At 43.2% G+C, this 71,881-nt stretch overlaps 2 protein-coding genes across 3 annotated transcripts; both read left to right on the top strand.

Moving 5' to 3' along the window:
- Positions 1-16,419: 16,419 nt before the first annotated feature.
- Positions 16,420-47,219, top strand: emilin1a (elastin microfibril interfacer 1a). 2 transcript variants are annotated; one of them, XM_030110320.1, is made up of 12 exons: positions 16,420-16,770; positions 32,738-32,854; positions 36,604-36,794; positions 37,305-37,404; positions 37,986-38,094; positions 38,174-38,377; positions 39,971-41,248; positions 42,408-42,822; positions 43,187-43,312; positions 43,428-43,445; positions 43,545-43,679; positions 44,663-47,219. In XM_030110320.1, the coding sequence occupies exons 1-12, from the start codon at positions 16,661-16,663 to the stop codon at positions 44,980-44,982; spliced, it is 3,123 nt and encodes a 1,040-aa protein (XP_029966180.1). In that variant the 5' UTR covers positions 16,420-16,660; the 3' UTR covers positions 44,983-47,219. The 2 variants fall into 2 exon arrangements, with proteins under 2 accessions (XP_029966180.1, XP_029966181.1); XM_030110321.1 differs by lacking the exons at positions 16,420-16,770; positions 32,738-32,854 and adding an exon at positions 33,026-34,646.
- A 2,864-nt stretch (positions 47,220-50,083) lies between these two features.
- On the top strand, positions 50,084-58,291 carry ankef1a (ankyrin repeat and EF-hand domain containing 1a). The gene is made up of 10 exons (XM_030110839.1): positions 50,084-50,285; positions 50,992-51,153; positions 53,406-53,605; positions 53,681-53,830; positions 53,946-54,069; positions 54,572-55,397; positions 56,043-56,269; positions 56,369-56,514; positions 57,779-57,928; positions 58,027-58,291. Exons 1-10 carry the CDS (start codon positions 50,084-50,086, stop codon positions 58,180-58,182), a joined length of 2,343 nt encoding a protein of 780 aa, XP_029966699.1. The 3' UTR covers positions 58,183-58,291.
- Positions 58,292-71,881: the final 13,590 nt, after the last annotated feature.

Here is a 71,881-nt window from a genome sequence, read left to right as displayed (position 1 = left end):
TCATCTAGATTCATTATAATCAAGCCATATCAAAGAAGCTTCCACACACTATCCACACTGTCTTCCTCACTTTGAGGTCCTGCTTTGATCTGATGGGTTGATCCATGAGTGCAGGTATTCACGGACTTCCTCCACCCTCCCGTCGTCCTCAGAAGCAGATGGTCTGGTGAGCCGATGTCGGAGGAAATGACCGCAGCTTTCTTGGCACATCTTGCTTCTAGACCGGTCAGTTGTTCCTGTGCCCATCAGATACCAGACTGAAGTCAACTGTAAAGTTCAGGTTCAAAAGAATTACAGCAGATACTTGTTTAGATCTTTTCTGGATGTAATAGTGAAGGCGAGTTCCTCCACAAGGTCTACTGAAAGCTTTTCTCAGTGCAGAGCTCAGGACGAATATGAAGAGAGGGGAGGAGAGAGTGTCGCCTTTGAAACAGCTAAGAAGCACTGGTTGAAAGAAACTTTGTAGCAAGCAAAATCAAAAGCTCACATTGGAGTAAAGAACGTATACTACATTCACGGGGAGAAATAAACACTTTGAACTACAAAGTCAGTTAAAATGCATATCTTTGATTTGTTGGAGAAAGCTTGAGTACTAAATGAAGCGAGAGCAATCACAGTGAGAACATGCAAAGTCTGTAAGGTGAGGTGCTTTCCTAGAATCAAACTAAGATAAGAGTGCAAAACATGACAGGAAAAGAGAGACTAAATTTATCCTTCCTGAAACCAAATGACTTCTCAAGAAATGTAAATATTATATGCAAATGATCAAGCTTGACTGAAGCTATGGGAGCTTTTCAAGACAAACTGAACCGCTCTGTGGTTTCCAATATTTATTAAAAGGGGATGTACGGAGTTTGACAACATTCTTGGTGGAGTTTTGAGAGAACTAAAGCGTCTGAGTGGGGACAGCATGACCTTCCTCCAGTTGTTTCTCTTGCTGGTTGGTTTGATTCGGTTTTGGCAGGAGTGAGGATTAATGGTTGGTCCATTGTGAACCAATCACAGTTCAGAGGATGGTGGGTCACTTTGGTCATCTCTGGTCTTTTTTTCAGCCTATTGTTTCTAACAGGCACTGCTTATACAGCAGCAGTAGAGAGTTAAAGAGGGTTTTATTAATGACGATGACGCATTGCACAGAGTACTGGCGGAATTTATTATTTGCCACATAATCTTCGGGAGGCCGCTTTGTTCACTTCTCTCGCAAGGAGTTGGAGATAATTCAGTGTCTGACAAACAGATGTCAGAGCAGCATTACGTCTAATCTGCCCACAAAATGCTGAAGTGTTTTTCTCAGAGGAACTGAAGCAAAAGGTCCCCTTCAGAGTGGAAAATACGGCTGTTATTTTGTTGGTGTGTTGTGATTTTTGTACCTCTTACTGTGGAAGAGAGATTGTTCGGGGCAAAATAAAATGCTTATTAATCAGAATTTCCATTTGGTTAGAGAACGATATTGTTTTATAATATCCTCCACTTAAGGAGATGGCATACAATGTTGAGTCAGCTTCCATTATCATTTAACTATCTTGTTCTCTTCTTTTGGGAGTTGGAGTGTGGAAGTGAAGGAAACAGAATTAGTCTTTTTCTATTCTGCATGTTGTTTTCCACCAGCCCCAGCAAGAAATTAAGACGAAGATAACCAAAAATGTGCACAGGAACAATTCAATATTTGATATAGATAGAGAATGAGGTTGTGGTGAAGCATTTTGTCGCTTTGGGAATCTGAAAATGACTGTTTTGGTGCAGCGGAGCTGTAATTTTGACCATCGGGTTATTTTCTGCTGCAGCTGTTAGCAGCTGTAGCTCCTAGCAGCATACACAGGTTTAAAGCTCAAGGTTTGTTGCTCCATCTTTTCCTGCCTGCCACTAAACCCCAAATTGCTCCCAGTGGATGGATGAAGTGCCTTAAAAGCAGAAAATTAATGAGTGAAGCATTAATAAAACAACAGAGGTAAGCTACCAGCATGTGGCGTTCATCTCTCAGACATGGAAGCTACTCTTTCTTTATGGCTGCTAATGCTAATGATGCCTCCATGATTACAGAAATAACAACAGAGGTATTTATTATTGGAGAAAACAACTAGTAAAAGTGATCATGATGAAGATAAAGGACCACAAAGCTCCACAGACAAGGTTTCAAATCTAGGAGTATATTAAATGAAGTGATTTTGAAATGGGGACAAACAGTGAAGAAATTTAAGGCAGTTCTACATCGGCCCGTCACTGGTTTACTTTTTTGCCATCTCAAGATGAACACAGCTACTATCTGATCTTGCGAACAGAAAGCCACCATCAAGCAAAGCATCCAGTTCATAGTGAGGTCTATCTGTATGCCACCAGCAGCTTGAGCTCTGCAGGATCTCAATCTGAACAAAACCTCTGTGAAATGCTTGTTGAGTCTAATGGAGAGTCCAAACCCTCCCAAGATTCCTGCACTGACGTGACCCATTTACAGAGGTGTGAGCACTGATATCTGTACTTTAGGGAGCCCCATGTAAGAGGACTGATTCAGTTTGTAAAGCAGGCTTCACCGACCAAATAGCTCTGCAGAGACCAGACACAGGACGTGACAGCTCAGAAAAGTCTTATTCTCACAGCAGTGTGATTGATGTGCATCAGAGGAATTCCTCAAGCCGTTTTGAAGCCTCGCTGCTCTTTATGAGGTGTTGGTGAGTCCTAAGCTGGCAAAGTCCCACCATAATAAACCAAAATGTAATTTGGCACGTAGCATTGTTATGGAAGTTATGATGCGGAATTTACGTCACAACAGACGGCCAGCATGAGTTTTCATTTCCATCTTGAGCTCCAAACCTAAAAATAGCGCAAAGCAGACTGTACAAGAGTGTGAACTTCACTCTGTTTTTGTAACTTTGGTCTGGATCTCAAAGCATCTCTCATCAGCACGCAGGCTGCTAACTAGGTCTTTGTTGATGTTTATTTTCTACTAAGTCTGTGGTCTGGTAATGGACTTCAAATACAGGCATCTGAAAAAGTTTTGAAAGAGAGTTCAAATGTGGACTTTGAAGAAGGCGCTGTGAGAGTTTGGGCCAGTCCCAGACAAAAGAACAGCATGTTCATGGCCTAAATGTGTGGTTTTATGTTGTAAAGTCAGAATGGTAGAAACCCTGAGATCATCTTCTGAAGAACCTTACAGGCTGTGCGATATTAACAGTCTGCTGCAGCGTGCAAAATAACCCTGCTTATGACAGTAAGTCTGATGCGTTGATGAAATTTGTCAAAATATGATATCAAGATGGAGGTATCACCTGTTTGCTGTCGTACCCAACTTAATGAAATCCATACAGTGTAGCAACTACTAAACTTGTAAGACTGCTGAAATGTGTGGGATTTCCCAGAGTCTGTTCATTTAAAAGGTGGCTTCCTTCCACTGACAGCTCTGGGAGTGAACGCTGAAAAAGTAAGCAGTCCCAAACACCCCGGCATTCTCCTTCCTCGCTATTTTCTACAGTATAAATATCTTTATCCCCTCCCTGAAACAGGAGGAGCAGTTACACCTTTGCTTTTCTTGATAATTAAAAGTGGCCCTCCTTGAAAGGCTGCTGTGTTGTCCTCAAACAGTAACCCTTCACAGTTCAATACGAAAAGGCCGTCTGAGCTCCGCTGAGGGGACCATTCATTCCGGGCTCTTCGTGTTTTTTCCTTTCCATGAAGTATCAGCTCTACGTTTCTCTCCATCCTGTTGGCCGCTGCCTTCGGGATGCTGTCAGAGCTGTGGGCGTCAAGGTCGGCAAATGGATGCATGAATGCTGGGCTTTGTGCTGCGGGCGCGAGTGGGCTGGGATCGCCTCGTCTCCTACCGTCTAGGTGGAGGCACAAGAAGGAAAAAAGCACCCGGTTCTCCTTACCATAAGGTATAAAAACTCTATTTTTAACATCAAATTCCGTAGTTAAGTGCAGTTATTTTTCAAAAACTGAGCGGGTTTTATTAAGATTGTTCACATCAGGAGGAAAACTGGGAAGGTTCCAGCTGGAGTTGAATAATAAAATCAGTTGTTGCAGAAGTAGAAGTCTGCGTATCCAGCACTGAAACCTTTGGCCTCTTTCTTGGGGGGAAAACCTGCAGGAAGGAAAGTAGAGGAGGAGGAGGAGGAGGAGGTGCGGGGAGAAGGTCTGCAAGGACCAATAACCAACTCAGCTGCTGATCACCAGCGTGCACGCTCAGGTGGTTGGATCTGTTTCAGCCAAGCGGGCCTGCGGGGCCAGTTCCAGGCGACGGTGGACTCCCACGTGCCCCGCCAGATCGATGCACGCCGGCGGGGGGGTGGGGGACAAAGAGCACCTTTGAGGAAAACAAAAAAAAAATTCCAAGTAGCGGGACTCCAGAGGGAGACAGAGGTTGTGTGCTGTTTGCTTTGGATGAGGTTTCACTGCCTCTGCGGCCGAACCTGCCGCTGAAGGCGACGGGTGGCGTGGGACGGCGGTTAATAAGACGGCGCGGCTACTCCCACAAAACCGGAGCGTGCACGCTCGGAGAAAGAATTTAAAAGCCTTTGCTCGCTCTTTTTCTCACACTTTCTCTCTCTCACTCATGCACACATTAGCCACAAAGGAGGGCTTTCATCACTCAAGACTTTGGCTTTTTTAACACTCATTAAAGCTGCTGCTGCTGCTGCTGCTGCTGCTGCTGCTGCTGCTGCTGCAGCCTGGCTTTCTGCTGCACAGCGGATCAGTTGAGCGATCAGGCTGGGCTAAGTGCAGTCAAGCTTACGTTTGGCCCCAAAGACTTCAAATTCTCCAAAGCAGGGCATTCCCTTGTAGGGAGTTTGGAAACAAGGCCAAAGGGATTTGGGATCTTTAGTATTAAATACTTTTGTATTAAATTTTGACATTTTAAAAAGGGATCATAAACGGCTGATTCGCAGTATTGACGTCTCCGTAAGACGATCATCTCTGTGGGACGTCTGCTCACAAATGTGGCGTATTACGTGACGCTGTCTTGTGTACTTTATTCCATTTTATTTTCTTTCTCCTCCCTCGTTTTTCAGCTACCGTAGTCATAATAACTATCAATATCCAGACGTTTTCTTCTAATTATCTCACGCAGAGCTGCTGCTGCTGCTTCTGGGAACAGAAAACATATGACTTCCTGAGAAAAAGACCCACCTGACACCACAGAAGAAATACATTCATAAAAGAGACAGGAGATGAGTTAAATCTGTTCAATACATTTTGAAAAAAGTTTGCATATGTGGAACACATATGTTTAATTAAAGCAAATGTTTGCAGGGAACATGTGGAACTCTCCTGAGGAACGGCGATGCCTCGGGCCGTGCAGGGGTCACTCACTTCAGTTTCTGCAATACAGATGTTGATCATCTGGATCTGGATCAAACTCCTCGTCTCTGTCGTGCTCTCGTTTTATATTCTATCAAGAAATGCACAGGAAGCACAGGCAGATTGGACCATTATGCAAAATCTAAATAAAAAACAGGTTGCGCAAATCAAATAAAGGCTCCAACTGAGGAAATGAGTTTTGAAATATGTGAGTCAATCAGCTGGTAAAATCAGCTATAAAAATCTGGCAAAGCTGTAAAGGTAAAACACACAGGAGGTTAATTAACCACAGGTCAGTAACATAGATGGTGTAAAAATACTCCAGGCTTAGTGTTTCAGAAGTAAACATAAGGAAGAGGCCACCACCTTTTTTCTTTTTTTAAAGTCTGCACAGAAAAACAGTGCAGGAACATAAAACATTACTTCTTAATGTAAAAGTGGAGATTCAGTTCGATGCAGTCCAGTTTCATTATTTGTGTCTGCATACAGCAATCAGCATAAAAAAAGCATAAAGAAAGCACATATATACATGAATATGGCATATAACATAAAAAAAAAAATCCAAGAGCATTAATACAGTTTGCTGAAACAGGAAGTAAACATAACCATAACATAAGCTACATCAGGTAGGTTCCAATCTTTACAGCCTATCAGCATTTAACAGTGCGTATTACAGGTTCCTGCCTATGCGTGAGAAGCCACATAATATCAAATTAGGTTCAACTCCTCCTACCCTGTCCTGAAAGGGAAATGGCTTTAGGGATGAAGGAGTTCTTGTGCCCTTCAAACCAGGAAGTCTGAGCTGAAAGCCAGGAGGCAAAAACTGGAGTCGAGATTTACTCAACTACTACAAAATATTCTTATTGAAAAGTTCTCAGAATCTAAGTAAATCCCTTTGAGTATGATATGAAGTTCAAAAAACCAATGGCAGCTGTTTGCGATTGCTCAGGCAGCAATAATTAAGGAAAAAGTTTTTTGGCAGCAACCACTGCATGGGTTCAAACCCACATTGAAAACCATTGTTTGTGCACACGGTCCATGGCTGCATCCACAAACACAAAGTTACAGCATATAAATGAGGCAGGAGTTATTAAAAAGATGCAAATCCTGCAGCTGTTTTCTCTGAACCTGGACTCATTTCAGATGAACTGAGGTGCGATGAATCAAAGAAACTAAAAAAAAAAAACATGCGCTCTCCGGGGTGTGGGAGGGGAGGCTTGTTAGCAGCACGGAGTTCAAAGCCAGCGACTTCGATCTGGGGGGTGCACTGCCGCACGCTGCACAGAAGACTCATAGGCTTTCAAAGCCTTCATTAGCAGTATTCACAGGAGTGACGCATGCTGACATTCAGACCTCGTCTTTTCAGGGGATTTTTCTATTTTACTGTGCAATACAATGCTAGACCACATTCTCTGCGTATGCCAATTCCAGTGGAAAGAGTCTGGGTGCTAAACGGACACACCTGCAACAACCAGACGTTTAACTCACTGAAAACATCCGGTCGCTACACTTCGTTTTCAAGTTTAGCGCCCAAATATTTGGCTTCCCGTGCTTATGTGTATTATTCTGTGAGCAGCGCGTGTTGTAAACATCAGGACAGTGTCTGACTAACACTGAGCTGTTTCATGCACAATATCACTTTTTCCCAGCAGCCTCAGGGAGAAAGTTCAAATCAGGCTTCACCAAAATGCTGAAAACAAGGAGGCCGCAGATAATAAAAGCTACAGCGTTTTCAGGCGACGCTCAGGTCGCGCTTTTGTTTTTCCCACGGGGAGAGCGGCGCGGCCATCACGCTGCCACCACAGAGGTGCGTGCAGTCGCTGTGCAGACACATGGCAAACATTAGGCCGCAAGTGAAGTGAAGTGAAACGCTCATAAATTGAGAAATTGTGAAAATCTGTTGTTTTTATTTGCACGCGTGTTTTGGAGTCGGGTTTGTTTTTTGGCCCTGTGCGAGTTTACAGTGCTGGAGCCGGTTCAGGTTCAAGCTTAAAACTTTGCAGATGGGCACCGGACCGATGGACTCTCCCTTTTCCTCTTCCTGTCGACCTGTCTGTCTGTCTGTGTTGATCTTCAGCAAAAACCTCCCCATCTGGCCTCTCTCCTGCAGACGCTGTGAGAAAATGACTTTTATGGTTCAGTAACAGAGCTCACTGAAATTAAACACAACTTGTTAAGGTTATTTAACCGAAAATAAAACCAGTGTGGCTGAAGTTTAGCTTGGCAGCAGATTCTACTTTTACTAGACTTTGAGTGCCTCTGCAGATCGCACACATCTTCAGAAGGTCTTGAATTGCGCGGTGAGTGTGTGTGTATATGGGAGCCAGGATGCATATGGCTGAACGTGTGGCCGGGGCCCCCGTTTCTCAAACCCCCGCGGTTCCTAATTCATTCTACCTCACATCCCCATAAACATCCTGCTGCAACTCCCTCGTGGTTTGTTTACGAGCTCAGCCTCTTCAAACAAAGCCCACACAGGAGGTCGGTTTCATCTTGTATGACAACAGGGGATTCACAGCCAAAGGCGAAGGACCATCGACGCAGCGTGCCGTCATTAAACAGCTTTCAAAGCTCAGGGTACACCTGATTGTTGTCTTTAAAGAAGCATGTGGCACTTGAGAGTAAATTGCTAGCTTGCTCCCCGCTTCATTTTTCCATTTGCACTGCGTGGTTTCCCTAATAATCTCTTCTTCTTGGACAATATGGGACGCCGTGTGCGCGCCGCTGTCGAATGTGGTAATGAATGTGCTGCTCAGCTGAGGCATAAATCATCACGTGCAGGATAATACCATCCTCGTCCTCAGAGGGGCCACGTCAGCTCGGGATTCTTAGACAAACATCCGTGATGATAAGGGCTGGGGGTAATGACTATAATGATAGAGAAATTGTTTCCCCTGCGCCCCGCCCGGCATCGCTGGGACACCACTTTCAGCTCCGCAGAATAGATATCAAAGGCCAGGACCTGAGTCTGGAGATTTGTTTCCACATGTGATAGTGATGGGACTTTATCTTGAGATAATAAACGGAAGCGTGCCTGTGTCAGCGTTGAGGGGTATTGGACTTTTTGCATGTTTTTAAAGTGAAAGAGCAGTTGAGTTACATTACTGTGGATCTGCCCTCCCTTCTCGTTTGACATATTCCTCTTGCATGCACACAAAAAAAGTACAATACAAACATTCAAGCTCCTTTACACTGTTGTTCTTCATCAAATAGGTCCACTCAGTATTTATTGTATTAAATGTGTCTCCACTTATGCAGATGATGGAGTATTGAGTGTGTACTTTGTAAATACACACAGAGGTCTGGAAATTTGGAAAATGTTGCTCTTTGGAAGCCAAAAACTGAAAGTTTCAAAGACTTGCAAAGTGGTGTCAGGCAAACAAACAAAACACAGCAAAACTTTTACATGTTTTATTCAACTCTTAACTCAACTGTAAGTTCACATTTACTTTATACCAGAACAAACGACAGCGATGGAAGTTATTTAAGTATAATACTGTATGAACTATGCCTCTTCTAATGAGCGAAGTTTGCAGTGCTGCGTCTTCTCTGATTTCATTAAGTGATACATGTGCTTCTAGGTACTTGGCAGGCAGTGTTTTTTCCTACGATGACTTGCGTTTGGTTTAATTTTTTTTTTTTTTTGGCCAAAATTAAGTCTAACAGTAGGCATTCTTGAAGTCACTGTGTCTAATGTCATGCATCACCTGTAGCAGATGTACCTTAAATGTTGAATTACTTTTGTTGGGGGACATCAGCGTTTGTGAAATGGAGATACTCCAAAGGAATTAAGTTTATTTAAGGGCTAGTCTGGTTCACCCTCAATAACAAATAACAAATATTCACATTTTTTGACAAGGCTCAAACTGTAATGATTTACAATGGTAGAAAAATATACAATACATTTCCGTTTATTTCCACATTTCTAAATCAGTGAACACATCTCTGATCATTTTTGTAATAATGATTGCTTTGTTTTTTTTGCGGAAAGGAATTTATTAACTCTCACAGTCACAAATCATGTTTATGCTCACCAGTGTTTTAAGAACGTAACCTGAGGGCAACTCAGTCTTGCAGACTTCCAGGGTTATGCAGCCCCACCATTGATTCAGAAGGTGGGGCTCCTTGCAGTAGGAGTGTCCTGTGCTTTGTGTTACTGGCAGCGGACGTGTCTTACAATCAGAGTTACAGGTAATAAACTCGTCTTACTGGTCTGTCTTATTGTAGAGTTGTGCTACTGGAGCCAGCATGCACCAAAGCAGGACCTCCTCTAAGTCAATATTACACCTCTGCTTCTAATGCTGCTGAAGTCCAAATGACTGCAATAAAAAGGGTTTACAAGGCTCCCAGTGGGGTTTGGAACAATGCGTAAACATGACGAAGGATAAGGTTTTCCTTCTCCTACTGTTCTGGCTATTATTCACTAAAGGACTGTATATTCAACTCTGAAAAATATGCTCAAATTAAATGTTGGAAGTGAGATATAAACACTTCAAATGGACTCAGCGTGGATCAAATGAAACCTTGGATTAGTGTGTGTGAGCAAACTGTTTGTGTCGGGCCGCTAATGGGACAGTCCATCACTGCGATGTTTACAGCCTGCGCTCCGAGCAGGTTGCTGTTTTCAGATTCATCCCGCTGGAAACGGAAAGTTTCTGTGGGCAGAGTCCGTGACGTGATGACTGGTTGGGAGCTCAGTGGAGGTCCGGCAGCCGGCTTTCACCAGGCTGAACGTGTCTGCAGCGCGTATACTATGAATAGAGTGAGGAGTGACGTATAAATACACAGGACACACATCATTATTCAGAGCACAGTGTTTATCTTTGAGCATACCTGCAGGGTGCTGTTAACAATTTGTTTCGGGGCTCTCTCTCTCTCTCTCTCTCTCTCTCTCTCTCTCTCTCTCTCTCTCTCTCTCTCTCTCTCTCTCTCTCTCTCTCCTTTCTGAGCGGTCGCCAAGTCGAGTCAGCCAATAACTGCCGCTTTTGGGAAATGTTTGTAATGTGATCCAACTCGGGAAAAATCATGCTTTATGGCTCAGTGTTACGAGAACCGCCGCTGCTGAATTCAGCAGAATTAAAGAAATGAATCATAGCATCCATAATGGCGCGCTGGTACTTTGATCAGAGTCGGGGCACGCAGCTCAGGTCACGAGGTCCTCCAGAAAAACTCAATAAGGATACGCAATGAGCTTTCAATGCAGGAATTACGCCTCGGGGATGCTTGAACTTCCTGAACTGAGTCGAACTGCACTGAAACAATAAGTTCCGTCGCACAATGAGGGTAATCCTGAAGTTCCTCCCATGTGACGGTGAGTTCATATGACCATATCTGTAAAGTCAAGACACCATTTCCAATCATTTTAAACACAGCTGCAGCTTTTGACACATGATAGAAACCCTGATGATGAACGTGAGAAGCCCCCTTGTAGTCAAAACAGACTCTCCACAGTCCACATTTTCTTTCATGCCTTGTTTCTCCTTAACAAGAACCAGAGATTTAAGTCTGATAGCTTTTTGTCGGAGGGCCATAAAAGACTTCAGATAGCTTTCAGGAGCCGTGGCTCCTGTTGTGTGTGTAAAGTCTGGAAAAATGGAGGTTCATTGTGCGTCAGGGCGGCCGGTTTGCTCAGGACTACTGTATATTTGCCGTACACACACACACACTCCAGCATGAATGTCCTCTGTCTCCTAAGTGCTTGTGGCTGCGGACACTCTAGCCCGAAAAGAAATCAGTCATTGAGCGACTTGACTGGGGCCTGACAGAAATACACTCCAAAGCCACCTCCCCCAAGGCTCGGGGCTTTTTCAGCAGCAGTGGAGCATACCACCCCGGCAGAGGCATTTTTAAAGGTTCCTCCAAAGTGCGAAATAACAACTGGGGGTCTCCAGTAATAGTGAAGGCAAACACAACATTCTGACCTGCGCGAATGTGAAATGCGGGCCAAGCCTTGAAGAATGTCAGCGTGTCAGCCACAAGGCATCAGAAGCATCCACCGGTCAAACACCACACACACACACACATACACACACAAACTCCAGATAAAAGTTTAAAGGAAGCAGTGGGAGTCGATAAAAAAAGGAAGAGGGGGGCAACGGGAACAATAGAAGAGCACAGAATCCATTTTTCAAAGTACACACACATCAGATTTGTGTACAAACAGCTTCGAGGAATGACGCCTTCATCAACACGTCCTGTGTGTGTGGCTCCAGCAGAAAGCCTTGTTTGTTTTGTTGTGTATGGCCTAATCTTGACTATTTATAATGGCAGAGATACAGTGGTCTCCCCCCACACACACACGCCTCCCCCGCAGGAATGTTAATCTTCCCAAGGGCTTTGGTCAGGAGTCCAGCGGGCCGAGCGAATCAACGCCACTCGGCAAAAACAAGGGGTCGATCCAAGAACGTCCCGGGCCGGCCGCTTAAAGAAAGATGCGATCAATCTGAAGCCACGGGAGAGGAGCGCCGTGCCGTCCGGCTGCATCACAGTGAAACCACATAAACCCACGAACGAGCCGCAGATTCCTGAGAAGTGATGCAAACTGTGCGAACGGAAAGCTGAAGAGACCCGTCGGCACGTTACACCCGGCAACACATAAACTGGCAGAAAATTGCCTGTCACGATGTGAGACGGCGAAGCGCTCCCTCTGGACGGGACCCCCGGGTGTCGTCAGCATGAACGCCACCGCGGTTTGGAGAGCAGAGGAGGCTTCAGGCTGCGAAGACTCCGACAAACAAGGAGCCCAGAGTCTTCTTTTTGTTGCTGCACTGGTGTGGCTGAAGCACAGAACTGCCGAAAATGAAGGGATTGGCATGAAATCTGACTCAGACATCGGAGGATGAATCCTGGTTCCATCCCATGATTTTCCATGTAGCGCCACCACAGTAAGCTAACACATGTCATAAAATATCCCATCATCCAGGACCGTCTTCCACTGTGACGTGTTATTTGTAAATGTCTGAATATGTTCCCAGTGAGTCACTTGTTATACTGTGAATGAATATGGTTGGAAAAATCATCAATCAGGCTTATGTGCTAAAAAGTGCTAACAAGGTTTTGAACTGGTTGGGGGTGGCTGGAGAGTCATTGAAAATTATATAGGGCTATTTCATGATTTGACATAATCTATTTTGAAAGGTAGGATCATTTTTTTCCTCTAAAATCTAAAAATTATCAAAAAAGTTTTGGGTTTTTAAACCAACATGAAATGCTTGTGTTACCATCACATATGTAGGCCATTCGAATAAAAAAAAAAAAATAATAATAATATGAAAACTATTTTTGGATCTGAAACAATTTGCCTTAAAAGAGCAAGATTTCTCGGGAGGCTGGTTTGTTGTACCTCAGAGCTGCTGGCAGACAGCAAACATAGCTGAAATGTTGAAATGATGTAAATCAACTTTCGGTATGTTGAAGTGATGTTTGTTTGCTAACCTGGGGTCTGTGACTCCCTTGGGAGTGTGGGAGTGGTAGGTACAGGGAAAATAACAAAATAGATTAACCTTGATTAACCTTTTGTGTGAAATAAATGATTAAAAAGAATATTTCAGAAGGTGAGAAACATTTCAGAAGAGGGTATATGATATTAAATTTAGCAACTACCTCAATAAAACATCCACCAGACTTCATTCAGTCATCTGTATCCCGCCATCAAGACTATCTCTATAGACTTAGGCTACATTTACTCTCACCTCAATAAAGAAACTAGAATAATTGTTTGAATAATTGAAAGCTAGAAATCTCATTCTGTTGTTTTGTAAAATGAGGAAAATCCTCCACTTTGCACAACACACAGACATCCAATAACCTTGATTGAGTTTCGTGAGTCAGAGAAGCTGATCACGCTCGTAACGCTCGACGATTCGCACATCTGATTCTGAAAACATTACAGATTAATCTTGGGGAGGTTTGGCCTCGGAGAAGGAAGTAATTTGGAGGAGGAATTTGGCAGTAATTGAACAGGGTGTGACTGCGTCTGCGTGTGCTTCTCCAGATTAATCGCTCACTTCTGATTTACTGCTATCATGACAGAATGTGGGCAATACGTTCCAGCGCGATGAACGCCATTCTTCTTTTTAGCCTTCGTCCTTCCGTTCAACCCAGCCCGTTGTGGTTCGGATTCTTCTTATATCTGCTTTGTGTCAGGCGTCACATGGTTCGCAGGGCCTCTCATTTATTCTCGGCCTTATCAGCTCGTCTGCAGCCCGTCCGGCATCTCAGGCCAGCCACACGTCCAGAATGTACAGTAGCTGTAAGCACGCCGTTTAATGAGCCGGGACGCTTTGGGGGGAGAAACTACAGCTGGCTTCTCATCACCGAGTGATCAGCACTTCCCAGTTTGATAAACACAACTCTGTTTGTTTGCTGGGAACTCAATCTGTTGACTTGCACGGATGGCCGATGTTCAGAGGACTGGGTGCCGGGAATATACCGCCACCCCCGTGCTTTTACACTTTCGCCCATCAAACAGACATAATAACGACCCGCTGCTTGCTAATGTGCATAAAAACACAGATAGACTACCACTGCGCCACGATTTGACTTCCTAACAGCGGGTACTGTGTGTCACAGAAACACACTTCACTTGATTCATGGCAGAGTTGATATATGCTGCAGTTAGATGCCGAGACGCCGGCCGCCTGTTCAGCGTCAAGCGAGCGCAGGTAGGTGGTAACTGTAACCCTGCGTTATGTTCTCGCCCCGCGCCTGGATCTGCTCTCGGCAGGGAGTCGAAGCGTCCGTGACAGAGCAGCTGGGAGAGCCCGCTTCATTAACGGGGGCTGATGGGAGGTTTGCTGAGCAGGGCATTCCTCGGTGGGAGCGGTGGAGGAGATGCACAGTGTTCACTGTGTGAAAGTGGACAAGTAAAAACCAGCACAGCCGCCTGAGTAGAAGAAGAAAAACACTATTTTCCCCAACAGAGAAACACTGAAATCCAGTAAACATTTCTAAATGTGCTGTTTTTTTTATTCTATAGCAAATCACAATTAGAAATACATGAAACTCAAACGGACTTTGTGTCGCTCACAAGGAAAAGCGCTGAGCCTGCAGCTGGCTATTTTTAACTTTTTGGCTTGTATGCTAATTCTGGACGCAGATAATGGCAGGAAAGCGGCTGAAAGGGGAAATGAAGTGCAAGGCGAATGATGACGGAGAGTCAAACTCTCCTGGCTCCACGAGTACAACTGCATCAATCACACCTTCAGAACTGCCTACTTATCCTGTAGGATAAGAACGTGCTACTACGTGCTCGGAGTGTGTATACTTAGTGTACGTGTGTGTATTGGGCTGTTAGATGTCATCCACTTCTCAGATTAGAATCTGCCAGGCTGATCAAAAGGGAACCGGAGCAGACAGACCCACTGAGTTAAGATTAACTGATTGTAGTAAAGGAGGAGGAGGAGGAGGAAGGGCCACTGGCCATCATTACACACCACTGCTGCAGAAATAAGTTTAAAAAACCTGGAAATGACTTCACATTTTCACACTTCCGTTTTGGCTCCTGTTAAAACTGATGTTTCCCTGAATGGATAATTGGCACAAATTAAAGCCAGAGCTTCACACAGGCTGGATGGATGAATGGATCATGCTTTAAAACAAGATCAACATGCAGCTGCATAGTTCATTACTGGCATGACTCTGAAAAACGGATATTCGTATTGCATCTCAACCTGAACTACGAGCAGCTGCCGTTTCACTTTCTGGTAATAATGGCATAAATAGTCAACTACACAAAGGTCAAGGCGAGTTGGGGGCTAGCCCACGCATCACCAGGTGAAAGGCTAGAGGAAACTATCACTCAGATACACACATTCACCTGTAAGCCAGTGTTTCTGATTGTGGGATGTCGGATGTCTGGCAGAAAAAGCCCATGAATACACAGGGAGGACCTGTAGCATAAAGGCACCACTGTATATTCACTCCTAGTACCAGAGCAATACTTAATAATACAATGCACCATTCAGACATGAGGCCATTCAGTGCTTTACAAGACACACAGTCATGCAATGAAAATAAGAGCAGAAATACAGCAAAACAAAGCAAATGAGAAAGTCATTGAATGGGAGACAAATAAATTAAAAGTTTTGCTGAAATTAAGGGAATAACATTTTTCTTCATCTTTTATCTGGCCCAGCATGCTAGTTACATCCTTTTCAGTGATTCAGTGATTCACCATCAGAAGTTTGTCAGGTCTCCTTCTGTGTCTTTGTAAAGACTGCTCTCACGTTGTTTATCCCTTCATATTTCATTTTGATTCTCGCCTGTCTCATCTCCGTCGATGCACATCTGTCCTTCCTGCCTGTCGTCCCTCTGTGGGTCTGATTATGTCGATAAGACTTCCCCAGAATATGTAAAGCCCTTTGCATCATGTGTAAATCTCTCGATTATCATTACACCTTCAGGTCAGGACATCCTGCAACTTCCTTGTGTTCCCGAGTGTTCTCTTATGTTTGGAGTTTTACTTGTGTTTTGAACTTCTTTGATAAAGACATTTTTTAACTATATTCCTCATGTGAGTCTTTTTTGAGTCCCGCCTTGAACCTTGACAGTCATACATGTGTAGGCTAATGCATTAATGGGAGTTTAACACAAAGTTCTTCCACAAGAACAAATATTTCACATAATTCAATACAATTTACATAAAACAAAATGAGATGTGAACATTTTCAGCATCTAGATTTTTTATTTTTTTGAAACAGTTACTCTATTTTCACTAGTACGGCACATCAAATTAAGCTGAATGGGGCCATCAAATGAGAATAAGTTTGACACCTCTGGTTTTATTAAGGTAAAATCATGGACATCCCCAGCCCCCATTGGCCCCCCCTTGGCCCCCCTTGGGCCCCCCCTGCCTCTATTTGCGCCCCTGCTCGTTCGGGAGTTTTCAAGTGAAAATCTGCAAATCGAGGTCGATGTGAATCACGGAGTGAGTGGAGAGTTTTAATTCAGCCCTGCTGAGTGTTGAAGAGAGAGAAAATATAGCGGCAGGAGGAGGAGGGAGGGAGTTGGACTGGTGGAACACATGCAGAGACAGAGAGGGGGGTTGGGGGTGGGTGGCTGGCATGACTGCTGCTGGAGCCCAACAGGAAACTTTGCTCCCTCTCTCTCTCCCTCCCTCTCTCGCTCCCTCCAGCAGTAGCAGTAGTAGAAGCAGTGGTCCATTCTCTCCTGGTCTCGCAGAAATGCACTTGCCTGGTCCGTGCGGGACTTTCTCCTCCGGTGATCTCATGGCTCTGCGCCTCCCGTTACGCACAGCGGCGCGCAGGCAGTGAGGAGAACCCCCCGACGACCCGGAGACCCGCTGCTCTTCTTTCCACAGCGACTTTGGACCTATTGGCTTGCTTCTAACCCGAGGCGGACCTAAACGATGGGGACTTTGTTTTACCTGGTGGCCTTGGCGCTGACTCGGCTGTGCGCGGGTTTGGGATATTCGGAGTCCGGAGTCCAGGCGGCGCAGAGAGCGGCCAGCAGACACAGGTACGGTTTCTACCTGTGGCTCCTCACTTCAGTCCTAAACCCCAGGACTTCACTGAAAAAACTTAATCTCATAGCAGAATATGGCATAAATAACAGACCAGTCATCAGTTTCTGCTTCTACCTGTTGCTGTTTCTCCATGGGAGGTGACATAAAATGCACTGAGGATACTGGAGTTCTCATTTTAGCTCTTTGTTAATTTACTTTAACTATGATGAACTGAATGAGACTTAAAAAATTTAAACAATAAAAAATTTGCCAAACTATTTAACTGTCGTGTACTAATTATATGTTCATGTGGAATCATGTGCCAAAAAATTAAAAAGACAAGTGACTCAGAAAAGAGTAGTTAATACATAATACATACTTCTATTTCAATTCCGTTGTTATTGTGATGTCAGAACACTTGCTATCATCACTTTCAAGATGAAAACCACAAGCCATTCACAAATATGAATGTTTTAATAACTTTTCATATAAGTTTTTCACAGATTGGCAACCCTGTCACAGGAAACAACTTTCAAGGGAAATTATATTAAAAAAAAACACACAAAGTCAACAAACTTTGTTTTAAGATGCTGCTGGTGGAAGCTGCTGATCCACACCTGATAGAAACAGCCTGGGCCAAGATACAGGGGCAAGAGAAAGAGCACTGTTTTTTGGGAGAACACAAAAAACTCAAAACACAATGAGATTAACAAAATAAACTTATATTATCATATATTACATATCGACCTAATAGTATGCAGCCCCCTATGTAAATAGACACGTTACTTACAAATAGTTTCCTTTGGTGGATACTTCATTAACAACTTGGAAAAGTAACTTGTCTTTTACTCTCAGTCAAGTTTTAAACTCAGGATAGATACCTGTGGTACTGTAACAGCATTCTGTGAAATGATGATTTAGAGCATTTGAAAGTTCCACCTTGGGGGCTGTTGCGTTGTTAAGTGAACGTTTAAACAGAAAAACGCAGCAAAAGTTTTTCGTTTTCACTTCAGAGTGTTGTTTTGTAAATGACACTTCACTCCCTGAGTTCAGACGAAGTTGCTCAAGTCGTTGGTGTTGCGCACACATTATTTGGTCGATTTGAGTTAATTCAGTCGTGATTAAACTGTGTTAACAGAAGGAGGCAGGGAGGGATGTCTTTTTCAGCAGCAGTGAGCGCACAACTTGGTATAACACCTGTTCTTGAAAGAAGTGGAACCAGTGAGAAGAAGCGGCAACAAAACAGCTGACACCAACAAGCGCCATGCAAACTGCTCCTGTAAAGGGAAGCTGATGCTTTTTCAGAACCCCTGAATGCATCACAGATGATGGAGCAGTACGAGAGACAGCAGCTCTGCAACTGTTTTAGTTTCCACCACATCTCTGCCAAAAATAGTCCCAACACTGACAGCAGTTACCATTTGCCTTTAGTTTTGCATGTATCGCATGCATATGTACACCAGTTTAAAAAGAAATGATGAGCCTCTTTGATCCCTCCATGAATTCACTGATTGAGAATCAGCTGCTTCTTCTTATGATTTGCTTTTCTGACACTGTTGTGGTGAGGAATGTTACAACCTGTGTCTGATTGAAGTGAAAAAAAAAAAAACAAAAACGTCCCAGTCAGGGGACTAACTGGGTTGAGGCCCAGCGCATCTGTGTTTAAAGGGATGACTTCTCGTTTTCCCAGGAAATGTCTTTTTGGTGATGAGGTCTCGTACTCCGGAGGAGGCCCTGAGTGGGAAGTGATGGGTGGGTGGACTGGGGCATGATGATTCAGGGGGCCCTGTGCTGAACAGGGTTTACAGGGATTACAGATATTTACTGTTCCACAGCTCCAAGTGAAAAATTTTTCGGGAGGCCCTGGGATCTTGTACAAGCCCCCCCCCCCCCCCCCCCCCCCCCCCCCCCCCCCCCCCCCCCCCCCCCCCCCCCAGCATCGATATGGGGAGATTCATCATTCTGCCCAACAGCATCTTGCAGTAAAGTAGGCGGGGGGGGCTCTGTGGGGACCGACGAGATGCAGGGATACTCGACCTGAGTAGCTGGTGATCCTCAGGGAGGGTTCAGCGTACTCCGCTGTGTTTTGACGTGAGTGATCTAAAAGACGCTCAAACCTTTACGACCTCATGCTGCACTCCCAGGGCGTCGGATGAGGGCTGAACTACTGCCTCCTTGAGCTTTTTTATGGTACAAAAAGAAAAATCATTAATATGTTGGCTCATTAACTGCAGCGTGTAAATCACCCCTCGCCGTGTGAATCCTCCTCTCTGCATTAAGCTGTTGACGCTGTCACTGAGCCAACACGCGTGAAATTTTATTGTGTCGCCGCAGCCCTCCTCGGTGTGTTGTTAGCTTGTAATTGATCTGCAGCCGAAGGGGTCTGTGCCCCTTAGATGTCCGCGCACATGTGATTTGTTTGTGTTTGCCTGAAGATGAATGCATGCGGACATTTTAGCGACTCAGCTGAGCGTGAGGTGAGGTGTGTGTCCACACGTGTGTGTGTTTGAATATCACAGCAGAATGTCTGGCTGAATGAATGACAGCGCTTTCACATGTGGTATGGGTCTACCTCCATGTGGTTGTACTTACTGTGTGTGTGCTGATGTACGTGTGTGTGTGTGTGTGTGTGTGAGGCAGGCCAAGCTTCTGGGAAGTTGAACTTCTGCAATCAGAGCTTCTATCAGGTTTCGCTCCAGATCGGAGACCGGTGTTTCTGCCTGAGCGATGAGACACGGCCGCTCTGTTGGCGTATGATGAAGCTGAACTTCTGGCTACTGTGAGAGAGAGAGTGGGAGCTCAAGACCGCAAAGAAAGGCAAAAAAAAAAAAAAAATAGTTGAGCGATGAAGTAGAAGCGAGAGATTCAAGGTGTTTGACATGGATTCAACGATAGACAAGAAGACGGGGACAGAAAACCTGCTGGATGACAGGAGAGTCTGGAAGAAACAGAAGATGTGGGGTGAGAGCGAAAAGTACAGGCGTAACATGAATGGATGAAAGAGTGAGGAGGAGTGACATGACAAGAGAGAAGGCAGAGTGACAGGGGGAGAATGGAGGGGAGTTCTCCAGTGCCTCCCCCCTTTGTTACAGGCAGTAGGTTATGAAGGAGTCAGCGCAGCAGGCCGGCGACACACACTTTCATACACACACACACACACACACACACACACACACACACACACAGTGAAGAATGCACTGGCCCGTGGCAGCGCGGTTTGCCTCTCTGACATCTGTTTGAACTCAATTGATCTGTTTTGACAGATGTGTGAAGTATGCCAAAAGTGGGGAACGGCAGCTGAATGAACTGAAGACATCAAGCTGGGGTCTTACGGCGGGGGGGTCAGAGGGACCCCGGGCCGGCTAACACATCTCCTGCCAACATGCCGTGGCTGCAGACGGTGGCAGGGGAGGACCGGCGTGTTTGGAGCAGGTGGAACCGCTGACCTGTTTTGGCTCATTGGTAGCTTGACAGACGAGGCGTTAGGTCACCGCAGAAGGGTAGAAATTATACATGTCTCATCAGCTTTTTTTTTTTAAATATTTACTTTCATCACTCATCTCGGCATTTCTTCTTGTTTCTCCCATCTTAACTGTTGTAGGATTCCTACAATTTGAGAAGTCTTTGCTTTGAAATTCCAAGAATAACACAAAACCAACTCTTTTTGCATGCTTGCCAGTCCAGCAGGGGACAGGACAAGGACAGACAGCAACTCTGCCACTGTTTCAGCTGCAATCAAAGTTACACACTCATGGAAACTTTAGCAGTTGTAACTTTGTTATTGTTTTCACAATAGTGATCAGCACTGACAGATTTCGTTATAGTGTCACATTTGGCGTGTTTTTGTACAACTATGTTACAGGAGAGTAGTAGTCAGATGTAAGGATGAGAACACAATGAGAATACAGTGATTGCGCAACATATTTTATTACCGTCAGAGTGAGCAGATTTGACTTCAGTTTCACCAGCAGATAATTTATAAATCCCTGTCCTTCCTGATCAAAGACATTAAAAATGACTGGTGTAAATTCATCACTGAAACTAATTACCAACCTTAGGCAGTAGGAAACACAGGCTGATTCATCAACTCACCAGGATGTTAACGCTAGGTGGTTTTCTTTGATGGCTTCAGAGCAAAATGTTTAACTTACTGTTTGAAACAAAGTTTTAGCTGGTCTGTGATGCCAACATACTGCAATTAAAAAATAAAATCAACATGTTGAATTCCGTTATTTCGTCACTTACAATCTTATTGGACAGAATAAATTACTGTGAGGCTTTATTATGTTAATGAAATAATGATAGTTTATTTATATGATAAATACTCGTCACATGTTTCTACTTGGTAGGTAGAAATATGGCTGTGATCCACATTTCAAGCTAGTGCTCGATTAGTGTGTGATTTGAAGGAAAGGACACTGTGAAGCCGCCATGCCGACTCCATGAGGGTCCCTCAGCTGCTGTGGGATAAACCACTTCACCAGAAGGAGCTTTAATGCCTTAAATTGGTCCTCAAAAGCCATTAAATTAGGAAACTGCTGTTACTCTGGTTGAGCTTTTTGAAGGACAAAACGAGCTAGGCTGAGTTGCCAATTTGCCATCGTCTGGGTTTAGAGTTTTGTTTACAGAAGCCATCTTATAATGAGACCGTTGAAAGGATCAGTGTGGACGTTTTAAACTGTAGCGCTGCAGAAGTAAACACCACGCTTGTTGTTCACGAGTGTATTTTTCTGATTCATGTGGCCAGCCAAAACATCGATCGTAAACACTTAAAATCTGCTCTAAGGTCTTTATAATTAGGCAACAAGAACATCTTTGTTCTGCAATCAGGCGCCACTAACTTGTAAGAGTCACGAGAGAAAACTATAAATACAAACACTTTTAAAGGGGTTCGCTTCCCCCTCGCCCAGCGCACTCCAGACCCGTCGCCATGCCAACCCAAGACAACGGCCTGGGTCAAAACCCAAGGCGCTCCTACAACCTTTGTAGGAAAAGAAACTCTCAGAAAGATGGAGTACTCTTGAGAATGTAGTGGTGGTGTGGTGGTCAGTACTCTCGCCTGGAGGGTTCATGGTTCAGGTAGTCTGGTTTCCTCTCGGAATCAAAAAAACATGCATCTGAAGTAATTTGTTGATCCTGAATTGAAATCCTGAATCACAGATTAACCAAAGAGCTCGTCCAAATCTGGAATGCTGGAGGCTGCATTGACGCTGATGTTATGTAGACCTTTTCAGCTTCCTTTGATTAATTATGTTGCGTTGTTGACTCAGACTTAAATATCCCAACGTGCCTTTTTTCCCCTGAAGAACTTCCACAAAAAGTAGAATTTGTGGTTTTATGTGAAATGTCTCCACAACTGTTGGGAATATTGTAATAAAACCCACTCTACTGAAATTTAATCTCATCTCAACAGAGGCAACTCAATCCAAAGACAACAGAAAAAAACGCCCTCAGCTCAACACATACAGGGAAGATAGACTACTGGTGGATTTCTTGGGAATTTCTACACTTCATCCAACAATTCTGTTGTTTGTATGAGCCCCTTCAAAGCATTGCCCAAAAGTCTGGTTTCACCATCTATTGACTGACCACACAATCTGCCAGTGATCGCTCTGACCATTCCCAGGACACAAACCTGAAACACGAAAAAGCCGCATTCTAATATTGAGGCTTTGAATCAGTTGAATTACTTTACAGTTGCTTTAATTTTCTAAATAACCATTCATCCATCTTCTTTACAGCTTCATCCTTCATCCAAGTCAGAGGCACCAGAACAAGAACCGGGCAACACCCAGCCGACTCTGGGTGTTGCTGTCTTTTGAGCAGTGCTTTTTTCCAGAAAGGGTTTTTCCTATCATTTGTGGAAAGTTCTTGTACTTTTTCCATATAAAAGTAGGAAGTTCTTTAAGGGGGAGCTCACGTGTTTCCATGCGACTGAAGCTATAGTGTCTTGGTGATCATTGAAATCTTTATGCAGTGTTGTTGTCAGAAAAAAAACTGTTTCTATAATACTTTTCAATGTCATTGTTTGGTCACATACTTTAAATAAGGCGAACTGTACCTCTTTGTAATGGTGTGACTGGGCTGTAATGGGATTGTTCTCCTCTTGATGAAACCTTGGAAGGTGTCCAACTAAACTTTATCTGTGTCTGATTTTAATTAGGTTAGTAACAAAATCTCCTTACATATGGTAATGCAAATGTGGGAAAAGGGATGGTTTCCAGACACGCTCATTGTAGCCTGATTACCGTAGCTTCCGGCATGCCTTGGATTTTGAGAAAGTCTTCACTTTGGAGGAACATATAGAGAATTAAAGAAGTTCCCAACACTCATCACAACTAAACATTTTAAACTTCTAAACCTTCTTTAAAGTCAAAAGGTAAACGGCATTGCAAGGCATTAGTGCTTCGGTGTAGCTTGTAAAGTTTCACCCAGCTAATAATGCGTCTTCTTTTGGGCGACAGTGATTTTAAGGGCTTTGTGTAGACTTATCTTTCAAACAGCCGTGTCACCATAAATGGGTAAAATCCAAGTGAGCCACAAAAAGGAACTCTTGCAAACATCTGACCCCTAATATATCTGAGCAATAGTACCAAAGCAAATGGCACTATCATTGACATTCTCTGTATATCTTCGTGACCGTCGGGCTAAACAATCAGAGAGAAGTTTACACAGTCACCCGGTCCCTTGATGTTGGAACGAGTCCAAAGAGAGAAGGCGGTGTGCGTGAGTGAAACGGCATTTTAAGACAGAGCAGAGAGACTGCAGGAATGTCTGTGTTTCAGGAGCGAGTGCACTCGAGTGTGCACGCCGTCGTCTGTGACGGTCTGTGTGTTTTCGGCATGGCTGCGGGGGTGTATCATTACAAGGACGTTGGAGGGGGTGCTTGACCTCGAGGTCACAGTTCAAACGCTAAGACCCGCCCAGTTTCCATCCAGTCATTCAGGTGGCTGTGGAGGCTAAATGAAAGATCCCTCAACAATAGGCGCCGCCAAGTGATTTCTTTGTTAGAGCATTAAACCTCAGCCCCTCTTTCCCCCTCTTTTCCTTCTTTCTCTCTTCCGCCCACCTACTCTCTAGGTCACTTTTGTCACTGAATGTTGTAGTTTTACCCAGAATGCTGTTGTGTGGACTTCATGCAGAGGTGCTGAGGAATAAACTGAACCTGGTATGTGTGGGTTGAGATTTCAGACTGTGACTTCCTGCCTTGCTGTGAAGAGGCCTGTCTGCTGTTTCATAAGGAGACGGGATTTATTGGGGAATAAAGGGATGCTGAGGCAGGTGCAAGAGTTCCTCTCATGCTGAGTTATGACTCTGTAAATAACTATAAAGACCTGTGCACGGGAAGTTTCGGTGCTTGGTGCCTAGTAGACAAATAATGTAGGCATAGTTTGCATGTTTCTGCCTGTAGGAGACAAAGTGTACGTACTTATCAGCATATAGCGAGACAACTTTCTCTGTATGATTTGTTCCACTGTGCTTTTTATAGCTTCTTAACACTTGTCATAACACCACTGTGCTAGTAAAACCTGACTGATGATTCATACTTTAAAATATAGTATTCATTCTCTTAGGAGACCATCAGGCACCACATACAGCACAGAACAATCATGACTTGGGCAGAGTTTATATTTGATGCAGTTTCAACTTTATTCCATTTGTCTCCTGGAACAAAATTCACCAAAATGGATAAAAATCATATTTTCCATAATTTTATTGAGTGCAAATGCTGTTCGCCTGCAGCAACCAATATATAATTGCACCTAATAACATAATACTGTGAATAATGTTACAATTTTTCTGATTTTAAACGGTATAAAAACTTTACACTATGTAATAGAATAGTAATGATATCGTCATAGCCAAAACTGACAAAGCCTGCTTCCTCGTATCATTGATGAATGAATGTATATAGATGGATTTCCAACTGTGCCTCTCATTTTTCAGCTCGTTTCCATGTTTAATGTTCACGACTAAAACTGTGACACAGTTAATAAATGTATTTCAAAAATGTATTTCAGAGGAAATCACAAATATATTGCGGTCAATTTAAATGCATAGAAATATATAAAAGCATAAATGTTTCCATTTATTTCATGATCTGCATGTCAACATATTTGGCTAACAGATGGAGTTCTAATTCACTTGTCTGATCAAAGACACTCAAGGAATCCTAAAAAAAACAGCAAAAATTGAAAATTCCCTGATCTCAGCTAAAAATGTGTGTGTGTTTTTTTTTTTTTTTATGTCTGTGTGTAATGGCGAAAGGGAAAGTCTTGGTAACAAACTCAAAAGAAACAATCAGTGATTTTGTAGTTCTGCTGAGGCCGAGCAGGCATGTTAATGTCCTTGACCTCATTGTTTTGGTTTTACAGCTCTCTGTTTTACTGTTTTACTCAGTGTTCGTCACACACAGCTAGAAAATCCCCCGTATGAATTACAAGACCAGAACCAAACAATTGAGGTTTGGAACATAGCGGCAAAAATTGTCAAAGACAAAGAAATGACAGAACCATTTCCATCTGACGGCAAAAATCTCAACTCAGTGTGATTGTGGTTTCACGTTTGTTGATGACGCTTCAACACATTGTCCGTACGCGAGTGTTTACTGCGTGTTTACAGCTGGTTTCTTTTCCTTCCACGAGCCCAGAAAGTAAAGATTTAAAGGTAGTTTTTCTAGTCTTAGTGGTAATAAGTAGTCTGGTTTTTTATAAGTGGATTCACACTTCATTTGGAAAAACCTTTTACTGTTGATAGATGATGATGTGCTAAGACGTGATTCGGCGTTCCAGCAAAGTGAGGAAGGAAGGAATAAAGAATATGTGGCGGCAAAAATTGCGGGGTTTGATTACATTTAACTCTGCATCTACTAGTACTGGCTGACTTACAGTATGTGATCATGTTAAGTGTGTGAAATGTGAAATACAAACATGTACGCAGATGATGTTAATGTTTTTGTGAATCATGTTTTTCTTTTTTTAATGTCATCTTGAATTTGCAGAGCATGAATATCAGATGCCTGGAAAACATATTCAGAGCTGTTCAGTCTGTCTTTTACTGTATTTATATTGCTCATATTGATAACAGATAACGATACATTATGATATATTGTTCAACCAGAACAGATTTTTTTCAAAAAATCCTGTAATCTTCTGATTTTCTTTCATGGCAGTTTCATTGGAAACATCATCCAAGTCCTTGTTGCAGGTTGATCTTTAACTTTCCTAAACTTGCCCATTGATGCTCATGCATTTAAAAGATGTCTGTCTCTAACATTGTGTGAGGATTAAACGTTTGCTTCAGGTCTTTTAAGTTCACCTCAGTCATATGATGATTTTTAATGATGCTAAATATTTAGCCTTCATTCTGGGAACTTTACTGATTGCTTTTAGGTGTTTGATCAAAAGTTGGATTGCAGTTGGATCTTGAATTTGTTCGCAAGATACAGAGAAACAACAAAGTCTATTTCTTTTAATTATTTAAACAAGAAGAACAAAACGAATCTACATTTAACCCATCCTCTTCAACTTTTGCTACACATGATAGGAGCAGTACAAAACTTAAGACAACTAGAAGATTATTCGCTGGAAATAAGTTCAGTTTGTTGATGCAGTGAAAGAAATCTCATTGAAAGCACTTCCTCTGATTGGAATGACGCAGCATGAAGAAAACATTGTGCTCCAGCTTTATGTTTCCGCCTTTATCTGCTGCTATCGGACAAACACGCTGAAAATATGTATTGTGGTTGTAAACATTCAGCGATAAGTGGAGGAAACGGTCTGGATACGGCCAGTTTTTTCCTGCGGTGCTGATAGTGTGAAGGAAACGTTGAGGTTGGCCACTGAATTTCTCACTAACCCCAAATCTAACCTCTGTTGTGTTGCGAGCGTCAACCCTTCACATTATAGTGTAGATTGCAGATGATATATATGAATATAGTTAACGCATATGGAACTTATTTTGCGTTAATTTATGGATAATTATTCACAAAAAATGTTTTAAAAAGCAAGAAGAGTTCATCTTTTAGTTTCACTCCAGTTATTTTCTGATGAAAATCCCCTTTCAGCATGAAACATAAACTTTAAAATCTAAATCTGAGCAGCAGTGTTCCACAGCTTTGCTTGATTGGCCTCACACTGGGTGATCTGGGCTCCATCTCAACCAAGTTCTGTGTATCTTGGGTCACTTTGAGAAAGTTTGTCCAATTTCATGGTAAAATAATTACTTTTAGGGCATTTCAGCTGCTGTCAAATGTCAATCTGGGTGGATTTTTACTCAAAGAGTGTGTGGTTTTAGAGTTTAGAGATTGTCCTTGTCTGACATTTTGAATGAGTGTGTGTGTGAGAGAGAGAGACAGAGAGGGAGAGAGGGAGGGGAAGAAGAGAGAAATTGATATGATTGTGTGTGTATGTCTGTGTGTGTGTGTGCACGCTGCGCTTGTAATTGTATTTTACACTTATGGAGAAGATGCCAGGTCCTGTTAGTGGACTTTCATCCAAGCAAATTCTCCGTAGCCGTTTGGATTAATGGGACTTTATTGGATTACTGTTTGGAATGCTTCACTTCACACTGATTAGAGAGAGAGAGAGAGAGAGAGAGAGAGAGAGAGAGAGAGAGAGAGAGAGAGAGAGAGAGAGAGAGAGAGAGAGAAGAAAAGGCCAATGAGTTTGGGGGCTGAAATGTTTTGGAAGTGTTGCTCCTACAGCAAAAAAAAAAAAAAAAAACACACACACACACACACGCACACACACACACACACATACAAAGAAGCAAACATGTTAAAAACACACTGTGCTTTTTATTGTAACAGGCATATGCCTATTAGCATGAAAAAGCACACACACACACACACACACACACACACGGGGCCCACTAGATAGCAGTGCCTTCCCCAGTCTCTCACCTTAACTTTGAGCAGCTAAACTAAGAGTTTAACCCTGAGCTTCACCTCATTGTAACCTCACTCTTAAATCTCAGTCTTAACTTTTAACAATGTTTATAACATTGTCGGATGTCAAGATGAAGTATTTGGACATTGCATTGAGTATCAAAGCCATCAATTATTGAGGATTTTACCCAGAATGCTGTGTTTCGTTGTTTTTAATGAATAATGGACAAAAATGAGTGTGTTGTTGATCACAAAGTTGCCTAAAAGTGTCTCAAAGTGCCAGATAGTGTGATAAAAGAGCTGGTGTTTGTTTATGTGTGGTGCAGTGGTTAGACCTCTCACCTCAAAGTGATTTTCCCTGGTTTGAGTTCCAGGTTGGGTTTGTGGGCCTTTCTGTGCCGACTTCACATGCCTTGCCTGTTCTTTATGGAGTTTTCTGAGCTTTCCCACGGCGGTTCAGAGGTTAAGGTGGTGAATCGCAGTGAATGTTCAGATATCCTGATGTTTGGTTGCAGCAACTTCGTTTAGTGATATGCAAAATCATCTTGCAGAAATAGTAAGAACTTTATTTTTATTTCTTTCATTTTTTTGATATAGGTAGGCACTTACATGAGATTTGTGATGATTCTCCAAGTTAAATATGGCATAAATAGCCCAATATAGTCAAACTAATAACTCCATTTATTTCATTGTGTAACTTAGCCACTGTCATACATGCACAGCCCTGTCTTCCTCTGTGGTGAACACACTGCACTGTGAGGCCATTTCTAACCCAGCATATTATTAAAATACACTGAATTTTTTTATGTGTGCATATTTTTTTATGTGCACTCTCACACTTAATCATCCCATCATGGAATATAAAGACTTCTCTCATGTGTGAAAATCCCTCGATGGAAAGATGGAGTCTGAAGCCGCAGGGCGTGCCGAGGATGTGAGGGCTTAGACGCTGCAGAGACGGAGGCACTTATGAAGGTGCACCAGAGCTGTATGATGTACGTCTGAGTTCGGTTTATTCGTATGACATTCTGTGCCTGTTCTCCATCAGAGACGACGTGTGAGCACTGCCAGTTTTATATGCTTTATCAGCCGTCTGAAAAACTGAGAGTCACTAAGTCGAGATAATAGATGGACTCTGAATCACTGTGACAAACACAACACAGCCCGACCGGAGTGGCTGTGATTTATCACCGCTGTGCCCCCCGAGTCACTTCATCTGCTGACGGAGAGTTTCATGTCTGTGAGGAATATGAGGATACCGTTTACATCTGCAGCAGGATAAGGTAACCCTAACACAGCCTGACACAGGGGCCTAAAAACCTATTTTAGTCCCCGTTTAAACAATGTTTTCAAATGAAAACGGAAACTTGAGTTGTGTTTTCGGAGCCACTGAAATTTGTTGGAAAATATAAAGCAAACAAGTCCTTGATTTCATCCTGCATGCGTTCATGAAGTCATCCACACAGCACGTCTAATCTAATGCTATTCACAGCTGGACCACTGGTTTATCAATCAATATCTCACTAAAACACTGTGATGCACGTCAAAATTAATAAAAAAACAGCAGTTATTTTCATCAAATGTTACATTATTTGCCAGATTGGACCATCTTGTGGGCTGGTTTTGGCCCACAACCCGCATGTCTGACAACCTTGGCCTAAAGCGATTGGCAATTGAGCTGAACAAGAAGACCTGGAAACACATTGAAGCCTGCTTTTCAGGATCTGGCTTAGAAATGGATGATCTATGAAGGTTTTTGTGTATAATTGTATCATGCAAAAGTCTGATAAAAACATTAAACACAACAGACCACAGAAATGAATGTGAAACAACTCCCAGCACAGACAGGACAGAATCTCCCGGATCGCTGCGATCCACCACAAATCTGTGGAAACTGAGAGAGAGACAGAGAGAGAACGAATGAGTGCTGGATCATTCCAGCTAAATGACATTTACTTATGCTCCTGGTGAGTCCAGTCTGAGTCCAGTGCCTGAAAAGTCTCCTCTCTCTTCAGATCTTCTTCAGAGGAACGTGATCTGCTGCGAATATAACAGGAACGAGAAGTTTGCCGACTAACAAGGTTCATCCCGGACCACATTGCTGTGTTTTTCATATAAAGCTGGGATTGAATTGGCTGCAGAGCAGCCGGCACTGGTCTGCATTAACAGGCTCAGAAAGATATCGAGACTTACTGAGATGGAAAAACTTTCTTTTTATCATTTATCCTCGTGTCCTGATGTTAATTTAAAGAGCAGGTGGAGGATTTTACTCATTCATCCATCACATGAAAGATATAATATGGGCTTCTGAATTTGATTCTGTATGAGGCGATGGAATGAATAAATGCCAGATTATTTTCATATGGAAAAACTGATTATGGGTTATAGCTGCATAAATGACACATCTATGTATATATTTGTGTCATTTAATTGGTTCAAAGAAACGTTGATCATTCAGATCAAACATGCATGAAAGCCCATTATATGCATGGAAAACTCCGGCTGTAGGAGCATCCACAACGCTATGCTTTGCACACCAGAAGCAGGAGCTATAACCAGGACTAGATTATGAGGGCTGAAGATCATTAAAACAAACAAAAAAAATCATCTCAGATAGGTCAGACCTAACCCTGTCATTACTTAGAATGGATAGTAATGCTAAAGAAATGCCTCATAGTCAGTATATCTGCATTCAAATGCGTCTTTCCGTGTGAAGTTTCCATGTTCTCCCCATGCTTTGTTTTTGTCTTACCAAAGTGTGTTTGGGCTCTCCGTGCTTTTGAAAAAAACAACACTATATCATCAGCAAACATCTGGAGTCACTGCTGTGAGAAATAGACCCAAATAAATCCCGTCTGTCTCGTACGAGTTAGAGTGGCGGCAGAAATCTCGGACACCTTCAGAAGTAATGCTGACATGACTCAGATTAGGGTCGAGCTTCTCTTCTTTTGATATATGTTCTTGTGTTGAATTGAGGAAAACCTTCAGCGAAGAGCCTGGCAGCTAATGAGTCGTGCTCACTTTCCCACGTACAGTAGTGAGAGGTCACGAGGGGGAGGCCACGAGGGGTTAGGCCGGATCAGACAGATAAACTCTCGGTGTCAGTGAGACAAGCTCTGGAATGAAGGAGAGAATGGTGGTCCTGTGAAGAGAGGGGAGGCAGATAATACACAGAGATAGACGAAAAACTGCGACAGGGAGGGAAAAGAAGAGGATATAAAGACTGACGGAGTGAGAAGACAGAGGGACAGAAATGAGAGTGGAGGGACGAAAGCTGTTGATTGAATGTCCAGCATGAAGGAACTCTTTGTAAGCGCCAACTTTTATCCATAAACCCCTCATAGGTCTGTTCAGATGGATCCAAAGTGACACTAATTGGCCGTAATAACCAGCGTGGTAATAGCAGTGGAGGAGGATTCTTCCTAATATGAAAATGATGATGGAGAGCGACTGAAGGACGTCTGCGTCTTCAGTCTATCTGCTGCTCTTATCAAGAGAAACATTTGAGGGTCAGAGGAGGTCAGGACCGACGGAGCAGTTTGCACGCTGTGGGCCGAAAGAGAAATATTCCCCTGAAGACTCAGGGAGGGAAACAGCACGCAGAAATTTGACCCCATTTCACCAGGTGGGAAGAAAACGTGACTCCAAATGAACGTCGTCTGCTCTTTGTCAGCTGGTAGTTTGAGACACGGCCACAAAATCAATAATCTCAGCTTTATGTATGAATCAGAGGAAGAATATGAGCCGCCTGCAGTGAAAGAGGTTTAACCTCAAGTATGAGTGGTCAACTGATTAATTGAATTTTGAATAGAGCAACTGGCATCAGACCTTCAAGCAGTTAACAGAGCAGTGTGTGTATCAGCTCTTGAGTTTTGATTTTCCAGCAGCACATTAAAGGATAATCAGGCTTCATGTCAACCTGGGGTAGTTTCCATTCATACGGCTCTTGCAGCTTTATGAGTCTTTTTAGCTTTGCCTCTCTTAGCACAGAGATCATGGAAAATGAGAAATTGTGCCCAACAATATAAACACTATGTGCAAAAAGAAGCTGCACTTTTTTAATAAATACGATCAAAAGGAAACACTGGAGTTTGTGGTTTTTCTGTTTGCTTTGACCCAAATAAACGAGCTGTTAATGAAGGACTATCTGCACAGTTACTACTTGGTGTAAGTGAACATTTAAAGTGACTTCACTTAAATTTTATGAAACTTTAAAATAGAATAGAGTGAACATGATTTTTCTCATTGCAACAAAAAAAAAAACATGTTTCACTCACAGATTATTATAATGAACACCCAGTATGATAAGAAAATACTTTTTTGATGTGCTTGGTATGGATGAGTAACAAGTTTTTATCACTCTGAAGAATTTTTCTCTGTTTTGTAGTAAGAAGACACGACATGAAGGAGACCTGATGCATTCTCAAAATTCCAAAAGTTGAGGAAAACATCCACTTGAGTTTGCTTCTGCGTGTTTCAGCAGATCATTATAATGCATTTTTGGACCAAATGAAAAAATTTAACCTTAACCTTTAATCTATTTTACTCAACTTTTTTGCGTTTGTGGATGACTTTGAGGGAAAAATAAACTCTAATCCGCATTTAAATCTCGAATAACTTCAGCTCTGGAGGGATTTTTATCCCTGTAAGTGGTGAGAAAAGATATTCTTTCAACATTAAATTAAATATTTTTAGCCTGGTAATGGAAAGCAGCGGCGGTGTTATTATTCAGTATAAACACTCCTCGGAGATGTGGCTGCCTGTGTGTGTTTTGCACGCTGATTGGTGAGGCGAGCTGGAGAGGCAACAATGGCGGCTATTGTTGAATTCATGCACTTATCCTGAACCGATCTGACATTTGTACCAATTTCTCTTGACTGTTGAAGAATAATAAGCAAGTCCAAGGTCTGAGATATGCATCTCAAAGCCCAGAGTGGGGCCTCCCAATCGACATGGTACCAGAATTTTGATGGTCATTTTTCCTTCTTTTCAGCTGGAAACAATGAAGTGTGGAGTGAAGTGTGTACACTGACAGCCATTCATTTGTCGATTCCCTGTCCTCTGTTAACTCGTGTGTGTGTGTGTTTTCACAGGAACTGGTGTGCTTATGTGGTCACACGCACGGTCAGTTGTGTGATGGAGGACGGCGTGGAGACGTACATCAAGCCGGACTACCAGCGCTGCACCTGGGGCCAGTGTCCCCGAGTGGCGTGAGTATCTTCTCTTAAGATCCTTACAGGGACTCTCCATAAAGCTCGCTAAATGACAAGTTCACGTTTTTGGGTCTATTTTCTGGATGCTAAGTTAAAAATAACAGCATGAGGGACAGAATATGTAAACAGGATTCTTCAGTTGAGAGTTTTGTGTGCATTAGGACCTGTTTACACAGAAGATCTGCAGGAAACTGTTATAATTCGTGTTTGTTTGCTTGTCTCCACCGTAGAGTGAGTGAATGGAGAGCTGAGCCCACAAAATGTAAAGTGATACTATAGATTGGGTGCATTATAGTATAAAAAAAATCTGCCTCAAAAAAGGAAGAAACAATAAAAGAAATTATCTCTGATAAAATGAAAGTCTGGTATGTAAATATTTCATGATAAAGTGCACAGATAAAACTCAGTGGTGGCCAGATGATGAAGTTCCTCTCATCACAGTAACAGCAGCATCTCTGCTGAAGGCTGATCTGATCTGTACCGCAAATTCAAACCTGCTGAGAACAGATGCAATCATTAACACATTCTGTGTTTACATTTATTGATGAAAAAACACACCCCAGATTCTGCTCTCATGAAGGCAAATGCGCTAAAAACCAGCAGTGAGTGATATTTGATGCTCAGTGTGTCTTGTTTGTAGATCAGCGGTTTGTTTCTACTGTTTCCCTCCAGTAAACGAGGCACTCGTCTGTATTCAGTCCTTGAAGTTCTTGTCTTCAGACCCACATGGGACTGGTATCCTGCCGTCATCCATCATGGCTTCCCCCCTCTCTTTCTGTCTGCGGCACAGACACTGATCTCATTCGTCCCTTTTCATTTTCCGTCCCTGGAGCTCCAGTCTGCTCAGGAAGGTGTGCGCTGCAGCTCCGAGCTCCGGTTAATCTCGGTGATAAAGTGCCATGAAGTCCCTGGTGGATCTCTGCCCTCCTGGGTACGAACTTTGGAATAGCCCACAATGTACATATTGCAGTGAAATTCACTGGAGAGGAAAGCGACTGAATGGTTTTTCCAAATGTGGATGCTGTGTCTGAAAGACAACATTAATCAAGCGCTCCTGATGTTTTGGCTCTTTTGAAGTGCTCGGTGTTGTCAGTGACCTCGGCGCTGGCTTGCATGATTCCCCCCCCCCCCCCCGGCTGCCAGAGGCCTCGTTCTAAACCTGGGCTATGCTAAGTATGAAGCCAACCAGGATCCAGGCACCACAGTCGAGTCTCCGACCCTGTGAAAACAATCGCTTCTTCTTACTCTCTCTTTCATTTTACGATCCTGCTTGTCTCCCGGCCTTTGCCAACCTCTGCTGCTTCTGCGCTTCTCTCTACTTATTTTCTTTTTTGAGGATTATGTTTTTTCTCACACTCTCAGAGGAGGCAGCTGGAAGATGAAGTCTGGTTTATGCGATACCTACAGGGATGGCTGCGGATTGGCATAAAGGGGAGAAACCTGCTGAACTCTCAACGTCTGGGTCTGGCGAGACTGTTTTACATCTTTACCGACATTGTAACGATGCCAGTCGGGGTCTATTTTTCTTTTGGCTAACTGGGAGTCTCTTCAGTCGCAGAGCTGAGTGACACATTAATGCTAAAACTACAGCCGAGCTTTCCAAATAAAGCATTAACATCTTTTTTTTTTGCCTGTGAACAGGAAATGAAGATTTAGTGCTCGGCTAAATGCAGCTGATTTCTCCTGGAAAAAGGCACAGGGATAACATTTAGAGTTTACAGAGTGCTCATAATCCTCATCCATCACCGTGGGATGATTTGCAACAATTTCCTGACACCCAGTGACCCAGGTACATTGATATCAGCGCTGGAATATGCGGCGGTGGTATTTAACAGAGGGTTCAGGATCACTTGCGGGCTGTTGCCCTGGTTATCAGGATGTCGTGTCGTGATCTTGGATTTTTGCGGCATAAATCACGCTTGTGGTCAGTGAGGCTGCACACAGACACAGCTGCAGTTTGGGGAAAGTGCTCCTGTCAGCATGCCAGCATCCTGGAAATGTGCAGCGCTGGTACATCTGGCATGTCAACACTTTAAGGCTGGACGCTGTGTGGACATGTAGGAAAGAAGAGGGACACGCCTTTTACATATGTTTATGAGGAATGACCGAAGATTATGTCTACATATGCTGCCAATCTTGAGAAACAAATTTTTCTTACATACGGAAGCATGAAAATGGCAATTCATAAATCCAACTTTAACCAACCAATCAGATAAATAGATTTTAATTATATGGCTGTTATTATCCTCGCAGTCACCAATATCCTCATTAAATAACTTGCTGTATTTGACATTATCCAGATATGCTATAAATTCTATCATTGCAAAAAACAATCATGAGTAGTTTTGTGCAAGATTCAGAGAATAGTGATATTAGAGTGTGAATAATGAAGTCGTCAGTCAGTGTGAGTGCCTCATATTTCTTCATCACTGAAGTCAGATTGATGAAATCTCCAGGATTCTGCAGATAGGCTCTTAAAAATACTTATTAAAATGCTCAAAGCAAATAGGATCTAATAAATCTTCAAGGAAGGTCATAAATATGTCAAAATAAAAGTCACTCATTTAAAATTCCTTAGCTGTACTGTTAGGCTGGCTACTGCATTTTGAGGAATAGAAACTTCCTTCCTCAAAGTGTTTGTCTTTTATCTGGAAAATACCAAAATATAGCATCACTTAAGATCTAATAATATCCTTGGTTTATTATACTGGTAGACTGACGACCTGTTGATACTGCGTTTATGTGTAATACAACTGAGAAAATGGGAAAAATACACTTGAACACAGTCAAACTTGGAATAAAGTGAAAGTAGTCTGTGATGCAAATTAAGCTTTATTTGATAATTACACAGATTCCTTCAGATTAGCTTCTCAGATGCAAAAACAAACAAGCAAAAAAAAAAAAAAAACAAAACTGCAGGAATTAATGATATACATAGAAACATCACAAAATCAAGCATCCAGTGAGATTGTCTCACTAACTCCAGCAATATGTCTTTTTAATCTTTTTGGGGGGTTTTGGCTTCACTGGAAAGAAGAGAAAAAGAAGATTGAGTATAAATATTAGCTGATAGATGAGATTCTCGGTGTGGTCATAGAACACGTGAAAGCACTGAAGTCCTGTAAAAACAGGCAGCAGCACTCACTCATTTATTGACAACTTTACAACCAATAAAATCAAAATAAATCCAGTTGATCGAATCAGAAATGTTTTTTTTAGTATGAATCTAGTTAGATTACTGTTCAAGCTCTGATTTCTGTCAGTGCTCCGCACACTGTGCATCTGGCTTGATTTACCTCCCTGCTCTTGGTTCATGGTACCAGCCAGCTGAAGCTCATATGTGGGGAGATGTGATCAGTTAATGAGCTCCAGGAGTGTCCCCTCGCCACTCCAACCGCGGTTCCCAGAAACATCTCCCCTGCAGCTGCGCTTGGTTTGAGCTTCAGTCAAACACACAGCTGAAACAGTAACTGAGCGTCACTAAATCATCACCGCAGAACCGCTTTTATTTATATTATCCCATCTTCTGACTCGACGTTCTCTGTTCTCCCAGGCAGGGACGCAGATTTCATTTCATCGGTGGGGGGAACAGCGAACTAATGTTTTTCAAGAGCAAATTTGGAGGGATGAAGAACATAAGATCTCAATTTACTGCAGTGTCACATATAAACAGAACCAGCTCAGCTTTTTTCTTCTTCAGAGAGACGGCTCGAACGCCATTCCTCACATCACCGTTTCATCCCCAGATACCGGACCTACAGGAGGCCCAGGTACAAGGTGGCCTATAAGATGGTGACAGAAATGGAGTGGAAGTGTTGCCATGGCTACTCGGGGGAGGACTGCCACCAAGGGCCGCAGTCGACCCCGGACACACAGGTCAGCAGCGGGCGACCTCAGGTCACGCAGACCGGCTACAACCCCAACAATGGAAACGGAGGTTTGGAGACTTCTTTGAAATCTTAGTAAAGCAGTTAAAATAACACTCGACTTGATGATGGATCAATTGATGAAACCTTTAAAATGCACTCAGTAAGTCTGGATAGTAAATATTCCCAGAAAACAACCACAAACATTGTCGTTACTGTTTGCAAAGCTTTTGGTGATCCAAGGCTGAGTTGGTCTGCTCCTTCAGGACGGCCTCCAGCGTGGCGTGATCAAACCTGACTGACAGCGCCAGCAGCACACAGACCCCCAAAATTGTCTTCAGACTTCATTGCAAACGCCTGTTAGTGCTTGAAAATGCGTGACATCAGATTTTCCAGCTGAGGAACAACCGCATTTTAGGATTTGTTTCCATAGAGAGAAGAGACCCAATCACAGAAACATTTCAATTGGAATTAGAGGCGCTGTTCAAACTGTGGCGCTTGTTTTCATGCATCCACTCCTGTCTGAGAGAAACGTGGATGACTCTGAGTCTCATGTCTCGATTTCTCCTCCACGTGTGAAGGAGAGTCGGAGAGGATCAAACAGCTGGAGGACACCATCCGCGGCCTGACCAAGGACCTCCACAACATGCAGACCACCATCCACGGCATCAACCAGAAGCTGTATGTCGACTCCCGCTGCTTTCAATACATCATGTGCATGTTAACCTTCGCCGAGTTCATTCACCTGCAAACTAAAGAGGGTTCAGGAAATGAGGCCGTTCTCAATGACCTGGAGATGTCGAGCACATCCTGTTTATAAAAGCAGGTTTGTTTATTGAAAATATGGGACTGTATATAGTTCTCCGTCTAAACCAGTCGAAACTGAATTTGCACGTCATTGAAAACCATAGAAAGGAACTCTCGTGAAACCATCTGTTTCTTGTGGTTCTCAGTTATGCGCGTTGCTTTCATCTGGTGTTCAGTTTTGTTTCTCAGTGTCGTGTTTTGACCCGACAGCTAATGAAACAGCTGCTGCATTTATTGAAAAAATACTGCTGATTAAGTCGTGTTTTGACTGTTCGAGGCCGATCTGGATCCTCCTGAGAGGCGACTGTGGCCCCTGGGCCGCATGTTTGACACCCTCACACTGAAGCATGCGTCTCCTCTGCTTCACATATTTCCATGTTTACATTATGGATTGATGTATAATATGTTCCTCACAAAGTCTCACTGAAAATGAACCGATCTGAATGTTTTTCTAGGCCGGGACTGAATGGGGCCATTGTCCCTGCTGATTCAGCTCAGCCACATATGAAGGAAACCATCAACAGCATCCAGACCAAGCTGGATCACCTCTACAACAGAACCCAGGTCAGATACACGTAACCAATCATCTGTAGATACGTCTGCACCAGCTCCTGTCAACTCATGTGACGGTCTGGATGTCCAGGTCCATGACCAGACCCTGCTGGACATCAACAACCACCTGGTGAACGGAGGGGGGAATGAACTTGATGGAGGAGCGAAAGGAGGAGGAAGAGGAGGAGGAGGAGGAGGAGGAGGAGGGGGAGGAGGAAACCAGCTGAACTCCCTGAAGGAGGAGATCCTGACCGAGCTGGAGCGGCGAGTGTCCCTGTCCTGCTCGTCCTGCCAGGTGAAGCTCAGCGAGCACGGAGACATGACAAAATCTTCCCAATCATTTCCTGCATTTCTGCCTGAGCTGTTGTTTGTGCCTCCGGGCTCCTTTTGTTTCCGTGCGTCTCGTCTTGTGGGGGCTCTGTGACTCATTTCTCCTGCCCGAAGCAGTAAAAAATAATTGTCGCGTTGCAGGTTGCGGCGCTCCAACATAAGCCACAGTACCACCGAAATAAAAGCAAAAGCATTACAGCGAAAAAGTTCATCATCCAGCATCGTAAGAAAGATTAGCCACCGAGTCCCAGCTGTGAGCAAGAATTGGAGTTTTAACATAAAACAGACTTCATTTGTGTAAACTAAGTTTTTTTCCCTCTTGTGTTCAGGAGTAATCACTGGCACAGCAGCATTTAAAAAGGCCTCCTCTCTTGTATTTATCACCCTCCCTGTGTTACCCACAGTTATTCAGCTTATTTTTATACTCTACTTCTGGCTCTGAAACTCTGACAGAAGCTGATGATGTGAGAATTAAATTTCCCTGCTGTACCAGACGCACGCGCCAGCAAGCTAAGCACAGAAAACACCCATCACAGTGCTGAAGGGTATCCTAGTTTCTTACAGTGGAGTAGCTTTACTCCTTCAAATATGCATCGTAGAGCTGTGTCACATACTTGGTGACTTCTTCAGAGACATCGATTTAGATTTTAAAGAAATCCATTCATGAAACATTTACGTCATTTCAAGCCTCAACCCTGACTGTGGTTCAAATGTTGGCAACTTCTGGAAAAGAGACATTCTGGACACTTATGTAAGACTCACAAGGAAAAAGAATTTAAAATGGTAAGACTTTTGCAAAGATCAGCGGAAGATATTAACAAGTACGTGCAGATTAATCATGAATCAACTGCAGAATTTTGGATGCTTCTAACTAGCTGAGTACAGAATTACAGAGAAGTTGCATAAATCTGAGCTTCACTGGAGGCATTCCCATATTTAATTTTTTTTTGCCAAACTTTGTAACTTTTGGTTCATGGCAAATTTATTTGGATTGGAATATGTGTTAGCATCTCACATTTTTCTCCCTTTGCACACCTAATCTGCTGTTCAGGTTTGTGCAATTTTTAAGTGTCTAAATGTTGAAGGTCCATCTTGATTCATTCACATTTACACAATTTTTATTCCTAAATTACATTAAAAAAAAAGTATATATATGTATATATATGTATATATATTTAAGTGTTTAATACCATTTGATATTTTTCCTTATCAAACCTTTTTTAATTGTCAAAATGTGTAAAAATACATTTGTAAAAATCACCAATTCTTCTCACTAATGCTCATTTGCTCATTAAAATTCTACCTATTCTTCACACTGTGGCTACCAACCTACTATAACATATATAATACAGTGAATAACTCATTACAAAAATATCAGATTATATATTTATGAATATAAACTGCCGGATCTACTGCCAGTTATTTACATGCATAAGGTTTTATAGTTGATTTAATTGCACCAAAGGCAGCACTGTCATTAGTATTTGCACGGTAAAGCCAATGCAAACATAAGACAAGCCCTGCATATGCACGTCCTCATCTTTCCTTCCCCCTCCAGGCCGGCGTGGAGGACCTGAGGAGGCAGCAGCAGGAGGACAGAGAGAGGATCCAAGCTCTGGAGAAGCTCCTCAGCTCCATGGAAGGACACCTGAGGCAAAGTGTGGAAATCTCCCGCCGGGAGATCGAGCGATCCCAGTCCTGCTGCAACACGGTCACCGAGCTGGAGAAGAGGCTGAACGACATCGACGTGCGAGTCACCTCCACCGCTAACAAGTGCGACGCCATCAAGGGACGACTGGACAAGGAGCTGGCCGGGACGGGAGGGGGCAAAGGACGAGTGACGGAGGACCGCTTCAGCAGCAGACTGAGGGACCTGGAGAAGAGGCTGAACAACACCATGAGGAAGACGGAGCAGAAGTGCACAAATACCGGGAACAACATGAAAGAGACGGTGCAGAGAGACGTCAACCAGCTGCGCAACATTGTCCTCGGTCGGCTGGACGACCACGGCTTCAAGATCGGAAAAATAGAGCTGGACGTTTCAGTGCTCGGGGACACGGTGACAGATCATAGTCGGCGTTTGAACCATCTGGAGAACATTACAACGTCTCTGGACAAAAGGCTGACAGCCATTACAGACATGTGCAATGAGACCTGCGGGCCGAAAGGGAAGGGTCAGAAAACTGACGAAACTGTGAAGACCTTGGAATGGAGAGTGGTGGCCAACGAGGGAGAGATCCAGAAGTTCAACACCAAGCTGAACGACTTGTCGGTGACGGGAGACTCTCTGATCGACAGAGTCATCGACCTGACGGGGGATGTCAAGAAGATCATCGCCGTGACGGGGGAGAACGGCGAGAACTTCAACCGGATCGTCACAGAGATCGAGACGCTGGGCCGGGACTTCGAGGACTGCTCCGTCTGCACCAGCCTGGAGAAGGAGCTCCGCCTGCTCAGCAACTCCACCGCGACCGGCCTGGGCCGGTGCCAGACGGAGCTGACGGACCTGCGGAGGAAAGTGAACTCCGGAGAGTCGGCGTGCTCCCAGGTCTGCTCCAACCTGCAGGAGGAGGTGGGGCGGCTGCGCGAGGAGGTGGAGGAGTGTACGGGACAGTGCAGGAACAACATCGACGACCTGAAGACACGGCTGGACGGTCACTCCGTCCACAACGGAAGGTTAGGCGGCGATCTGAAGTCCATCCAAGGAGAGCTGGCCGAGGTCATGGTGACGTTCGGCTCCATCAATAACACCCTGAAAGGTCTCGGAAGGACAGTACAGACGCACGGGGACACGCTGACCGATCTCACCAACAGCAAGGACGACATCATCTCGGAGGTAAGGCGGCGTTTTCCACCCATTCAACCTTCTTCCTCCTTTACTTCCTTCTGGGACATGATGTGATGTTATATGCATTGATTAGATAATGGCGTCGGCTAATCGATGAGGAGCAAGGAGGAGAACAGCTTGATTGAGTGATTTTTTTTTTTCAGAGACATTATCAAGATATTTGATCTCATCGTATCTTAATCTCATCTGGTGGGAGGGCTAAACATGAGCTCATAGTAAATGTCAACACTACCAACATTTCTCCTCAGTTTCTTAAAAAAAACTACAATTTTACCCTGAAAATAGTCACATTTCATTGTTAACGTAAGATAAATTTCGATAAGTTGCTCATCCCACAGAGGGAAATTCAGTGATCACTGCAGAAATATAAGAATAATTGGTAACCATGGTAATAGTATTGATATTATGGCAGGAATTAAATAACATTTGCTATGTTCAGCCTCAGCTTTGCTAAATAGCAATAAAATCAAATTAAAGCTCAGTATAATTTGAAAGCGATCTATTCAGCTAGTGTCAGGACTTGGAGTTCAAAGGTTTGCTTTGTGATAAAGATAGGTGTATATAATAAGCTGCAAAAGGAGAAAACAATCTGTGAGAAGGATTATGTAATATTAGCTGATATAATTCATGATCAGTCAATATTTTCTTCTTAAATCACACTGAAGGAGAATCATTCAATAGTATAATAGAAAAGTCCGAAGAACATTTGTTTGCTTAGTGTAGCATAAATATGACTTTGTGAATGTTTTCTTTCTGATCCGTGTGGAGCTTGATTATTTAGCATTTTGAACATGTTTCTGTACAGACAGGTTGTAATTTCACTTCTAATTTATGTGTTGTTTTAATAACCCTTTCTTTATGTTCTCTAAAAACAACATTATACCAATGAAACATGCATCATTAGCTATTTTGGAAACTGTGTTTTCACATGATGTTATTGCAGTTATGAAAATATTTAAGTGCTTTACAAAATGTTGAAGCGTTCTTGAGAGGCATTACTTCGCTGACATGCTCACATATTTTCACATGCATAAGACACCATAGGAAAATAATTAGTAACAAAGATGAGGAGAAGTTTATTTACAGTGAGACTGTCGAACGAGGCCACTCCAAACACACACTGACAAGTTTCTACATCCTCTCCAAGGTGAACAACTTGCAGAAGGAGCTGACGGAGCACGTCGATGGCACCGAGATAAGGTTTGGCCGCCTGGGCGACGACATCCAAATAATCAGGAGCAACTTCGTGACGGAGATGGGGGAGTGCCGGCTCTCCAGCAACGGCCTGGACCGACGGCTGTCCAAGCTGGAGGGCCTGTGCGGACGCTTCGACTCCGTCTCAGACAGCCTGGAGAGGATCAAGGAGGGTCTGAACCGACATGTGTCCGGCCTGTGGAGCTGCGTTAACGGGCTCAATGTCACGGTGACGTCTCAGGGAGATCGGATCGACAATATCCAGAACGTCCAGCTGGAGGGCGTCCACTCCAAGATACACCGGCTCAACTCCTCGGTGCTGGACCTGGTCAGGCAGTTCCACAGCTTCACAGAGCAGGACTTCATGGGTGAGTCACCGAGGACCGAGGGCATGGGGTTTGACTTTCAGTCGAGAGATAGCGGCTCGCTCGAAGGGAGGGACGGTCAGGGTGAAAGGAAAAAGAGAACAAGGAAAGAATTTGGCCTGTCATCTTGAAAAGAATTCACTTAAGAGCCTGTAAAGTCTGCAGCCTGTCTGAAACACGAGTTTTGATAAACACGAGAGAGAGAGCAGCACTTCCTGAGTCACACCAGGGTAAATGTCTTGTCTCTCTTGGCTCGCCGTTTCATGCTTTCAGAACCTTCCACAGTGCTGTGATTACTGGTGAAGAGGGTTTTTTTTGGGCGATGCTTCAGCTGTGCCGTCTCAACCAAACATTCCTGTGCCTCCAGGTCCACCTGGTCTACCGGGGCCCCGCGGAGAGAGGGGCGAGCGCGGACTGCAGGGTCCCGTCGGACCTCAAGGCAGGGTGGGACCTCCGGGCAGAGAGGGGAAGCAAGGACGAGCGGGACCCCCAGGTGAAAGCAACAAACTTCTCCTACAGTTATACAGGATTTACACATGTGGCACAGAAACAATGTGATAAGAAGGAAGACGAGTTTCACAGTTTGTGTCTTTCATCTTGTGTTTCAGGTCTCAGAGGTGAACAGGGTAAGTGTTTGTTTGCTTTTCTTCCACACTGAACAGCAGATGGAGGCTCTCCTCACGCTTTGATCTTTAATTCACGCTCGCGTTGTGCTTTGCGATCAGGTCTTCCAGGGTCTGATGCCCACGTGCCTCGTCTTTCTTTCTCTGCGGCGCTGACACGCCCGATGAGGAGCTCGGGAACGATAGTGTTCAACGACGTCTTCGTCAATGAAAACAGCGTCTACGATCCAGCTACAGGTGAGAACAGGTGGCACTGGAAAACCTGGAAATGCTTCATCAAACAAATGTCTAAAGATGCCACAAAATGTAATGGATCATAACCCCCCAAAAGTCACAGAAAGTGGTCTTTTTTCTTTGAGTCTACCATATTTCTACAACATCCATCAACAGAGAAACCAAACACAAGCTCTGCGGAGGGTCCTTAACTGTTTTCACCAGGTTTATGGCCACTGTAGGTGTCGGTGGTACAGGAGCAGTGTTATTACTTCCCAGGCAGGTCATGCACCAGTTATTGTCATAAATGTGATGAGTCGGAATGCAATCAATAAAATGCGGTTGGTCTGTATATTGTTCCTCGTATGATTGTTAAAAGTCAATTAATTTGGAAAATTCAGAGGTGCAGTTCCTCACTGAGAGCAGTAAACTAACATTTACAGCCTTTACAGCTTAACTTTGATAATATTTAAAGTGGTTGATGCTATAAGGAGGACTTACTCAGTTCCAAGAAAAACAGGAGTTCAGTGAAGGGGTAAGAGAGTGAGAGACAGCAGCTCTGCTGCTGTTAGACAGTATTGATGAGCCCACTGACTGGAGAGGATTTGCACTTTTGTTTCATTGGAGTTCTCTACTTTTACTTCTTAACTCTGAAAACTCACTTGAAAAGTTTTGGGGGGAAAAATTAGATGTAACTTAGTAGTGAAAGAAATCTCAGACTTGTAGCAAGTTGTATTCACAAATAATAATAATATTAATAATAAATCTTGGAGAAGTCTCAATACCACCTAAGTCATTTGGATACACTGTTGTGAAACTTCACTTTAAACTGTTTTTGTTTCCATAAATCAGCCCTAAGAAAATGATCCTGGAGGTTTTACAGTATTGTTTACTTGAACCAAAGTTCATATAGTTAATCCTGGCCGGAGTTCATCATGGAAAAACTAAGTCGGAGCTTCTTGTGCAACAGCAGATGGATAACATCTCCCCCCGCCTCGACCCTCCAGGTTATTTCACAGCTCCTGTCAGTGGAAACTACTTCTTCAGCGGCATCCTGACGGGCCATAAAAACATGAAGATCGAGGCGGTGCTGTCCCTGTCCAACACCGGCGTGGCCCGGGTGGACTCGGCCGGGTATCAGCCCGAAGGCCTGGAGAAGCCCATGGCGGAGGCCAAACACATCCCAGGAGCTCTGGCGGTCTTCAACATCATCCTGCCCATGAAGGAAGGCGACACGCTCTGCATCGACCTCGTGTCCGGCAAGCTGGCCTTCTCCTCGGAGCCTTTGACAATGTTCAGCGGGATGCTCCTGTACGAGACCCAGTGACTGGATGAGGCGCCGCCGAGCGGGGGAGCTTCGTATTCGCCTGTTGGACTCTGAGGGACCTGAGCCATTCACAAGGCAAAGAGAGAGAGGGAGTGATAGAAATGGGCTGGATTTATTCAGCAAATGCAGCCTCAGTTCCAGAAAAGTTGTGGTGTTGTGTAACATGTCAAACAGAGTGCGATGATGTTTAAATCTTCTAAACTTTAAAGAAACACGGTGCTGCATCAGGAGGAAGCGGTTAGCTTCTCAAAGTAAATAATCTTCTTGTTTTTGTGTCATGGTGGACCAAAATATGGACTTTTCATCGTAGTACCGCGTTTGTGGTTTATCAGAGGAGTTTCTCAGCCCACTGCATGGACAGTGTCAGTGTACTTGTCTGATATAACACACTTTACTGTTCTAAAGTGCTTCACATGTCCAGCCACTTGGGCTCAGTGCTGTCTGAAAGCCAGATTGAACAGGAAACTTGTCAAAGGTTACCCTCCCTATTTGCTGGGATCGTCTCCAATCACATTAACCCAAACTTGGTTAAAGGCAGTATAGTATATTATTGATAGATGTACCACAGGTGATGAAATCTTCAGGCTTTTAGCCATTTCTGAAAATGTTGCACTCCTTGCTTGTGCGGTCTTTCACACAGCAGTAAATCTTTCAGTCATACTTCGAAAAAACTCCATTAGCTCTTCTGTTACTCGATCAAGTTACTGACACAATCTCAATTAACCTCCTCAGTCCACCTCTGTTTCAGAATGGACACACATTTTTCAAGTGTTCTCAGTTTCAACATTTGATCCGCTGCGGTGTTATTTTAGGTTTTCTTTGAGTAATGTGCACATCATAGCATTCTGTTTCTGCTTTGTTTCACGGAATGTCCCAACTTTTTTGGCATATTTGGTTACAGAGAGAGATTTTATATTTCACAGAAGTGCCAAAAAGGATAAAAAACATCCTTTGTTTCTCCCACAATGATTTGTTCTATGTTCCACAGCTTTAAGGAAAACATTTTTTGTTTTCTCGATATATATTTTTCTTCTTTATCAGGAAAAAGAAGAAAAGAAAAGCCTCTGCAGGGTTATCTGGTAGTTCCACATTTTCACACCAAGCTATAAACTTGAACTGTTACTGATTAGAGCAGCCTTCAGGTCTCACTTCTGCTTTAAAGGCTCAGATACAAGATTAAGATGTGTTTTTTTTTTTTTTACTCTTGTGTGTGTCATCCACCCCAAGTAGCAAATGTCCAGAGGTCATTGCAGTCTTGTTTTTTTTAATGGAGATTATTCTTTCTCATTGCACGTAGTTTCATTCTGACCACAGGCAAATTCCCAGAAACGCACCAGAACGCTAGTTGTCATGGAAAAAGGAAAGAGAAAAAAAAAAGAAAAAAAAGCAAAGTAATGTAGGTGGAGTGGAGGAAAGCACCCAAACCACTATTCTTTCGGAGGAAATGCACAAATGAAGTCACTGACAGTTCAGACGAAAAACCGCAGGATTTAGTAAATCATACAGCGGCAAAACAATAAGACCATTTTAGGACATTAGCTATGCCCAGAAGCACGAGGAGGGGGAGGAGGAGGAGATGAATGGCCAGGGGGAAAGAAAGGGGATATTTTTCTGTGTCCTAATAAGGGACATCTACTCAGCAGAGGATCAAGGCGCTATGAAGCTTTTACTATCAGCCCATCTTTACTTTTTTCATTTAAACCTGATAAAAAAACAAACAATGAAGCTACACAAACCCTTCATTCCGTGCCACAAGTCCTATTTTGAACACGGAGGCATGCCGTCTTTATGGGCCTGTCTATTTGTAAGAGTGATGTTGGTGTTTTTGAATGGATTCCACGCATGTTCTGCTGCTCTGGCTCTGTTTTGGCTTTTTATTCACCCAATAGTGTATCCACATATTAAGGTTTTTCATACAGTGCACATATTTTTATCTGTCCTCAGCCATCAGTGTGGGAATGTAACTCGGCGCATATGTGATATGCATTGTGTAACCATGACGGATTGTAAATATTTCTTCAGCAGTCGTTCCTTTATAAGATTTTTATGAGCAACCACTTCACCTTGGTTGGTGTTGTATATGTTTTTTTTTTTTGTTTTTTTTTGTATGTCTTGCCACATGTGTGCCTCAAATACAGATACAAAGTGGGTGTTTTTGTTTGTTTGTTTTCTTTTTACACAGCTCGTGTCAGCCGTCTCATTTTATCTGAATTCCTTAATAAACGAGCGAGTGTGTGGACCTGTTTTTACTCACTTTAAGGCCTCGCTATCGACTCTGCTTATTTGATCTGGCACCTTTTGGGCCTCAGCAAATACACACAGCTGGGATGACTTTTGTTTCTGGCCCCGCTTAAGCCACTTTCATCTCTTTCTCTGAACTCCTTCAGGCTAATTTTAGCCCAGGTCTTCCAGGAGATGGATAGGAAGTCTTTTCTTTAGTTACGCTACAGTGACACCTTGTGTTCAGGATCATTCACCGAGCAGAGTGATGAGAGTATCGCTTGTCTTCCATTCATTACTTATCAATAGGAATTACAAGTCTCTTTACAAACATCTCTGCACTCAATAGCCGCCCTTCCACTGTCACTCACACAAACAAAGTCATCCCAAAGACTACGTAAGTTGATCTGTGCAGTTTCGGTCAAGGGGCGAAGAGCAAGTAACTCAAGCATGTCAGGAAGCCCTGAGAAGGCATAAGAGGCCCTGCAATAGATTTACAATGTTTATGTGGTGGGATGATTCCATTGGATCCCAAAACCTCTCAGGAGTTAATGCAATTCTAAATAAAGAAAATAAATAAAGGTTCAACTGAACAAACTAAACTACAACAGAAATTATTTATTTATTTATTTATTTATTTATTTGAAAGCCATGTGGTGTTTAGTTAAATTCATGTGGAATAACATATGTCACATTAATCGCAATCTTTCTTGTCAAAGTCTGTCGGTTTTATTTAATTAATTATACAATAATAACACAGTATCTCAAATGATCAAATATGTCTCAGGATTAGTTTAGGATTAACCTCAGTTTTATTTTTTAACAAAAAAAAAAAAAAAAGAGTTTTCTTCAGCTAATGAAGTGACTCATTTTCACTTTATTACAGAAAAAAATAAGAATGTGCAACTTTTTATTTGATTAATTTTAGTTCACAATTTGTGAATATGACCATATTTCATACAAAGAAATTTTCTTTTTTTTTTTTTTGGAACAGAGAAAAAAAATTAAATTGGGAGAGTGCTAGATAACTTTTGAGTTTTAGTGTTATGTGAATTGACTGTGAAGATTGGGAATACAGGTGAAATTTTTTCAATTGATGCAGAGGACAAAATATAACCTCTGCAACCTGAATGCACCACCGTGTTAAATTCAAGTGGGGATAGCCATATTTCCCAAGCTCAGCGGCAACACGTGAACGCACCACACGCCAGACCGGCCTCCCGGCTTCTTCACGCTCTGGTTACCATGGAGACGACTTTTGTTTCCCCTCTCCGGCTCACGCAAAGTGAAGAGTTGTGCTTTATGAGTTGAAGAAAAGACAGAAACACCTTTTTTTCGGAGTGTATGAAGCGAAAACACAGCGGAGAGGAATAGAAAGATTTTAACAAGCGGTTCTTTCTGTCACACAGCGAAACCTGAGGAACTACAAGCTAGCAAGCCATTTCCTAGTGTGCAGCAGGTGAGTGGCTTCACATTCGCTGTTCTCGTCCCCATATATGTCATTATTATGCATAATTTTAGTATTTTAGGAGTTCCGTTTTCTTTTATGTTGCTGTATGTTCTGAGTAAATCCTATGAAAGGTAAACCGATGAAGAGAGGACTGGGTCAGATCAGTGTGTCACTGCAGAGCTCAAGTAACACACACCATGTCAAAATATATCCATAATATATATAACTGGAGGTTGTGTAAAGTTTACATAAGGCATCTCATCTTAAACGTTATGCACTTCCTCTTAGAAAGGGAATTATGATTGTATATATTAGAATATGTCTGATGCAGGTGTTGAATATATCTGTGCTTTTTCAGCTTCACAGTTTGTTTACTTGATGAAAATGCTAAAGAACATTGAGAAATTAATTTTTCCTTTGGGAAATCACTAACACCCAACTACAAATAGATGCAAAGCAAGTTTAAAGATCCAATAGTCACAAAAAGGTTTAAATGAGCACATGGAGAGACATAATACATACAGAGTGACACAGACTGCCTGTAAAATTGATAAAATTGCAACAGAGATGAAGAGGCAAAGAAAGAAAGAAAGAAAAACAAATAATGAAATCCTATAATAAAAAAGTGGACATTGCAAGGCAAAAATGTTTCACAAAAGATCATTAGGATGACCCAAAGTTATGCCTACCTCGAAAATGCAAACACACACGAGGCACACACAGAGACATAGGAGAGCTACAAAGAACAACAATTAAGGTAAAAGACCACAAAATCACTAAACAATTCCAGTGTGACACCTGAGCAGGGTTGAAATGGTCATGATTGTATGCATATTAGCCGCAAGGGCACATGAATTAAACAAATGGAAACAAAAGCTGCCAAGATTATTGCATACAATGACTAATAGATAAAAAGAGTCAACAAAGCACAATACAGCTAAAAAGAGAGGAAAGAGGAACTTCATGAACATGAGGTCACAAAATACCTGCAATGAGACATGAGGGAGAAAGACAATATTAGAAAACCACAAAACAAGAAGCACCGAATAGCTGTAAAGTGACAAAACAGCTAAATGAGACACAAACAGTAAATAAAATGGTGACAGGTCAAAAGCAATCATGAGCAAACTGAGCAGAACTACCATAAAGTGTGAATGAAAAAAAACACAAAGATGCAAAGACTGAAATAAATAAATAAAATGAAAAGAAAGCTGCAAAATTACCACAAAGAAACTCAAAACAACCAGATAAAGTCTCAAAACTACCACAAGGTGGAACATATGTGATCTGACACAACAGTTTCAACAGGAGGTCCTATACGAGCATGAAGAGATGAAACACGCACAATGACACACAAAGTAGGAGAAAGAAAACAGACTGCAGAATGACCACATAGTAACCTGACCCTGTCTTCCTGTAAGAGAGCGCAGGATGAGCAGCAGCGGCAGCAGCAGCGTGGCGCAGGGCCGGCTGCAGGTGCTGCAGGTCTACCGCCTGCTGCAGTGTGTGCGTGAGGCGGATAGAGAGCAGATCGAGAAGATGGTGAAGCTGGGGGTGGACGGCCTCATCAACCTGACCGAGCCGGAGGACGGCATGGGGCCGCTTCACATGGCCGTCTCAGTCAACAGTCACGGTGACGTTCCTCTTCTCCCCTTCCCCTCATTTAAATCGATGAGCATTTCCTCCTTTGTGGAAACCCCTATCTGCACGAGGCAAACATCTGAAAGCAATCTAAGGAGAAATGCTCTGTTTATGTAACTTAGACTTTTTGGGAATATTTAGAAGGGATAATAGTTATTTAATACAGTGTTTACAACTTCCAAAAATTGTAGCTCAGACGACTTGTTTCCTGGCTTTTGGACTAATACAAACTGGCAACGTAACAGCAAAAACAAGCTCCGCCGCCTGTCTCCTCAAAATTAATGATAACATCCCTGTTCTGCTAAATGCTGATCGTAAATCGAGTGTGTGAGTGTGGGATTGTACATAAGTTAGTCCTAATTTAGGCTGCTGATCCATCCAATCACAGCAGGGTGTTGTTTCAGAGCACAGACATTCCTGCCATCGAGGCATGAAGGTACAGAGGAATCAGAGAAAGTATTTCCCTTGTGAACTTATTGTTCCTTCCAGTGTCAGACACAACAGTACCAGACGGCCAAATTGAGCCCGAGTTCCTCGAACATATGGATGCATTTACCCTGCGCCAGCTAATTTATCAGAAAAGAGTAATTGTCTGACTTATATAAATTCTAACGTCTTATGTCATACATATGAGGTCTTACTTGAAATTGTTGCATTTAAAGTCAAGTCCTGACAGTTTCCTGGTTGTCTGGTCACAGAGCTCGTCAGCTTCCTTCTCTCCCACGGAGCTCATCCCAACATCCAGGACAGGAAGGGCCGCACCCCGGTCATGTTAGCGGCTCAGCTGGGCAGTGACACTATCGTAAATCTGCTGATCCAGAACCAAGCTGACCTGCTGCTCCAGGACGCTGAGGGCAAAGGTGAGCAGCCCAACGTTTTTAATGCAAAAGCTAGTGTAATTGATTTAAAGTATGACAAGTGACCCTATACATCCTTGTTCAATACACAAACTAATTTATCTGGATAGTAAGACATATTAAAAGTTGGAAAGGTTTAGGTTGGTAGAGGCAAGGCTTTGAACTGAGGCATTTGTTTTCATCCACAACACTGTGGTCACGCCTTTTAATTGGACTCAGTGTGGAAAATCTGCAGAGGAAAGTTGGCCCTCAATCCGTTACCTGGTGTAATTGAAGAGCCGTGTCCAGACTAACCTGGTGTGAGCCTGAAGTGTCGATTTCCCAAACACAGGCGTTTCTCATCTCGAGTTGGACGGGCTGTACGCCGAGCCTTGTCTCACAAACTCATGAAAATGCATGGTGCTTGTGTTTAGATATTGATGAGCAGACGGTATCCCAGACAACTGCAATCAGAGAACCCCGCGTTCTTCTTCAGGACCTTTTGAAACCAATTGTGGTAATTATCCCAATTACAGTATGTCCGGGGCATCAATTACCGTGGAGCGAGCCACTGAGAGATGATTAGAGAAAGAAGGCCGGACAATATTTTGTGCATAATTTACGTACTGTATGTGGTATGTATTCATGTGTGCACCATTGTCCCTGTCCACTGGAGTGTTAGTATGTCAGGCCACACGCCTACATCTAATTACAGATCAAGTCCTGATGGTGATCCTCTTTTGTGAGGCACGCAGTGTAACCCGAGCTCAGAGAGCTCTCCCCGAGGACGTGTTCAGCCCCGTCTCGGTACTCACAGCCAGAGCAGGCCGAGTTTCAGCAGACACACACTCACCGGTAAGAGCAGCCACGGTGTTGGATGCAGGCTTACCGAGGAGCGGGCTCATGATCCCAGGTTTAGACACGTGCATGAATGTGAGTGATGTGAGACAGACGCAGCTGGAGTCGCCCTTAATTCATCTCCTCCAAAGAGCAAGCAGGTCTTGATGTGGTCTCTGGTTTGAGTTTCTCCCTGCAGAACTTTCCTGGAGTCGTCAGAGTAAGTAAAATGTATCCACATGTGACCTTTGGACGCCTGCAGCTCATGGCCTCTAGCAGTTATCTGACAGCAGCACACTCAAACCTATTGATCAAATTAGAGCTGTAGAGAGTTTAATATGGCCCTGAGGCATGGCTGGTAGATTATTTTTTAGTAAAAAATGTGCCATTCACTACCACTCTGACACTAATTTGACAATTGTGCAAGTAAAGAACTCATTATTAAATATTCCCTCTTTTGCCAGAACCTGATTATTTTGTGGTTTCAGTATTTTGCCCTTCCTGGTCTTGCCATGGCAGAAGGGCGTGTGTGGTCTGGTGATCTTCAGAGCGATCCATGCTCCTGGTTAGGGCCACCCAAGGTGGACAGGCCTGGAGTGAAGGCCCAGATAAACATGTCCAAACCTCAGTCATGAAAAGGGAACAAGGAAAATCTTGCACCCTCACCCCTGAACTCAGCTGCAACCAGAAGCTCATTGGTGCCTGCCAGGAGGGGAGGCAGCACCTCCCCCAGGTGGAAGGGTTTAACTGTTTCTGGGTTAGATTAATGAGCGATGGGAGGAGGGATTGTGAGGTCGGCCACAGGTTCGGACAGGTGGCTGCAGTGCTGCAGTCACTGTGCTGGACTGAAGAGGGAGCTGAGCTGTAAAGAAGTGCTCTATGTTTACCAGCTGATTAGGATGCCCCCCTCGTCGCCTCCCATAAGAAGTTTACCAGACCCGGCCAACTGGAAGGAGGCTCCAAAGTCAACTCAGCACTCGCTGGAGAGATTTTATCTCTGGTTTGATATGATTGTGACTTTTAGTCCCCGCAGAGCAGCTGGAGGAAGTTACTGAGGACAGAGTTGTCTGGGTTTCTTTGCTCTTGCTTTTACTACCACCGACCTCACATGGAGTAAGCAGGAAAGAAGGTGGATGGACGGATAGATGGATTATTATTTTGTCATTTCAGTAATCAGGACAAATGTCACTTTAACAAGTGACTAAAGCAAAGTGAGTGAGCAACAGAAAGATCAGTAGATTTGCTGTTTGCCTGACCAACAGTAGATTTTCTGTGGGTACGCTCATACAGTTTTCGAAGGAGCTCTGCAGGAACATTGTTCCAAACATCCTGGACGAATCAAATGTTTATTTTGCATGTGTGTTAAATGCTGCCTCTGCTCCATTCCTCTTCATTTTTGAGATTCTGTGAGCCATCCTCTTCCCTCATATGTGGCCCAGGCGTGTTGTTCTACTGCATCTACCCCACCAAGCGCCACTTCCGCTGCCTGCAGGCGGCGCTCAGTTCCCGGGCAGACCCCAACAACGTGTCGGCTGAGGGGACACACGTCTTCCAGGTGGCGTGTGAGAAAGCACTGGAGTGCACTCCCATGTGTCTCGTCATGCTGCATGGTGGCGCAGACCCTAATGCAGCCAATCAGGTGAAACGAAGCACGAATAAACAGCGAGGACAAAGCCGAGGAATGACGCTGACCGCCCTCCTGTTGTCTCCTCAGAAAACCGGCGTCACTGTGTTAATGGAGGCAGCCAGAGCAGGCTCACTGCAGCTTGTTCGAGCCATCCTCCAGAGAGGAGGAAACCCAAATGCTCTGGATCAAAGACACCTCTCAGCTGTGCACTACGCTGCCATGGGCGGCTTCTTTGAGGTGATGTGGCTCAGCTCTTCTATCTTCAGAATACATGTGATCAAATTGCAGTTTTTCGCTACTGGAGCTTCAGGTTGCTGTAATGTCTTCCTCTGTGCTGTTTTGTATTTTGTAGGTGATTCAGGTGCTGTCTGCTTACTCAGCAGCCATGAGTATCATCAACCTGGATAAATGCACGCCCTTACACTATGCTGCTGCCTCAGGCAACGCCAACTGCTGCAAGTTCCTGGCACAAAGAGGTGCTGTGAGAGCAGGAGAGAATAACAGGCTCTGGTTCCTTTTAGGTTTCACAACAGGAGTCACGCTTTGAAGTCACCTGCTTGAAATTATATAATAACATCAAGTATAGTTATATACAATGATATTGATAGTTCTGGATCAGTTTAAAATGCTCAGACTTCCTGTCGCTCAAAGCCAAATTTTAATACGTTTATGACTTTTCTACATTTAAGTTTGAATGTTTTGTTGAGCGAGTCCAGGACTTGGGTCTGTTTGTCAGGGTCTCAAAAGAAACTGACATGTTTTTCTATTGTGTGAGTTTCAAATTTTTATATAGTGGCAGTGCCAATGTCAAGAAAACTGAAATTACTATTCGTAATGCCTCGAGCATAGGCTTTTTTTATTTGTTCATTGGAAATATATCTTTGGAAATTTAATCAAACAGAAATACATGCAGCTGCAAACACAGCAAACCAAAACTGAATTGAATTTGTTTCTCACAGAACTGTGCTCTTTGTTTAGGTTGTAACCCCAAACTGAAGAACCAGGAGGGTTTGCTGCCTCGCCAAATAGCCAAAGACTCTGGTCATAAAGCAGCGGCCAAGGAACTGAGGAAAGCAGAGAGGCAGCATGGGAAAGGCAAGAAACCCAGCGGGGCCGGCCCCATGTCTGACGTGTGGGCCCTGACCCTCCACGACTGGTCCCACGAGAACCAGGCTGAACTACGCCAAGCTTTCGGAAACGGCTCGGACATAATTACAACCGAGATGTTCATTTCTGTGTTGGAGGGTCTGAAGGCTCCAGTTGAACCGGAGCAGCTTCATCTAGTCGTCACAGCCCATGACAAGAGAAGAGAGGGATGTGTTAACATTAACGAGTTCTTCAAGGGTGTGAAGTACATCAAGAAGCCTTTCCTGCTCGCCTCTTATGTGCCCAAGAAGAAAAAAGGAGCGAAGGGTGCAAAAGGAGGCAAGAAGAAAAAGAAGAAGGAGAAATTTGCTCTCCCTATTTGCACGCTCCCGCCAGAGCTCATGGCCCGGCGAGCGGACGGCGGCCCGCCCCACTTCATGATTGAGAAATTCTGCCACTGCTCGGACGTCAACAGGTTCGGCAGCGATCGTCCTCCGGACCATCCCATAGTCAACGACTCGGGATGGTACATGGAGAAGCCAGACAGGGCCTACATCAACATCAGCCACTGCGTCAGAAATGAGGATCTCCAGTCGCTGGACCTCGCTTTCAGTCAGGGGGTTCCCGTGGACGTCCAGGACGAGTTCTACAAGACGCCGCTGATGGTGGCGTGCTCCAGCGGAAACTATGAGGTGGTGCAGTACCTCCTCAGCAAGGGGTGAGCGAGGACACGCTGTGTGTCTCCGCTCTGCTGCCACTTCCTCTTAGTTTGTGGTTGTGTGTGATTTGGCTCTCAGCAAGTGTTTTAGGGATTGAAGGCCAAGAATGTAGTGAGTAAGTAAATAATCAAACATGGCTCAAATGTCAGCAGTGCATGCCGAGTATTCCTCTGCTGATTTCAAGAATGAGAGTCATCTTTTAGAAGTGAAAGCTTCAAATGAGAAGTGTTAGATGAAGTTGTTTCGATTGCAGTTTTAACTCATGTCTAACGAAGACTTTTGTTTTTATTTTTTAAATGTATGTTCTTTACTGATCAACTGCTTGTCTTGATATGGTTATACAGTTGCAGTAGGGTAAAAGCAAGCATGTCAAGAACATGATTACTGCTCTTGAAATGAGTGCAAACTTTATTTATGGACCCTGAAATCAGAGAAATGTGATGAAATTACGGTACATACTTAATGGAGCACTATGAGTCCTACTGAGCATGGGAAAATATAACTTTGAACATACCGATTAATCAAATAACTGTTGAATTCAATCCATAGACTATCTGTTATTACAGTTTAGATCAGACCAAGAACTGACAAACAGATGCAGGCTGATATACTTCATTTATCTGAATAAACCTGTTCCTTTTCAGGGCCAGCGTGAACACGTGCGACCAGTTTTTCTGGACTCCCCTCCATCACGCGGCTTCGTCTGGCCATGTGGAGATTGTTGAACTCCTGGTGGCGGCCGGGGCAACAGTCAATGGCCAGGCCCTGAGTGGAGGCACGCCCCTCATGAGGGCCATCGAGAGCTCTCAGTCCTCCTGCGTGGACTTTCTCATCAAAGCCGGGGCCAGCGTGAACGCAGAGAACAAGAGAGGTTGGGTTTTGAAGTTTAACTTTTCCAATCCCTTTTTTTTTTTTTTTTTTCACAGTAAACACTAGTGGAATTGTAGTCTTATATTTTGCTTCCCTGCAGGACAAAATTGTCTTGATATCGCCAGAGCGTTTGCAGACTCCAGGATAATTGACCTGGTCAAGAACAAAATGGATTCGCTCCCGAAACCAAAGGACGCCGTGAAGGGACGGGGAGACAAAACTCAAAAACCCAAATCTGCGAAGAAGGTACAGAAATAACTCCCATCAAGTCTCTCTACCAGCCTTCCACAACTTCCTTCCCACGTTTCCTTTGTGTCGACGATGTGCCAAATGGAATTCTCACTCTGTTCTTTATTCACTGTTGACAGAGAAGAAAAGCCATTTACATGTGCTGAAAGAAAACCGTCATCGCTGCCAGTTGATAGCTTTCCTTTTGTGAAGACATGAAACATAAAAAAGACAATTTCTTGAAGGTACCCGTTGGTTAGAAGAGTGGTTCATATATGAAGGTGACGTAGATGTAAAACTGAACCACATATAGTGGCTTTCATCTGTGTAGCATGAAAAAAACATCCTATTACTCTGAACTTGGAACGTACAAGCAGGCTCCACCAGATGTGTCATGTCACGAGTCGACCACACTGGAATTTTTTAATTTGCATATCTTGTAAACCGGGCCAGAAACAGGCACAGCACATCGATTTGGTTATTAAAGCTCTGATAGGAGCAGGTGCCACTGCATAAATTACTCTGGAATATCTATAATTGAGTACAGTTGCAAACAGCAGTTCTGGAGGGCAGGAAAACTCTATCGGAGGTAATAAATTACACACAGGTAGAACAAAGAGCCGACTAACTACCTGGCTTTTTTTTTTTCTATTGCAACTGCGTAGAGCACAGAGGCTTTATGGTCCACTTTATGTGTCCTGCTAAGCGTTCTCTGAAATATATGATAATTACTCCTGGAAGAAACGTAAGAATCAGCCGATCCTGTCTGCAGTGACTTACAGTATGAGCCAGTCAATCGCTGCAGAAACTCCGTGCAACCTCAAATCAAAGCGACTGCTTTTCATTATAGTGTTCTGCTCATTTCATTCAGACTCTGGACCACTGTTCTAACAGAATAGCAAATCATCTGGTGTGGTGCTTTTCAACTTCTGCCTGTTTTTAGCTTTTCTGAATAGATTGAAATTGGATCGCGCATATTATGCAGGCTCACGTTGTATTTATGAGGCCGAATTCTTGTCTTTTAATTAGCAAAGATAAAATCCTCACAGTGGATTACTATGAAAACATATTAACTCACCAGATGTTCTCATGAACCTCTGTGTCTCAACAATGATCAGTCCTGTTTTCTAAGCAGATGGGAGTAGAAACATTTTTATCTGTGACAGTTTTACATACTGGTCAGCCTGTGTAGCGTCTCAGAATCTTGATGTATGTTCAAGCTCTGACAACATCGTTGTTTGCTCAACAGCTAAGTTGTTTTGTGAAACTGTGCTTCTTACAGAGCGTCGCTGCCGAAAGCGCACTGCGCACAGAGAGCATGACTGCAGGACAGACGCCTCTGCAGAAGGATTCGAAGGGCATCATCCAGCAGAACGCCAGGATCACCACAGGGCAGGCTAACGCCGTCGATATCTCCTTTGTGCCAAAAACGGTAGGTCTCATCTTCATATAATGGTACCAGAAAATCAGCTTGACCATGACTGTGAAAAACTTGGTTCAGAAGTTAACTGATCAGTGTTTCTGTGTCAGGTTTGGGGAAAGCCAGCCACCACCAGTCAACTGATGTCAAAAATTGAGAAAAGGAAGGGGCCTTTGTCCCTCGAGGTGGACTTGGACGACTTCATGATGCCGTTCAGCCAAAGCATCCAGAGGAAGATACTTGCTATGAAAGATTCCACGGGCTGAGCTGGAAGACGCGTAGGCAGAGAGAGACACTCAGGATTCCTGTAGCTGGAGTGGACTTCTACCATGAAACAGCTTTTCCTCTCAAAGGTGCAATAAGTAATATTACGTCACATAACGTACTTCCCCCTCCTCCTCAAGGCAAAAATGACACAAAGCAGAATGAATTTATACCTCGAGGCTTCATACATCTTAACTGGAGTCATCTGGGTTTGGTCAAGTGACCTTTGAACCCAGTTTTTTAATGCAGTGATTGAAGGTGTGCTTTCCTCATAAATCATGATAAATCATCAGACTTTTTTTTTAAACGCAATGCTATGCAAAGTGTTGAAAATTAGTGTTTTATTACTACTGTTTTTTTAATTCTTTAAAAACTGATTGAATTATGTTACAAGTCGCTGAAAATTAAAAATGACCTACTTGAGAAAAAATCTTGCAGTACTTCTACGTGTGCTTGTCGTTCTGATCAAGAGCTGTACCTACACCACAGTTTCTGCAGACGCCGGCTAATCGTTACGTTACTCATCTTTTATCATGCTGTCGGGTCCGAAGAATAACAGAATAGAAGCTGTAATGATATTGAGGTTCTCCTTCAGTAAACAGGAGTTTAATGAAATAGTAACAGAACTTCACGTCATATAAAACTTTCTAAAGACGTTAATGTGGCTCAGTGGGAGAAACAGCAGCTCAGCATCTGAATAACTGTAATAAATGTGACAGGTTTTAGTGGCTCGTTGCTAACACTGCAAATGACCATGTTCAGTCATTGAGGCGATGACAGAGGTTGGATTCCGATGTTTTAGATCACATGACTCAAAACGTTCAGTCCAGACTAAACACCTGCATCACCAACGTACCACAAAATCAGCACTGGTTAACACAAATGAACATTGTTTAGCAAAGATCTAGTCTTCTTGTATTCTATCAGGTGGATAAAGCTAACCTGTCTCAGCTCTTGGTTTCAGTCAGTGGGTGAATAATCCAGTTGTTTTGAATCCTGCACCACAACAACAGGAAGAGCTGACATTAAGGGATGAAACAGTCATATTCTTTCAAAGCCATTTAGATAACAGGAATGTGAGTATTCCGTTATGCTGTCTGTGTGTTGTGTAACTCAGATGTGTATCTTGGAACATACCCGCTGAGGAATGAAATCCAGCTGATAAATGTTTGTCTGTTTTGTTTATCCAGATTCCGTACATGTTGAAATGATGGTTGCTTTGCTTATTCTCTAAATCACTTGGTCCTGAACTGGGCTCACTTACGGTAACTGGAGTAAGTCATTCAGTGTGTGACAGGCTGTGACTTCATTCAGGTTTGAGCAGGGAACAGAAACACCACAGTGCAAACTCCCACATCTGTTTCTTTCTTTCTTTTATTTCCTTCCTCACGGTCGTTCTATCAGTGGTCTGCACTTCATCCTTAGTGTCTTACTGGCTTCTTCGTTGCATTTTGGAGGGATCCTGGATAAACTGACGTCATTGTGTCCGTCCGCGGGGAATTGGATGATAATGCATGGAAAAGTACATTCTTTTGCGTTTCCATTGGTAGGTTTCAGGCACAACAGACTTAACAGCTAGAAAAGATGCAATCAGAGGAAAAGAGGCAGACTTCAGTGTTCAGAAACAGCCTGTAGAAGTGTTTAGTACAGGAACCTTTGAAGCCTACTGAGTTTATAGAAGAGATTTTAATCCTTGTTCAAATTGAAAAGTTGCACCACAATCCGATGTGTATAACTTCAGTGAAGACTGTGATTCTGACTCCTCTGAGGTCTCCACACTCACTCCAGTCTGGGTCACTTCTGGTTGTTTTCACTCCCTTTTGCTAGAAATTTCTGCCAACATCAAACTGCAAACCAGCTGCAGCACTTGATTTTTACCAGATGGTGGCACTGTCTGGCAAATTTACCAACGCAGGGGCTTCACTTGTTTATTAAGAAGAGAAAACTTGGAGGGAGCTGTTGTGTTACCAGAACAGAAAAGCATCAAAATGGCAGCCATGTGTGTTTACTGTCCTCATGTTCGCTGCTCAGATGCCATCAAATCAATAACCTGCAAACACTTCATCAAAGAAAAGATTGCGTCTTAACATGCTGCCGTGTCTCATTTCGCTTTACTTATTTGATCTTTCCCTTGATGGCTTGAATGATGAAGCAGCTGAGGAGGATTCATGTCGTAATTTTTTTTTTTTTTGTGTTGCTCATCAGAAACCATCCGGGGAGAACAGACGAGGGTTTGTGTGTTTAATGTCGCATCGAGGCACACTCCCATCACCACCACCACCATCGCCAGATAAAATTAGATTGCAGTGTCCTCAAGGTCCACAGGGACGCTGTTATATAATGAAATATACAGGCAGAAGGGGGGGAGGAGGAGGAGGAGGGGGCAGCAGCTTTGAGGTTCATAACACAAGGCCTGGATTGTTTAAATATACATGGTCACAAATATCATTGATGACGGGGATGTGAGGAATGAGAGTGAGGATGAGAGCACAGAGGGAGAGGGAGGGAGATTAGTGGGAGCATAAAAAGAGGCAGGAATGAAGGGGTACACACACACACACACATACACACACACACACGCATTGATGCACAGAAGAATCAGACATTAAACCGAGAGGAAAAAAAAAACATCCCCGCTGAAAATGAGACCAGAGGAATGAGGGATGCGGGGCCACTGGCGGCGAGGGAAGGGGAAAGGACACGAGCAGAGGAGATGGGGGAGGAGGGTGACTCAGAGGAGGAATGGAGGGGTTGCATGTGTGCGTGGGAGGAGGAGAAGATGAGGGCTTTTCTGGCACAATCAGTGGCACACAGGTTAGAGGGAGTAAACAAGGCTGCCGGCTGCGATTGTCGGCTGTGACGCAGTGTGTCTGTCTGTCAGGGCGTGGGCTCGGGCTTTTATGGTCATGCAGTACGTGTGCCTCTGTGGGTGTGTGTGTGTGTGTGTGTGTGTGTGCGCGTGTGTGTCTATTTGTATTCCTGTGGCATGACTGTGTCTATTTTAAACTGTGTAAAGATAAACGTGACCATTTTTGTTTGTATGTTCTATTATTCCTCATGTAGCTGCTGCAGCGGTCAGCACCCTCCTCTCACTGTGAGCATGCCCCCTGTTCAAATCCAGGCTTCAATGTCCTTCTGTGTGCAGTTTGCCTGTTCTCGGTGTGTGTGTGTCTGTGGGTTTTCTCTGATGCACTTAAAGCATAATTATTGAATCTACAGTCAGTGGTTGATCTTGGCACCTGTTCTGTGTTCCTAATCTGCAGTGGTCAGTGTCAATTGAAGGTTGTCCAAGAAAAGAAGCTTGGTGAACCAGTAACCACGGGTAACCATGGGTCACTGATGCAGGTGGGAAGTGAAGCCTGTGGAATCTGAAACAGACGAGCCTCAGCAGCACAAGCTCCATCAGAACTTCATGCTTTTTTCTACCTCAGTACATCGTCACAGAATAATGGGACATGATGAACGAGGATGCTTCCTTTGGAAGGTGTGTTGTTTCAGGTGATATCTTTCACCTAACTGAGATTTGTTGCAGGCTGTTTCACATAAACAGCATTTCCTGATGGCTATGGCAATTTTCTGCAGCATCATGCCACAAAAAACCAAAATGCTTCAAGAATGGTTTTAGGGAATATGACTTGGTCTTAAAATGATCCTGATCTAAATCCAGTCATGAACCTGTGGCAAATAAACCCATCCATTGCAGGCTCCACCTGATTACTTCCAGGGCTTAAGAGTTCTGCTGTTCACTCGTCTGTGCCAGAAACCACGTTCAAGGGTTAATGTTTTGGAAGTTTTTTATTCTTTGTACCGTATTCTTAAGATTTCTGTGCACCTGCTGTGACTTGTTCTCATCCTCTGATACGGAAGGATTAATCCTAAATGTGTCATAATGGTACAGATACTCATTATGAAAGTAATGAACATTTGTTTGACAATATGACCTTTTTTTTTGACGGCAGCGTCTCCTTGGGGTGACATTAAATCTGCTGCCTGAGTGGATGTGTGTAACATTCACAGACGTTGATGTCACACACTGCGCCTCAGAGGAGGTAAACATTGCAATGTGTTCTCTGTGAGCGCGGGTGGACGTGTGTGTTGTGTTAAGATGCCAGCGCACATGCATGTCAATAAAGCACGTTCAAAGGCATCCTCCTCCCCTCCCCTCCCCCCCCCCCCCTCTCTGCTGAGTATCAGTCTGAGCTGGAGTCAGTGTGTGTTGCAGCCAGCAGCACTGCAGTCTCTCGGCTCGGCTCCTGCACCGCTTACTCAGCACTCCAACCCTTCACTTCCCAAAACAGCCCTGTGGGACACACACACACACACACACGCACACACACACACACACACACAGATGTGCTCACACATGCGTGTAATCCAGTAATTACATGCTTTAGCCGAGATGCAGACAGACACTTGTACATACACACACACAGACACAAACACCATAATACACACAAGTGCACTTCATCCACACACTGTTTTTTTTCCTGCAGATCCCTGCAGCAACACAAAAACACCATACAGTAAACACTTTCTATGTAAAAGTCCCAGAGACGCAGTAACGCTGTGCTCCACCAATCAGCTCATACATGTTTAATCTTCATCACTCCTGGTAATGATTTGGACTCTGAACAAGTTTGTAGTTTTATGTGGCAAAGAACAACTAATTGTAGCCCAGAGGTTTTTAGATTGAGGTTTTATTTCCCATAACATCATGCAAAGACTCCAGTGCTGGTGCTGCCTCTGTTTCCCGAAGAGCCATTAAATGTAAACACAGTTGCAGTGCAGTGAGAACGCCGTGCTCAGCAAAAAACAACAGCGTCACCGTCCAGGTCCTGCTTCACCATCCATTATTGATAAGGGAGTCAAGTTTCACACAGTCTGACAGGCTGTACTCTGTTACACAACACTGTGTGTGTGTGTGTGTGTGTGTGTGTGTGTGTGTGTGTGTGTCTCTGTTGTGTGTGTTCAGCCACACCGGTTTTCTGCGTAGTTAAATACTCTGTAAAAATGTTCATAAAAGTCAAAGCATTAAACTGCCAAATCAAAGTTATAGAAGACCGTAAAATCCAACGGAGTGTGTGTATGTCTGTAGAAGATGCGTCACGGCGACTCAAGCCAGACTTTAATTCTTACAGTTATTGCATGGAATACGCATTTTTTTACTGCAAAAGTATACTATTTTATTCAGTTTATTCACACACGGTGGGATTCGTTTGAAAACCAAAAGCATGTTTTATTTCTTATAATTGTTCACAATAAATAATGTTAAGAATGAAAACTAATATTAAACTGCTTCATAGGCATTTTAAAAAGGAATGCTATGAAGACCAAGCTGAACAGATAAAAATATACCAGGATATGCCCAGAAGAAAATACCCATCAGATTTTTTTTTTTTTAACCCGGTTGACAGCAGCACAGAATCAACCCGGAAAACTCTGGAAGTCCAACTTCTACCTTAACTTGTTAATTCATACATGAAAATATGATTTCTGTGTGTGAGGAGCAGAGCTTTATTTTTGGATTCCTGTCATCACTATGATTTGGAAATGAACCCAGTAGAAGAGAGGATACCTCTAACCAGACAGATTAAGTTGAAGTTTTTTTTCCTTCCGAGAAAAATCAAAATGCAATCATACTTACAAATATAAGAATTGATGGACAGTAATTCAAAATGAGATGCATGTCAAATGATGCAGTAATATGTGATAGACGTATACATTTTGTTTTAACTGCGTTTCATGGCTTATCTTTACATTTTTGTGATGTCTTGGAGTTTTGAAGTTTTTTGATATTTTTGGGGGATATTTTTTGTATTGAACTACTTCATTTGAAATATTTGGCTGTAGCTCCATTGTTAGACATATTTTAGGGGGTCTGAAGTCCCCCTGAAATTTAAATTTTGTGCCTGCATATTCAATATAAAAATGACTGGAAAAAAAGTTTACATTAATAATCATCATTCATTTAAACATGATCATAAATCTGTCAGTTTCCCCTCATTTCATGGCATTAGCTCAGTGAATCCGTTTGACTTGTTCATATAAAGAAGTTTAAGAACGGATGATGAAACATACTGATAGTGTGCAAACGTATATTTGTTGTCCTACTGTATTAAATAAAGAAATAATGATTAATTTCTCAGTCTTTCTTAGCTGTTTGTGGAGCTTTGTGCTCATGCACTTCGTGCCCCCCCTCCCCCCAATACACACACAGTTGTTTTTAATCAGCAATAGTCTAGTGTTTCATTGAAAACAAAACATTTTTTTTAGTCATAGTCACCTTAGTTCACAGTCTGGAACTTGCTTTAAAAAGTAGTTTAGCAGAGCTGTGAAGAACTGTAAAAAGTGCAATATTGTTTGTCAGCTGGAATTTTACACCGTTACCGTCACGGTGCAGGTAGAAGGACCGAAGCGCAGGCAGCACAGGTTGAGTAGGACCCCTTCTTTTTTTCTTTCTTTTTTTTTCACAAATACAAGGAAAACTGGGGAGAGCTGAGCTGATGCAGGCATGGTACAGGGGCCGGAAACACGGCGACAGACCCACAAGGAGCCGACCGGACAAGCGAGGGGGGAGCAGGGCCTAAATAGGGGAGACACAGGTGCAGCACATTAGGAAGATAACGAGGAAGGTGACTGGCCAGGAGGACATGAGGAGGAGCAGACAGAGGATGTGTCCGAATGTCCACACTCTGCCCTAACTCCTCAATCACTATATAATGCTGGACTACACAGGGGACTTTACAGTGCCCTGAATCCGTTGGCTATTCGGACATGCAGCTCCCTACCTTTTCCCTCAGCGCTGATCATGTGAGCCCCGGCCGATACCATGGTAACCAGACGCACCGGCTTGCGAAGACGTAATTCCACGACACAAAAAAAAATTGTAACGTATTTTTTTTTTAATGTGCTCTTTTTCTGCATTTTACTTTCCTTGTCATCTTTCTAATCATTGAAGAAATTCAACCCATTAATTCATACATACTTAGATTCGCAATGCACGATGGGTATTGAGCCATCTAGGGACCACCGATGCTCACTACTTTTCGAGATGCATTGTGGGAAATTTCTAGTGCCCTTCTTTTTTTGCTATCTGGACATGCGGACAGCCCTACAAATGGTGTCTTCACTATGCAGTGCCCTATGTAGGGAATAGTGTGGACATCTGGACACAGCCAGAGACAACAGGTCAGACAGGGCGTGCACGAAACCAAACAGGCCCCGAGCGCCCCCATATGGCCGCAGCGGCACAGGGTGTTTTTAAAAGATAGATGAATAAACAAAAATGTGGAGGAAACTTCTTAATGCCATGATACATATATCTCCTGTATCTCCTGATACAGGAGAATTTTAGTTTAACATTTTAGACTTTGAAGGCTTGGAAACCACATATTATCATCGAAAATGTTGAAAAGTCAGAAGTCATTCAGTGATTCAATCAATGTGTATTATAGATAACCCAGTTGTATAAGTCTTTACTGGTTTCATTTCTACATAAACATGACATCAAATCTTCGTTTTGAAATGTTGATTTCATGGTTTCCAGATGTCTTGGAGTAACCTGTTATGAATTACGAATATGTTTTCAAATCTGAAATTATTTCCTATACATTTTGACCACATACTTTTATATTCAGCTAATATTTTACCTTTAATTAGAGAGAATTCCAGTGTGTTTCTGTTGAAACAATTCATCATTCATTAGCATGCGGCCTCTCCAGCGCTATAGATCTTTCGCTCTCTAAGCTATAGATTCCAATTTGCTGCAGGCTGTGAACTTTTTATTATGAGGATATTGATTTGAATTTCATAGTGAGACCAATAACGCTGGGAGGACGGCAGCAGGCCGAGTCTTGGCTCACACAAACACAGCAGTTCCTGGGAAAGAGACCAAAAGCCAATATGATAAATATCTCAGAGGACGGATCAAAGCTGCAGCATCTCACTGACTCAACTCTGCCCTCAGAAGGAAAAGTCCAGATTAGAGGAGGCAGTGAGAGTGCAAACTCATCATGCATTTTTCACAACTCTGAGTGAAAACAGTGTTTAGTATCTCCTTAAACCTTCATGCACGTCATGGATACATCTGATTTTGAATGTTTTACTTTGTTGAGATTCAGTTGACTGTTGCCGTATTGAGATTTACAGTGCATTTGTTTTTTCTGTGTTTTTTTTTTCTTCTTTCTTTTTTTTTTTCAAACTGGCCGAGACAGAAGATTTCGCTGCCCTAAAAACAGCTCATCAGCGTTGCTGGCAGCAGTCACAGAAACCAAAGGGGTGCCGTTGGAATAGACCATCAGTAGACTCTGCCTCATTATGTGTTGGCTTTTAGAGCAGAATGTCGAAATATCCTCAATCTGGAGCTCAGGTTTCACTCATAGACAACATTCAAATGTCACACAGGTGAGTTCGGTTCAGGACATGAAGCCTGAATTTTAAGGGAAACTCCATATTCAGTGATAACTGACAGTTACACAGTGAAAGATATCTAAATAAAGTCATCAAGCCTCTCCTCCTTTTTCGTAATCTCACCCAGATACAGCAGCCGTAAAAAGAAACTTGCTAAAAGAAGTGTGATCGTTTCACTTCCGCTCATTGGATGATGAGAAAAATGTGACTCCGAAGGATGAGTGATGCTCTGGATGTGTGAATACGCAAGTTTTTAGTGAGGAAAAGAAGACCCTTGACAGTGTTTCATTTGGCAGGAAGTAAAAATGAAGAGTGTTTTTATGTCTTCCTTTACTTCACTGAACAGTGGAACCAGTTGAAGAGACTTCCTCACATCTTGTGCTTTATACTGCAGCACTCCTCTCCTTCTCCATCTATCTTCTTCATCGAAAAAAAGAAAAGAAAAAGGAGACTACAGATTTATTTTCTCTGAAACTTTTTTATATATACACACACATTCATCACTGGTTTCGGCCTCCTTAGTGTTAAATTTGTCATCGGTGGTCAGACTCCAGCGCAGGAGGGACATTTAAATCAAACTTTAACTCGGAAACACTGCCAAGAAATATCGGAGTATGTCATGAATTGTATGATACGTCTACAGAAGTAAATAATGTAGCAGTGGAGGATGACTTTTTGAAACAGTGCTGTCATTCATATAATTATAATTGCGATCAAACCCGAGAATCTCCAACCCCGAGTCCTCCGACCTCCGTGTCTCCATGTCAGCTCTCCAGTCATTTCAGTCAGTAAGTAAGTGAGTCAAAGATGAATATGGACGAATGGATTATCATTATATTTATGAGTTGAGGTCATGGATCCATGCAAAGTCACTGCCGTTGGCCTCTTCGATCAGTAAGCAGCAAGCATGCTTTTATCTCTAATCAAGCAGTTATCCTGAGATAAATATCACACTGAGGCTTAACAGATCTCCAAGTCCGAGAGGTGAGGCACTAGATATCTCTGTCGCAGGTTTGAGATTTGACAATTGCCACTGGTGGTCTAACAGGATTTATGATCTGAGAGTTGGAGTCTCACTACCGTGTGTTTGTGAGCGAGATTCCCCCAGTCCTAAAAATGTTGTTAATCCCATGGATTAAGGCTTTGATCACCAACAGAATCGTTTGACTTTATTACTTTTAGAGACTCTTTCATTCAAGACAGTTTTCTAAATCTCAGAAGTACAGTCACGTCAAGTCACTCCATTATGTTTTCAGAATTTGGTTTATGCCAATTATAAATGAAGCTGGAGCCCCATCTGGCCTGCTGGCTGTAGTTTTCTAAACTCTGGCTCAAAGTCACAGGATGTTAATTTCCAATTAATTTCCACAGGTTGTTTCTTTCTGTCCAACTTCAAAATGTATTTGTTGAAAATGAAGCATTCAACTGGCATACCTGTGACCCTTCATGTTATTTTATGATTTGAGCTTATTATGATGGCTTTTACTTTCAATTCAGTTCTAAGATCTTGGGTTTAATCTTCCATTTGCTCCTTTAAATCCTGATTTCTTCATAAGAAGTAACATTTTGAGGCAAATCCATGCTGAGAAAAGCTTATATATTCCCTTGCTGTTTTTGCACTGGTGCGTCTGTAGCTATTTCATAGAGGGAAGAGTTGCCACAGATTCATATTCATATGTTCCCGATTTTATCGTACAAGTGAGAAACAATGCTGCAGGGTGCAGAGGAGACAAAGTCGGGGAAGGTTTGCGCCAAAGCAGCTGCAGGCGATAAGGAGTATGAGAGGGGGGGATCTGCATGAGGAATGGGATCTGCATGGGGGTTATTACAGGTCAGGAAATGGGAAGCTTTGTTTAATAATTGGGGGGGGGGGGGGGGGGGGGGGGGGGGGAACTGTGAAAAGAAGAATAAAATGTGCCTGTCATGGCTCACTCAGCCAGCATCTGCTGATGACAGTGGCTCGTGGCACGTGGGAGGAAAATGAGGAGGGCACAGCGGCGGGAGACAAAAGAGGGGTGTTTTCCCAAAGCTGGGCTGCCACTGCAGAGATTTCTGTGTGTGTGTGTGTGTGTGTGTGTGTGTGTGTGTGTGTGCAGGAGTTTAGTTATGCTGCTGCTGCACCACTGAATCGATGAGGAGGAGAGAGCAGAGGAGAAAGTGGGAGGAGGGTCAGCTCTGGTCTGGGGTTGTTTCACTGCAGTGCAAAATGTTTTCAGCTCCTCCTGACTCCCCACATCTCTCTCGCTCTCTCTCTTTCTCTCTCTCTTCTCTCCGAACCCCCTCCGGGCAGGACCCTGCTTCCTGATACCTGGCGCCCTGCTGTCTAATCTGGCAACCTTGGGTGAAGTTGTCTCGGGAGTCTTGCGGTGCACAGCTCCTACACTTTTCCTGATGAGCTGAGTCAGCGTCTGCCAGACTGTAACTTAGCACAATTGCACAAAACTTCTTCCTCTCAGAGCTTGTTCTCGGGGCAGGTTTCAGACGGCGGGGTGTTTCTGGGGGGCAGGTGGCCGTCTCCCAGCAGGGATGCGCTCATCCAATCTGGCACGCTGGGTACTGGATCAACTTAAATACAACTCTTTGATCTGTGTCATGGTTAGCAAAGTTTCTGCTGCAGATAATCCTTATAGTCATTGATCTCCCCTAAATTCTCCCTCCTGTGACGCCAACAATGAGTGACTGCACAATACATCAGGAGGAAAGATGATGAGTCACGCGACTGACTAAAGATGTTAGTGTGTTTCCCTCAACATGCACCAGCAAGGTATTATTTAAAAATGAATAAAAACACCTTTATTTTCTGTACAGCCAACAGTCTGAGCAGCAGCAGCGAAGGAGGAATACCGTGGTGACGCAGCGTTGTTGTGTTTGTAGCAACAATGGTAAAAATGTAATTTATTTACAGTTTTTATGACTTATTGTTGCAGATTTCTACTGTAATGAGATTTCCTAGGCTTCGCCATGCTGGCACTAAACGCTTAAATCCAAACAACTTCAACATTTATTCCCACATCAGCCCAGTTTTATTCCTGAACATAACTGAGCCATAATCACACAGATCGATTCATGTGAAAGAAATCAGAAAATGAATGATTTCATTCATGTCATTTTGTAGCTCGATGCGGCAAAGTTACAGCAGATGGAAGAGAATGACTCAGGAACAAAAAATTTTGTTAAAAAAAAAAGTTCAATGACACATAGTTTTAACGTATTTCATTATCACTTCAGTTTAAAATCCTTATTCACTTTGCTTTAATGTATTTCTCTCTTTGATTTCTTTGTAAAGCACAGTGAATTGTCGACTGCTGCCTTAACTTTGAGCAGCAACGTCCGCTACAAGCTCCCTGAAACTGTTTAAACTGTAAAAGCTCCCTTCTTAGAGTTCCAGAGAATCACAAACCTGCATGCTTTTATCATTGTCACTGTGAGCTGTGTGCACGTGTATTTGTGTGTGCATGCGTACATGTATGAGTGTGTGTGTGGGTGCTGAATGAATTATTCTCAGCTTATGCAAATGTTAGTGTTTCATTTAGTTAACAGAAGACTTAAGGGTTTGTGTGTGTGCGTGTGTGTGTGTGTGTGTGTGTGTGTGTGTGTGTGTGTGTGTGTGTGTGTGTGTGTGTCCCCTGCAGCGAGCGCGGACCACAGAGAGAGAGAGTAAATCATGACGAGGGGGGCGAGCGAGCGGAGCTGAGAGAACGGAGCAGGAAACCAGACCAAACATGGGCACAGGTGACGCAGAGAGGATACCCAGTTTCCATAGCAACAGGCAGGTGCAAGACTCTGGGAGCTAGCTTTCGATCTGCTGAGGTGAAATATTTGCATGCACAGCACACACTTCTCTCTCTCTCACACACACACACACATACATACGCACACAAAGATGTGAGGACAAACACACTTAGCTGACCCCACACACACACACACACACACACACATACTGTGAAAAAACGCCTGACGCATTGACGGCACAGGCTGACGGAAGGAGGATGAGAGAGGGGAGACGAGGAGAGAGAGAGAGAGAGAGAGATTAAAGGGGAAGAGGAGCTCGGGGAGAAGAGTGTTGATCCAGACCCCAGGGGTGTGTTACATGATGAAGAGACAACAGAGGAGGTGCGCTAGGGTGGGGTTGTTATTGTACGGCGAGGAGGGAGGGGGAGGCGGGAAAGATGCTGAGTGCAAAAACAAGAGTGGGGAGGTGGGGGGAGGGAAAGTAACATCAACCACAAACTTGCAATGTGCAAGCCAGAAAGCCGGATTACAGATTTAATGATATAAAATAAGTATGAGCAGTTACAGTAAAGAAATTCAAGTTTCATCATATATATATGAAGAAAATTCAGCTGTTTGGAGAAGTTGCCACAACTTTTAATTGCAGCTTTTCCATTCATATTTAAGTTATAATCTTATTGATCCAATGCTGTGTACTGAATTTCTGCTCAGTATCACATCAATTATATTTATATTTACTCTAAATTTTGTTACTCTGTGCTTGCTCCTAATCCTTGGAGAAACTGAGTTATAGTATCAGATTTTTCTTTTTGCAACAGTTCAAATAAGACAGCAGTATGGATGCCATAAGCAAAGCTGGTATTGAGTTAGTTCACTGTAAGTATAAAGGCAATGTATTCCCCCCTTTTTTAACAAAGTGAAAACAGCAAACGGAAATACAACATAGTAAGGATGAGTGTGAAATTGCTTGAAAAAATCTGCTGTGAAACACTAACAAAATGCCGCCCATTAAGTTTATCTATATTGCACCAATAACAGTTAAGTCATCTCATTTTTCTCGCAGTTCTGATAAATAACAATGGAAGAAAGAAAGAAAAAAACAAGTTAATCTCACATGACTGAGCACAGGTGATGGAAAAAAAGCATGTGCTTCATACACAGAGGAAACAGTCAGATATGAAGATGGGGAAGATCTTCCTCAACCGTTTGTGTTTGTGTGACAGTAAAAAATAAAAAGAAGAAAAATAACTACTGCTCATCAAACTTCAGCTCTAAATCTGCTTCACGTTGACCTGAGGCATCTGTGAGCTTTATCAAAGAGGAAGGTTTGATCCCAAAGGTGCAGATCTCTATGCTTGCTTTTGGAGTATTCCTGATTAAAACTGTTATTTAATATGTCAATAAGCTGATTCAGCTATTTTTACCGTCCTCAGTTAGATCCACAGATGGAGTTCTGTCTCTCCCATCATGTCTTATTCAACACATTAATTTTAGTAAGTTACTTTCAATCTATTGGGGCTTAAATGTGTTTGTTTACACCAACATCATTTGTTTGAAGTA

The sequence above is a fragment of the Salarias fasciatus genome, chromosome 15 (genome assembly GCF_902148845.1).
Source record: "Salarias fasciatus chromosome 15, fSalaFa1.1, whole genome shotgun sequence".
In the NCBI taxonomy this organism is placed as follows: Eukaryota; Metazoa; Chordata; class Actinopteri; order Blenniiformes; family Blenniidae; genus Salarias; species Salarias fasciatus.
The sequence above is the reverse complement of the archived record's forward strand: the minus strand, read 5'-3'. Positions and strand labels throughout refer to the sequence as shown.

What these genes read in the sequence shown, in the direction of transcription:
- emilin1a (XM_030110320.1), top strand. Translation starts at nt 16,661, where the DNA reads ATGGGGACTTTGTTTTACCTGGTGGCCTTGGCGCTGACTCGGCTGTGC. An exon ending in CCCCAACAATGGAAACGGAG is followed by an intron (nt 36,795 to 37,304) that starts GTTTGGAGACTT and finishes CCACGTGTGAAG; the next exon opens with GAGAGTCGGAGAGGATCAAA. An exon ending in TGTCCTGCTCGTCCTGCCAG is followed by an intron (nt 38,378 to 39,970) that starts GTGAAGCTCAGC and finishes TTCCCCCTCCAG; the next exon opens with GCCGGCGTGGAGGACCTGAG.
- ankef1a (XM_030110839.1), top strand. Translation starts at nt 50,084, where the DNA reads ATGAGCAGCAGCGGCAGCAGCAGCGTGGCGCAGGGCCGGCTGCAGGTG. An exon ending in CAGTACCTCCTCAGCAAGGG is followed by an intron (nt 55,398 to 56,042) that starts GTGAGCGAGGAC and finishes GTTCCTTTTCAG; the next exon opens with GGCCAGCGTGAACACGTGCG. An exon ending in GAACGCAGAGAACAAGAGAG is followed by an intron (nt 56,270 to 56,368) that starts GTTGGGTTTTGA and finishes GCTTCCCTGCAG; the next exon opens with GACAAAATTGTCTTGATATC.